Source organism: Mytilus californianus, unplaced genomic scaffold, assembly GCF_021869535.1.
Source record: "Mytilus californianus isolate M0D057914Y unplaced genomic scaffold, xbMytCali1.0.p SCAF_1, whole genome shotgun sequence".
Lineage (NCBI taxonomy): Eukaryota > Metazoa > Mollusca > Bivalvia > Mytilida > Mytilidae > Mytilus > Mytilus californianus.
The window spans coordinates 72,758,533-72,830,621 of record NW_026262581.1 but is presented as its reverse complement, the minus strand read 5'-3'; the positions used below and the strand labels follow the sequence as shown (position 1 = coordinate 72,830,621).

Below are 72,089 nucleotides of genomic sequence, written 5' to 3'. Positions count from 1 at the left end.
CAATAAAAGCGGGAGGTTTGGCTAGCCACAAAACCAGGTTCAACCCACCATTTTTTCTTAAAATGTCCTTTACCAAGTCAGGAAAATGGACATTGTTATATTATAGTTCGTTTCTGTGTGTGTTGCATTTTAGTGTTGTGTTTCTGTTGTGTCGTTGTTCTCCTCTTATATTTGATGTGTTCCCTCAGTTTTAGTTTGTAACCCGGATTTGTTTTGTTTTTTTCTCAATCAATTTATGAATTTCGAATAGCGGTATACTACTGTTGCCTTTATTTAAGGGACTTTCCGTTTTGAATTTTCCTTTGAGTTCGGTATTTTTATTGTTTTACTTTTCACATTCAAATTCAAAGATTTTGATAATTCATGTTTGAATTTGCTTGACGAAAGATAATTATGCAGAAGATAATACTGTTTAAGAATAATTTTTCATAAGATATGAGAAAAATGGTAATAACATAAACGGTACCAATTTTACTGCACCAGATGCGTATTTCGACAATTAATGTCTCTTCAGCGATGCTCGATGCCGATAAAAAAACTGATACAAAATAATCCGCGGTTTATGTGTGATAAATATATTAAGTTTTTGTCAGTAGCTTCAGCGAAATAGGGAAGGTAATAAGCTACTACTGGTTTCAAAGATATCGTGTCGCAGGAAGAAAGCTTTCACCATTTCATTTAGTTATGAAATGTAAAGTGTGTAGCAGATTTTTATGATATAAGGGAGATAATTAACAACTTCTGATGTTATACGGTAGCTAATGTTGTTATGAACTATTAAATGAAATGAGGGTCATAGTTAAATCACCTTTTCGTCTTTAATTTGTATTTCCCTTTCTCTCATTAAGCATGTATGGTATAAATAGCCAATTAACAAATATAAGAAGTTTGTTTCTGACGTTGTTCATTGTTTTAAACTATATCTGAATTAATTTTTGTTATTAAGATTTATTACATGTATTCACAACTATTCTTTATATGATGGCTAAACCTGGGAGGATTAAAAACTTGAAATATTGCAATGACAATCAAGTTCGTTGTAGAAAACCGTTTGTTTAATTTAAGAAGTAAAGTGTTTTGTGTGCCGTTTAATTGGCTTGGTGTCTTAATTAATAATGAATATTTCACATTTCTTTGAAATCATTCATAATCCTGGAATTTAAGCATCACTTTAAATATGTTAACATGCATGTAAAATTACTTAAATCGTCTGAGAGTCGTTGTTCTTCTTATTTTCCCCTTATGATTTTCTTCGCCTTCTGTTTTTCAACTTCTGCTACCTTGGTAGGGATATCTAAACTGAAATAAAGGGTTCAAATCCGACACTCTACGGGATTGAAAGACATTTCCTAGGTTTCGAATTGTCCCAACCAATCAACACACTTAACTATCAAAGAGTCAATAATATCTTCCAATCAGGTAGAAAGAAAGCATTCAATCCGAAGACTGCATCATTCAACTTCTAATACCGTCTCTGAGTAGACGGAAACAAAATGTTTTGGTGAATATAGAAATGATAAGAAAACATTTTTTAAAAAACAGAGTGGTGGTGTTCTTAACCATACCATTGGTTGGTTGATTGTTGCTTGCTTAACAGGAAGTGGCAATGAACCAATGAAAAGTTTAGATACATATAAGACATTTTAAAACAACAATGCAAATGAGCATGACATTGTTAAGAATCATTTTCACCAGTCTGATCATTTTATTCTCTCTTTTCGGGTTCGTTTCATTAAAAAATATACCCCATGACTAACAGTCCTAATCATGCAACATCTTTCAGTAAACAAAGGAAAGACTACTGAATTTAGAACTGGAAAAACACAAAGTATGTTGTCGTTTAAGATATCAACATTTCGTGTGTATTCCTGACTGAACGTCATCTAATTACAATGTAACTATCGACATATGAACCACGAAAACTCGATATGAATATGACCCCGTTATAATTGTAAATATACATTAGGATCCTTTTCCTTTCTCCAGAAAGAACTTTACAAGGAAAGCCTATAAGCATATTATCAACAGCAACACGTCGGATATTAGTCGTTGGTCGTGATAATCATAAATGGTCTTTAATTCGAATATATCCAAGACGTTTTAAGCGTGGGCGTATTCTTCATCCCTAAATAAATGACCTTCAGTTTCTCTTAAAAGCCCTTTTTTTTTGCACGACAAACAAACATCCATTAAAATTGTCATTTCTCGATTTTCAAAATATTTTCTTAAGTATTTTACGGTTTTTGTTTTTTACCCAGGTCATCAAAAACCTACCCGCAACCGGACCTAATGAAAGAAAACATCACTTCAGCCTCATCAAGTCTTTGGTTGTCTGAAAATACCGATTGGAGAACTACTAAGTTCCATCTATCTATTCGCCCGAACCTCTGCAAGAACAACGAAATTGGATATTCCTACATAATCTTTTAAACAGTAATAACATATTCTATTATTAGCATGACAACGGCACCATGTGGTTCACCATCGAACTGAATGGTGTAGCCTTAGACATCGTAAACCTAATGTAAACGTAAAAATATTGGCGAAGGGGTTATTTCTCTGATTTCGCCATCCCGTAAAATCGCGAAAATATACTAAATGCAAATACTTTGTACAAATAAATAGTATGGTTTAGCAAATTTTACCCCCAAGCAAAAACATATAATCTGATATCCTTTTACAGTAAACAACGAAGTAGAACTAAATATATAGTGCAATATTCATGGGTATAAATTGCTGTCCTTTTCCTGAGAAAACTCTTTAAAGTTAACATCATCGGACACCTGTGTTGTTGTTTGAACATTACCAATATATTAAGAACACTATTGACATTATCAATATCCAACAGCATCCTCGTGAACTGCGATTTCACCATGTTAAGTCATGTTAACGTAACGCAGAAGCACAATGTGTACAGTTTATCAACGTTTCGACCGGAATGGTTGATTGATTGATTGATTATTGCTTGCTTAACGTCCAATTGAACCGGTCTCAACATCATTTAAATCAGTGTTTCAGAATTGACATGAGTTACAACTTACTTTTTCTAAATCGTTCGTTTGTAATTTAATGATTTATTACACAACTAAGGTTCCAACTCCCTTAGGCAAAGTTAATCCGAGATGGATTTGGCTATTATTACCTAGGTTCCTTTTTGGTCATAGAGCTCTTTACCTGTTCCGGTTCCTCTACACTCTTTTTTCAAATATTTGGCTTTCGGTGTTCCTGATGAAGATATACCCAGAAAAGCGCGTCGGACGCATAAAAATTATAAATGTTATTTTCATTTTTATAGCACTGGGTCGATACCTCTGCTGATGGACTGTCAGTTCCCGAGGGTATCATCACCTCAGTAGTCAGTACATCGGTACTAACATGATTTATAACAAATCTTTCATAAATTGTCTGTTTATGAATTTAGAATTAATAAGAAACTAACCTTTCAACTCCCTCAGACAAAGTTGACCTTATATATGGATTTGGCTATCATAATTACTTTTGTGTCTCTTTTTTTGTCATATACCGGTAGTTCTTCATTTGTTTTGGTTCTTCTACATCCTTGGCCTTCAAATATTTGGATTTTAATGTTCCTAATGAGGGTAAATAAAAAAGTGCATCGGATGTTAAATGTGTTTTACATAGATATATTGTCAAATACTTTTTTTCAAATTAATAAAATTTGAAATTTCTTAAAGCATAATCGTTTGCGCGAAGCACACGAATAATTGGGGAAAAACAGTGTTCATTATTCATGTAGGCTTATCTAATAATTCTACAATGTTGGGTAACTGTCTTGTGGCACAGGTTACTTTCATTCGGTATTATAATAGAAAAACAAAGGATATGGGGTATCCATCCATGACACACAATCAGTAAATGCACAACAAAAACATACAAAAAGCAAAGGAACAGCGCTATAATTGCTGTTCTTCATCTCAAAGTATACTGTAAGGTATAGTTTGTTTTCATACGAAAGATAGAGCCTTTTTGCCCATTACTTGTCAGCTACTTACACAGCTGTCCTGTTTTAAAGAAAAAAATACCCAAAGACTTACAATAGCTAAAGAAAAGACAGAATAAAACAATTTATTAACCAACTTACTACAAAATGTATAGAAATGCCCATGCTTTATAAATGGAAAATTTCGGCAACTGGTCGTTATGAACGGAGAAATTGCTACAGCCAGTCATTACGAAATCTCAGTCATGCATTAGAAAATCACACCCGTGCATTACGAAATCATTATGAACAGATGAAACAGGACATCAATTAAATCAAAATGTCGTTTATTTCTTTAAATAAGTGTCATTTAAAAAAAAGTTTAAATGATGTTCAGTGTTTTGTAACGTCTTGAAACGGAAATATTTCACAGCCTTTTCGAGTATTTTCGATTCCGTTGATCAATCATCATAATGCAGATGTTTCAAGAGTAATTAGAATAGTTAAACTATCTGATTTATTTCTCCCAGCTACTTTATGGTTGCTAGATGAAATGAATTGTAATAGCATAAAATTAAGTACATTTGTACTTGGATGAGAAATTAAAAATTACATCTGACAATGTTGACCAAAAATCCATTGTGAACGCGAAAAGACAAGTTAAGCTATGAATTTCTGTATCTTCTTCACGGTAAGTTTCTTACTCTAAGTTTAATCGAAGAATTAAAACCATTTAATAAAAGTGTTATGAACTGGCTGTTTCTGTATTGGCCCTGTTATAGATTCTTCGTTATCTGTATATGAACCCGAGACTCGAAGACTGTTCTTCAATGAAGTTGGTTAATAAAAGTATCAATATATGGACTTTTTCTTATTGGCCCTGTAACATGCCCTTGGTATAAATGATGGTCTCTGACAGTTGAAATGGCCCTCGGCGTTGCCTTGGGGCCATTACAACCATTCTTGGCCATTATTTATACCTCGGGCATGTTACAGGGCCAATATGAAAAAGTCCATATATCAATACTTTAGTACTTTTACTAACGACATGATGAGCTGTTCAATAACAGAAAAATACAATAAAATATTTCATTCTAAAGATAGCTGTTACTTCACAGACAGTCGTACTTGTGTAATGAAATTATGATGAATATTGGTATTTTGGGGCGATAATGTCCAGAATGGTTATTATGGCCAGATTGATAATAATAATAATATGTACTTTTATGGTGATTAATACAGCGTTCCACTCACTCGATATGAAATGGAAAAAAAATCATTTATGGTAACAACAGAATTAAAATAATGAAACGTATCAATGACAATCATACCATATTTTATTAAATTGCGGTCAGATTAATTAAAATTGAAACAGGACAGCCGTGTAAGTAAATGACAATTTAACAAGTATAACAAAAATACAGAACTGCAAGGTAAATTCAAAAAGGGGAAGTCCATAAAATCTGACAAAATCAAACGTTGGACTTTATCAACCAAAGGAACAAATAGAAAACAACTGTCATATTCCTGACTTGGTACAGGCATCCCCCCAAAAAAACAAACGGCGGGTTAAACCTGGTTTTATAGCTAGCTTAACCTCCAACTTGTATGAAAGTTGTTTATATTCCGTTATATCAAAAAAAAAAAATGGGTGAGCAACCCAAACAGACATAATAGGTTTATGTGACCATAATTGGGACCCAGCAGCCACAACTGTGTAAACATAAATCACAGACGTACATATTTATTTATGAATACCCTGCCATGCCTGGTCTGTGTTTTTTGTTAGCTGTTTTTCTGCTTTGTAGTGATCTTGTTACTGTATATCATATTTGTTTTTCGTTCATTATTTTGTACATAAATCAGGCCGTTAGTTTTCTCGTTTGAAATGTTTTACAATTGTCATTTCGGGGCCTTTTATAGCTGACTATGAGGTATGGGTTTTGCTCATTGTTGAAGACCGTACGGTGACCTATAGTTATTAACTTCTATGTCATTTGGTCTCTGGTGGAGAGGTGTCTCAATGGCAATCATACCACATCTTCTTATCTTTATATACAAAGCAGCTGACTAAAAAATTCAAACAAGCATACAAATATACAAATACTCCAACAAAACGTTTTTGTAGTTGATAGTAAATTTAACAAAATAACGGACAAAAAGGTTCATCTTGGACATTCGCCTTGCAATTTTAGCATGACACTGAACTTTTCTTTCTGTAAAATGAAATAAAACGTTTTAGTAAATGCGTATTATTCATACGATTGCCGGCAGGGTATATGGAAAATAAATTTGTTTCCTTAAAATATATTTACTGTCCTTAAAATGTATTTAAGGCACTTGGACAATACAAATCATTAGGATGCAGGCGAAGAAGGATAGACAGAGGCACATCCGAACGTAAATGCGAAAAAACAAACAATAATCCTGAATTATTGCACAGAAAATTAAAGATTGAACCGTATGGTGGTCTTAAAACGTTTTTTGGTTTTTCAGGCTGTGTAGTTGTTAATTCATTTACGAATATCCAACATTCTCTTATATTAATAAGAAAATATCATTATGACCTTCGTTGTTTGCAAGTTAATTGTAAAACATTTTGTCTCGTCATCATTCAGAGTTACCTCCCATACACCATTATATTATTTGGTAGCGCCGTATTTTTAAATGATCATTGCCAGTTCTATATTAGTGATACTGAGTTCCATTTCTGTTAATATACCCGGTAATTGAAAATGATACTTATTATACATATTAAGAAACAAAATTTTGAGTAAGGGTGAACAGTAGCACTATTCCTATGTATCCCTTTTCCCTCGATTGTGATATCACCGAACAAACTTACCGCCGGATTTTTACTTGCGATGATGATCAACATGATATGTACTACTTGTGGAGAAGGAACTGCTCATCACCAATCCAGAACTAAAGTTCACAACCCATTTCTAGTTGACTTCGTGTTTTTAATCTTGTTTTCTGTACAGTGTTTTTGAAATGTCTGGTTTTTTTTCGAATTATGGTCTATGAATGGCAACTAGATCTTCTCCCTCGTTTATGTAATATTCAATTCATGTGGTAAAAATTAACAAAAATATATTAGCAGTCGCACCAGCAAGTAAGAAAACTCATTCAAGAAAGCAAAAAACGCAGATCGAGGCAAATGCTATAGAATAACATATATAAGCCTAAAAAGTCCGACTTGTACAGAACAAAATAAGTTGTCTTACATCAAGTTGTCTGGTATTTCAACTTTCTCCTTAAAATAAAGATAATATGTTGTAAAAAAACAAATAGAACAATAAATACAAACCTGTGCAGTAGATTTACCTGCCAATAATGAAATGACCATTATAAGAATACGAAGATGTGGTATGATTGCCAATAAGATAACTATCCACCATAGACCAAATGACTTAGATGTTAGCAACTATAATAGATCACCATTAAGACTGTAACCATGCGCGAAACCAATACTGTATAGTAATCTATATGTAACCCCGACATGACAAATAGTAAAACCATTCAAACGAGAAAACCACTGTCCTAATTTATCGGCAAAACATAATTATAAATGCACTTTAAAAAAAAAAAGAAATTTAGCGCATTAATTCGAACGCAGCTCACTTGCAGAGCCAAAATTTACTACATGTATGTATTTGTTGTCGATAAAGTTACAGGTCCCTCTTTGTGTCTTTTTTGTTTGTTTGTTTGTTTTTTGTCTTTCGGCTACTGTCTAGTCGGCACTAATTTAAACCACTTTCTCTGTTCATAAATGTGCTTTTTGTAAATCAAGTAAAACAAAGTATCAGGGACAAAGATTCCTTATATATTTCATGAAATCATGGCATAAAAGCCGTATATGTACGAGGGAAGTTGCTGTTTTAAATCACCAATATATCGGATAATCATGATAGCTCTCTCTATCGATAACGATAGAAACGGTCAAAGTCTTAAGTCAACGTTGTTGGCAGGAATATTTGAACATTCTATTTACTACATTTAGATAGTTGTATAGTTGTGATTAACTCTCAGTAGGAATAGGAATGATTCTATATGCAGGCAATATTCTAGTATAAGATACACACACGAGCTCTAGGGTGTTAGCCCGATTGCATGGGTGAATCTTCTTTATACCATGATAGTAGGCTTAATACGAACTATTATCGCACCGCGGGTAAATTATCACGTTATGATTGGTTTAATGCCGTCACGTGGTGACCCCCTATGGATCCGTAGGAGTTAGTAAATTTCATAGGGGGTTCATGACGTCACGTCTACTGTTAATGGTGACGTCATCTATTAATGTTGTTGTGTTTCATTGTTTATTTTTATACAAAACGCAGCAGAAAAAGTCCCGCGTGCGATAAATTCGTTATACGGTTCATTACTGACCCCCTACGGACCATAGAGGGTGAATAAAATCCATAGGAGATTCGGCATTCGGCCTCACCCCCTAGGGATTTTACTAACCCTCTATGGATCCGTAGGGGGTCAGTAGCGAACCATATAACTTATAATAGGGCTCATTAGTTTCGGAAGGGGAGTCTTCTAGCAATTCAATTCATGGTAAAGTGCAAAACATCCAATTATATTTAATGGCATTATAGCGTAAATATATAGAACATAATACTTTGTCATCAGTCGTGTGAATGTTTTTATCTTATATTAAGTTTGAATAAGCCCGTAAAGTCTATTCAATTCACCCTTAAAAAATCATCAAATTTGAAATGTCGATGTTTTGTGTACTTTTATAAATATCAGCCGGTATATGTTGTTTTAATGAACATGTCGTCTTGTGTCTGCCTTTTGGGACTCGTAATTGTATGTTGTGGTATTATGGTAAGGTTTACTTTCACATTCACGTCAAACCGCTTTTATAACCGTGCTTCCCCTACTTGTTATCCTTTCTCTGCGACGGAAACTAAAAGTGCATGTATTAAAGTTATACGCAAATATTAATATTAATACTAAACATTTGTGTAAAATGATAACAGCGTTGTAAAACTTTTGATGTTCGAAAATAAGTTTTGCATTAATTTTAAGTAGATTGAATAGAAATAGAAACACTTGATTTTCAGAAAAACAAGCTACTTTTGATAATTTGTTTTAAATTGAGGTGTATTTTACAATTCTTTAACTATAACATCAGATAAATGTATGTGTGCACAGACAACTTCAATGATACAGCATCATAACAACCCAATAGATCCAAGGGGTCAACATACGGGTCCTCATCGATAGAAATGTTTTCACACTTTATGACATGCAGGGTCTAAATCGCCCCGACTCCTTATCAGATACGAATGAATTATAAAGAGACTGTTAAAGATCTGCTTAAAATAACAATACAAAAATACGAAGACAACTGTCCCTCAGAGATCAAAGGGCGAAGATGTAACTGTAGGTCCCCGTATACGGCGTCCAACAATTTGCATAAACCCGAATTGTATAATAAGATGATAAAAGGCACCGGCATGACAAAATGTGAAACAGTTCAAAAGAGATAACCAACGGTCTGATTCATGCTCAAATAAAAAAAAGAGAAACCAACGACAATTAAAAATTTCATGCTCTTGACTTGAGACAGGCCAATACAAAATGTGCCGGCGGGGTTAAACATGTTTGTGCGCATTTAACCCCTCCCTGACCTTGGACAATATGTAACAGCAATACATAACGGTACAAATTATAAAAATTAGTTTGAAAGTGCTTGACTCATCAGATCGACTCGAAGCACAAAACAACTAAAAAATAGACAAAAGACCCTTAGAGTACTTGTAGTTACTGAAATTCATTCCAAAGCCAATTTTGTCTAATAAATCAATCACTGTTTGTCCGACTAAAATATCAATCAGTACAACATCCAACAGATTAAGTGTAAAGACGTCGTAAACAGTCCAAAATGTCATGACATTGTGCAATGTCAATATATAAGTCTCGACTGAATGTAGGACCACATGTGTTCATATTTGTACAGCAATTATGTAAATTTTAATTTATCGAAAGCAAAATCAATATTTGCATAGCCATCCTGTAGACTTAATCATCCATATGACTTCCATAGTTTGAGTAGAACACAGAGAAAATTATAGTCACACTATCTGGTCATTTTTGGCATCACTGATGATAAAAGTGCGAAAATTGAAGATTTTTCCCCCGGTTCTCATTACTTTAGAGATTTGTTTTGTGTGCTACAAAAATAAATGTACTTTTACATTATATATATAATTTTTTAAGTACTTTAATAAGTAAAAGTAATGAACAGTTATAATAATAGACGCCATGTAAATTATTAATTATGTTACCACACGGAACAAGGTCGGTGGTGCGATTTGAAAGAAAAACACGTACTATTATAAGGATTGATTTAATTTGTAATGATAAGTTTCGAATATCAAACAAGTCCCAAAGGCTTTGGAAATAGAACACAGATTAATTATTAAACGCAAATAAATAGCAACTGAAGTCAGCCTTGGAATATATCTTTATAAGTATATAATATCTACAACAGGCTGAATACTTCTAAACGATTTTGAAATTCGTAAAACTAAGATAAAAAAGGAAATATGAATAATATCACGTTTTAGGTATCCGTCCGTTAAAGCGAAAAATGCGAATATACAGAACACAACGCAAAATGTTATTGATAATAGACTTACCCTGTCATAAAATACTAAGGGGACAGTAAAACAGTAAATAAAAAACGCCAACAGCTCACAAAACACTACACAGAAAACAACAGTCCCCTCCCCCCCCCCCCCCAAAAAAAAAAAACAACAACAAATAAAACCAGAAAAGAACATGGGTCTGGATCGTTGGTTATCATTTCTACTGTTTACTTCTTTTTATCATAGCACCCCATTATTTTCTAATTCTTAACATTATTTGCCTATTTTCTCCATACTTCGTTTTAGCCCATTATTCTTCATTATGTACACCTTATTCAGACCCTCAGAAAACAGCAGCTACCATAACACTGCAAAGAAAATTCAGATTCTGCAACTAAATCAAACGTAGAACCAGGGATGTAATCAGGTGATCTAATGGATCAACAGTTCCGCTCCTTTAGTGACACCCTTTTCATCTCCTGTTTGAATTAACTGGCGAGTCATATCATGACTTTTGTTGTGGTAAATGTCATCTAACCGTAAGGCATTACAACATTTATAAACCATCGGTATCTGTGAAATTTTGTGGCAAGGCTTTTTATTTTGGGAACAAAATATGATAGGGTCACCGACTTCCGTTTTGTCGCTTAGAAACCTCAGTTTCATGGTTTTTTTAATTTCAAATTTCAAATATTCAATTAAAATCGAACTTATCATTAGTTTTTCACGTTGAATATTTGTATATATTGATGAAAGAATCGTTAGCATATATGTTCTTTGGTGTTTCTTTCTTTGAAATAAGATTTATTTCATTCCCGCCAAATATAAAATGCAAAAGTGAAATACATAGTATTATAAAATATCTATCAATGATTTCTTCGTAATAATAACGAAAAGGATAAGCTTAGTGTGTTCTTTGAAATAAGACCAATATAGGAATATGTCACCGACCTTTAAAAAAAAGTTATTTTAAAAGAGTAATTTTAAATTTTCTTTCGTTTGTTTTAAGAAGAGATTTGTCTTTCTCCAGAACTCCAACCAGAACTATACCAACAGGACAACAATGTACCACTAACATTAACAAGGAAAAATTTGCATCGCAACTACAGGAATCAAGCTTAGGTAGTAACATGTAGCTGTTGATTAAATAATGCCGCTAAAGAAAGAAAAAACAGAAACAACACTCCTTATAAAAATAAAAACATGTGATATGCCAATGAGACATAGGTCACCTATGGCCTCCAACCAGGCCTTTCCTGTTTCATGAAGTCTCATAATAAAATTTGATTGAACTCGGCAGCATCTATGAGAGGCTAGACTTGCTACAATTCCCTTTCTTTTATTTCTCTATTACTAATTTATATGTTTACTGAAAACTGCCAGTATACTGATTACCCTTGTACTTTCCTCTGCAGATGTCGGTATAATGGAAATCTCTTAGTTATAGCAGTAAAATTGTTAAAGGGGCAAAATTGAAAAAAAGAAGAAAATTAGGAAGGGACATGTAGCAAGTCTAATGAGAAGCATGCAAGTATTGTAAAAATCGTCAGGAACAAAATTATGCTTCTTTTTTTATCTTTTGTGACTAACGAAAGACCGGTTACTTGGACAATGAATTGAAGACCTGATTTATCAAAAGCCTTTTTAATAAGTTTACCGGAGCACCTGAGATTAACCCCTGTTTTGGTGGGGTTCGTGTTGCTCAATCTTTAAATTGTTATGTTGTGTTTTGTAGACTGTTGTTTGTCCTTTCGTTGAGTAGGGACAATAAGGCCCTTATTTGGCCCAAATATTACTGCAAATTTAAAAGTTATCATACATATTCTTTAATTTGTCCAAACTAAACTAAGGTACAAGGTATTCAGAAAATAAAAACATATTTCACATTGAAAGAGTTACCATGGCAACAAACCATGACAAAATTTGCATATTTTGTAAAATGTCTTAATTTTCCTTGTTTTTCATCAAATTTTAAGTAAATTTTAGATTGGAAAAGTATGTGCGCACCCAAGAAACAACTTTATATTTGGTATTTCAATATTTATAACAAAGCTTCTCTTAAATTATTTTGTTGTTTCTTGGCTGCGCACAATGTTTCCACAATGTAAATAACAACGGAAAACTGCATAAATTCTGTATTTTCCTTAATTGTTTTTGTGAAAACGATACATATTGTGACGTAATTGTGACGTCATCAGATCAAAATCATTATGTTTTTCATTTATATTTCATGACCCTATGCATTTCCAAACATTATGTGCCAATTTGAAATAGATGTCAATCAATTTATTTTCTTGGGCCAAAACCGGGCCTTAATGCCCCTACTTCAAGTACTGTCCCTTCAAGGATATTTATTGCAGGCGAGAGAAAAATGAAAATATACAGGAAAAGTCAAATTAATGTTCAAAATACAGAGAGTAAGAACACGATCAAACTGTTCTAAGACTTACCCCAACGGCCATATGACATTTGAGTGAAAATAAAAAATGCACATAGGGTCATTTGAGCGCCGACATCATAGGACATTTAAGCGCCGGAATATCAACCGTACCTGGATTTTCAAATAGGACGTTTGAGCGTTTCCTGTGATACTATTATATGAATTAAGAAAATGTTTTTGAAAAGTAAGAAAAAAGAGTATATATATATATTTTATTTGATTTTTACACCCGAGTAATTCGACCGGTTACGGCTAGTTAATGGTAGTTTAGTCCTGAGTTGATCTCCACTTACATGTACCAATCAATTCTACTATAATTCATAGGCTATGCAAATTTTCTTTGTTCTAAATTTCTTATATTTATAAAGTGAAATGGTTCTTTATCCCTGGACCGAAGTTCCATCTACGTCAAAACGTACAAACACTAGAACCGAATCATTTCTGTTTTTTTTTTACTCAAATGTCCTATGCTTATTTTTATTTTCGATCAAATGTCAAATACTTTGGCGCTCAAATGTCCTTTTTTTTATCGCTCAAATTTTCATTGTCGTACCGCATCACACACAATTAACAGCTATTAAAGACAGTATCATAAACTGTATAAACAATATTGATTGTTTAAAGTACTAGTAAACAAGGAATACCATTGGCCATCTTATTCCTGGCTAAAGACAGACACTACTAAACTAGGTGTAAATCCATTAAACGTCTTATTCGTGGTTCTTTTGTAGACGAAACGCGCGTCTGGCGCAAATACAAAATTTCAATCCTGGTACCTATGATGAGTTTATTTACAACCATGCACTGGGTCGATGCCACTGCTGGTGGAGTTTTTATTCCCCCGAGGGTATCACCAACCCAATAGTCAGCACTTCTGTGTTGACATGAATTATCATTGATATGGTCATAATTACATGTATAAATTAACTGTTTACAAAACTTTGAATTTTTGAAATACTAAGGCTTTTTCTACCTCAGGAATAGATTACCTTAGCTGTATTTGGCAAAACTTTGGAATTTTTGGTCATCAATGCTCTTCAATTTCGTACTTTATTTGGCCTTTTTAACTTTTGTTGATTCGAGCGTCACTGATGAGTCTTTTGTAGAAGAAACGCGCATCTGGCGCAAATACAAAATTTCAATCCTGGTATTTATGATGAGTTTATTTACAACCACTGGGTCGATGCCACTGCTGGTGTAGTTTTTATTCCCCGAGGATATCACCAGCCCAGTAGTCAGCACTTCTGTGTTGACATGAATTATCATTGATATGGTCATAATTATAAATTAACTGTTTACAAAACTTTGAATTTTTGAAATACTAAGGCTTTTTCTACCTCAGGAATAGATTACCTTAGCTGTATTTGGAAAAGTTTTAGGAATTTTTGGTCCTCAATGCTCTTCAACTTCGTACTTTATTTGGCCTTTATAACTTTTTTGATTCGAGCGTCACTGATGAGTCTTTTAACGACGAAACGCGCGTCTGGCGCAAATACAAAATTTCAATCCTGGTATCTATGATGAGTTTATTTAGTACTTAAAAAAATTCAATGCTTGGGGTTTTAGCGATCCTGGTGAAGGTTAATACAGAAAAGTTTTTAATACGCATAAAATCCATAAAGTGCTATTTTCATTTTCTAGCACTGGGATGATAACACTGCTGGTTGACAGATTGTCCCCGAGGGTATCATCATCTCACATTTAGCATAACTTTCTTAAATGATCCGTTGATATACTAATATTTAGAAATTATTAAAAAAAACTAAGGTTCCAACCATTTCAGGCAAAATTGACCTGACATGGGTTTGGCTATTTCTTTTTTTGTTATATATCTTCTCAAGTATGCAAGTTCTTTGATATCCCTATCTTTCAAATTTTTGGGGTTTGAGACTTCCTGATGAAGTTAATCCAAAAAAGCGCTTCGGACGCACCAAATTTATATAATGTTATTTTCATTTAGTACAGGCACTGTTGCAATTGTTTTTTCAGACAACCACTAATCATCTAGTTCATTTAATCCATAAAAGCGCTTCGGATGCACCAAATTTTTAATATTCATTCTCTGTAACCACTTTAACTTTTTCGGCACACATAGTCACCGATCTTTCTGAAAATTGGCTGATATGTAGATCCTATTAGCCTTGTCAGAAAAATAATGCCAACCGATATATATATTGGTTGGTTACCATGGTAACAGCGGAGAAAGTCGGGATTTTTGAGAAAAATACAATAATTGGGGTAGTGTTGTGAAATTATGCGGCTACATCTATTAAAACGAAACACAAAAACAATTAATTTCATTCTTGTTTTTATCAAAAATCAAAAAAGTTATGGGGAATCTAACTAGAAACATGTGAAATTAATTTCTAAAAAATTATCATTGTGCAAAATTCCTCACAATACGAATTATCTCCCTTTGGTGGGTTACACTAATGACTGGACCAAAACAAAAATGCTAATAACTTTTTTATTTCTCAAAGGAGTCATGTCAAATTTGAATTGTAATAAATTTAGATAATTTAATACATAAATATAAGAAAAAATAAGAAAACTTTTTTAAATTTTCATAAAACGTGACCTGACCAACGCTGACAATGACATGACCAAATGAAAATGCTAACAACTTTTTTTTATTTCTTAAAGGATTTATGTTAAATTTGAAATAATAATAAAATTTTATAATTTAATATATAATAATGAATATATGAAAAATATAGAAAAAATATTAAAAATTTTCGAAAACTCCGAAAACGTGACGTTTCTAACATTGACAATGACCTGACCAACAACAGCAATGACCTAACCGATGAAAATTTCTGTGTTATCTTATATTATTAAAAAAAAAACAGGAAAACTATATGTTTTTGGGTAAAAAACTTGACCTGACCAACGTTGACTGTGTCCTGATCGTTGTACTACATAATACTTATTGATATCTTATAGGATTTGCTTAAAATTTATAAAAAACAACATTAAGATTGAATGGTAAAGTCTTTATCAAATGATAAAAAAAACCTGGGGAAAACAGTTTAGGGTACTGTGACGAGCACTGGGATTTTAAAACTTTTTATGGTATTGAGTAGTATATTGTATTTTACTGTGTTGCAAATTATGTTGTATATTACCGGTTACAATTTGACACTTTTGATCACAAATATAAAGTAACACACAAAAGTGTAACGGTAGGCCATAAATACATGTTAGTTGATAAATCCAATATAGTTTTTATTTTTTTTTTAATATTTTCATAACAGTAAATAATTATTTCCACGTCCTACTTAAGGCATTGCGGCCTCGGTGGCCAAGTGGTCTAAGTAGCTCTACTATTGTACTCACTAGCCAGTCAACACTGAGGTTGTGAGTTCGAATCCCGCCATTGCGGTTGCACTTGACTCCAATCTTAATTGACTAGGATTGTCAATTTTCCTATCGAAGGTCGGTGGTTTTCTCCGGGCATTCCGGCTTCCTCCACCAATAAAAACTGGCCACCACGAAATAGCCCAAAAGTGACGCTTAAAATTGGCGTTAAAACACCAACAATCAATCAATACTTAAGGCATGCCCGAGCCTTGTGCAGGATATCTAGGTAGTTTTAAATATTTTCCTAACAAACAAATAAACATTTCGCGGACTACTTGAGGTATGCCCGAGCCCCTGCATGCACGATATCTTGGTAGTTTAAAATATTTTCATAAAATATAAGTAAACATATTCGCGGACTTAACTTGAGGTAGGCCAGAGCCTTGTCTTAGTTTTAAATGTTCCCGAAAGTCAATACATTTATCGTTTGCTAATATATTTGAAAACCATTTTATATTTTCTTATTTGATAAAATTAATGGTTCAATCTAAGTGTTTCTATAAATTTGATGCAAAGCCTATTACATATAAATAGGTATAAAGTCATTTTTCCTGTTCATGATAACGGTCAGAATGTAGGACAGAAAGTCACAGATAAAAAGCCACAGACAAAAAGTCGCGGACAAAAAGTCACATGTATAATATGTTATAAACATTGAGTCCTGTTTCATAGTACAATCTAATTTTTTTTTCTGTAATAGGTTTTTAGCGAAAATCAAATTATATGTATATGTATATAATTCTTGTAACGTTACCCTGTGTAAAGTTATCATATTGTGAATTTGTTTTAATTTGCTGCTAAAAATCCATAAAGATAATTATTATTTCCTCAAATTTCAATAATCCAATGCCTATAACTAATGTTAAGATAGTGCTAACATAGTCGGATCCAGGGGGACCTGAGGGCCTACCCCCTTCTTTCATTGGAAACATTTGGTTGATAACATATGGAATCACTGAAGCTTGTACACTGTATGGAGCGGGGCCTCTCTAGAGGTAGTCAGTGGGACCCCTTATATGAAAATTGTCTAGATGTTATAGTCCCCCCCCCCCCCCCGCTGCTCGACGTAAGACCCGCAGCCGCCCGATGACAGATTTTCCGCGAGTCCTCGTAGGAAACTGAACTTTTTGGAAAATCTCAAAAAAAATCCTCCCCGACCAGAACGGCAAACAAGAAATATGTCGGATTGATAGCAGTGACCATTGGATCGACGACCGACCGTCCCTGCTCTGGCTGTCTACGCCAATTGTTTGCTAAGGGACCCTTGCGTTAATTCTTTTAGGGGCTCCCTAGTTGACCTGTTGAAATTTCTGTCCTTGTCCAATTGATCCCGATTTCCAGTGATAATTCAAATTGTCCGCCTTCATCCAAGCCTACTTCTATTGCAGGACCTTTTTGAAATTGTTTTTTTTTCAACTTCACCTCAAAAATGATCTTCATATAGATACTCATCATCCAATAATACAACATTTTTCAAAACGTATAGCTATACATGCTTTGCCATTTCAACATTGAGTTTAAGAATGAATAAGAAAAATAAACAGCTCATAATGTAGGTATTTTTTCCTTTATAGAAAGAAAGGTTAGATGGTCAATTATCATTTATTGAGAGGATCAACGTCTGAATCTTTTTGTTCTATTTTTTTTATTGTGTTGAATTGTATCAAATTATTACCTTTAATTAATTGTTGGTCAGTAGACTAGCATAGGACCTACAATGTTCCTATTAAATTAGATTTTGTGTTCTCTTCTGTAATATACATGAGATGTTTGACACTGAACATAAAGCAAACTACAACTAATCGATCATTTCTTTTTTATAAAATCTTACCCCCCCCCCCCCCCCCCCCCCCCCCCAAAAAAAAAAAAAAAACCCAACGATATTGATTTTTTTCATTTGTGAAAAGTAATTATTTCTGTGCCTCACACACACAATTTTTTTTTAACTGTCAATGTTCTGCTTGTATCTTCTTAATATTATGTATAAATAGTTAGGAGCTAGTAGTGGCTATAATTCCAAACTGGCAACACTATCACTAATAATGCCTGGAATATTATTAATATTTCTCAAATACAAGAAAACCTGCATAATGTAACCAAAATTGTATACATTTATTGCTATATGTATCGAAGTTCATTAAAACGAATTTGTAAAAATCAGCACTTATCAGTAATTTTGCAAATGGACTGTTTGTTTCCATGGCAACACATTCAATGGCAAATATTGCACAATTGAATACTAGTATATATAATTTTTTAAATAATTTTATTTGTTTTTTCTAGATTGAGTAATTGTTTTTCTTGTATATTTTTCATGATCATGAAAACAGACTGAAATTTCTTCATAATCAGCACTTTTATCCAGATTAGAGAAATTGTGTTTGTTTCCTTCAAGTGATAACACCATTATCGATATACTATACTAGCAAAATTATTTATATATACACATGTGTGTATACAGTGAAACTTAATAAGTGTTTTAGTTTTCCTACTTTTGTGCACATTTAAGAAACTAACTGAAACTTTTTCAAAATTGTTTTAAACTCGTGTTTCATCATGAAATTGTTTGCATAGCAACACAGTTTAAACTATAATACCGTTATATATGAATATGTTTAAAATTTTGATGATTACAATAATTTCTACATATTGTCTATTTATCTATTTTTTTCTGACTACAGAACTGGGTTTAAAAACATTTTTTTTTTTCAAAATTTTTCAAAATTTTTTTTTTCTGAAAAAATGAAAACTAAGCATTTTGTATCCATGGTAACAAAATAATAAAACATAATTCCCCATTACTTTTTCGCGTCATTGATTAGATAAGACTATGGTATTTATGAATTCATGCTTGACTTATACTCAGGTGTCCGCAAAAAATTATGGTGGCCATTCAAAAATGACCTCAAAAGGGAATTTTTTACCTATTGCAAACCACATAAAAAGGGGGGTATATGTGATTATGATTGGAAACTGATATGAAAATATCAATTATTAAATTACATTAATAAAATGCATATATTTAATAAAGTCATAAACAATTAATCCTTCTCTTATTTATTTAATATGACAATTTTTGTTTAAAATAGCCTTTTTCAGCTTAAAATCATAGATATCCAGAAGAGGTAAAACTTGTCATCGGTTGCTATGCCGATATGCATAGCAACCAAAATTTTGTCATTTTTTGTTTGTTTCATCAAGACTAGTTAGTGTGTCAAGTTTGAAGAAAATCCATGACCATGTGTGCCACACTCCCTATGTAAGAGTTTAAATAGTTACAGAGAACCAGTATTAAAATGTTATTTTCATTTAGTACAGGCAGGGTTATAATTGTTTTTCTGACAACCACTAATCATCTAGTTCATTTACAAAGGAAGATTAAATTAGATGGACTGCAATTGGCAGTTTAATTCCTGGCTGAGGATTGAAATAAGGTGGACAACAGGTAAAAGTCCAATTCTTGACTTTAAACAAACATTGAGCGTCTATTTCCTGAAATGCATGTAGAGCAAGCACCATTAAATATAGACGATAACCATCGAATATAAATAAGAAGATGTGGTATGAGTGCCGCAAGATTGGTGTGTGGCTTATTTTTATCAGGCAAAACTAAATGTTGAAGGTTTAGCCAGTTTACGAGATTATTCGTATATAGTGATATTTAACCGTTCTATATATACCATGTAATAATAAAAAATCAAGTTGAAGAAAATTGAGACATTATGTCTATTATTGGCGTGGCAGTCCAAGTTTTACTAAAACCGATACCCATTAATTAGTTGGAGTCCTTTTCCTTTGCACCTTTTAACTCAAGGTGTAAATGTCGAATTAGTAATAAAACCTTGGGGAAGTCTAACATTAATGCGTGTAGAAGTATTTTTTGTGCTTTCAACATCTTTAAAGTTAACTACGTATTCATATCTAAACATGCATTGCTGATAAATATAAATGTCATCAAACTGCACTCAACAAATAGCATTGAAAAAACCAGAATACTAGTTCAGAGCTAACATGCTTGCATTACAGTATTTGAAACTTTATTAATATAATTTTAGTATACACAATTGGAATTATCTACAAGAATGTCCTACATAATGGGTGTTTAGATAATCCTATTGTGGTTTGAACCACAGAATGTACCCATCTGTAATAGCTGTTGGAACTAGACTATATGTCCTATAAAGATATAACTAAATGTTAGAACTTCGGGATATACCCATTTGCTTACAGTTGTCAGATCCTTAGAGTGTAGCAACGAATCTTTGACACTATAAATCATAGCAAAACATGCATTGCAAAAAAATGAAAGATGTTTCGAAAGTTTCTTTAATCGAACACGTTATTGTATGTATGTGGTAACAAATGGTGATAAGGGCAATTCATTATCAGATTTTCACAACAATATTGAAGGCAGAAAGTACATGTGGTGTTGAGTGGTATAGTTTTAGTTTTGAAAGGACCGGTGATATACATTGTACCTGATGGTACTTTAGTACAACAAAACTTAGTAAAGTACATTTTTTAATACATGACCCAGGAAATCAATATTATGATATTGTTGTAAAATTGTTTTTATGCATTTTTTATATCTTACAATTTTAAATTAATACACGTTTGAAAGATTTTGTTATGTTTTTATCCGGAAATGAATACACATAACGTTGTTAAGGGTATTGGATTTATAAAGAACTGACATTGCTATACCAGTTATCCAAGTAGTCATCGGAAACCAAAGAAACTGTGACATTTAGACTGATTTCCGTTTTTCGCTGTATCTTGATAGAGTGAATATTACAAATATTTCTATAAAACGGTAAAAGATGTGCTTAAAGTACAGACAGGATTATTTTATTAATCTCTTTTATGTTATGTAAAAGAATAAGGGTAATTATAGGTTTAATAAACTAAATAATAAAATGCAACAAAACAACACAGATACAATTTCGTGTAGTTGAAATATGCAGCTTCAATCCACAATAAAAGTTCATAAAATGTGTAAGTTTATGGTTCTATGAATTAAATCAAAATTTAATATTTTTATCAAAACAAATTTTCAAACATTGGACTATTATCAATTACAAACACATAAGCAACACGCAAACAAATTAAAGATAATAACGATGTGGTCATACATAATATAGGCTTGGTTTGAATTATTTTCTATTATTAATTTATTTGTCTTTATCCTTTACACTGCTGTTAACAGTTTATCCTTTACACTGCTGTTAACAGTTTATCCTTTACACTGTTGTTAACAGTTTATCCTTTACGGTGCTGTTAACAGTTTATCCTTTACACTGTTGTTAACAGTTTATCCTTTACACTGCTGTTAACAGTTTATCCTTTACACTGTTGTTAACAGTTTATCCTTTACACTGCTGTTAACAGTTTATCCTTTTTACACTGCTGTTAACAGTTTATCCTTTACACTGCTGTTAACAGTTTATCCTTTTTACACTGCTGTTAACAGTTTATCCTTTACACTGTTGTTAACAGATTATCCTTTACACTGCTGTTAACAGTTTATCCTTTACACTGCTGTTAACAGATACTTGAAGACAGTCTAGTATTATTATCTCGAGCTGCTTAAATGTGTAGATTGAAAGCTTGCTTGTTTGGTTGCAGAAAGGACATTCATGCTAACCTGGTTCAAAACGCCTTGCTAACCTGGGTCAAAACGCCGATGTGAGCAAGATACAACAACTAACGAAACTGCCAAAACTGAAATCAAGCGTCTGTATGTTTCATCTGGTGTCACATCACAATTGACTAAAACTGTATAAGTAATTAAAACGTTTTCTAAAATTCAGCAAACTGCATGACAGGAAAAGTAAATTCTTAAATTAGATAAATAAACATCTTATAATCAGATAAAAGGACAAAATAAAAGATAACAGACTGTAGTATTTCTATAGAGGTGTTTAACGACCACCAAGGCTTGAGGGTCTTGCACGGTCGGGTACATCAGAATATTATATTTGTCATATTAAATTCAATTGCAAAAGGTCACGCGGCAAATTCTTTTTCCAATAACACTTATGCATGTAAAAACCAACCATAATGGACAGAATGGGGAAAATATGGTCAATATGAGAGATATAGAGAAAGGACAATGCCATGAATTCAACAATTTGAATTTATTTTTCATTACAACAAGGGAGCATTCAGGAACGTCTTTCGCACATCCTTTTCCTTAAGAAAAATGGATAGAGTAGGTCATTCCTGAACCAGTTTGATCTATTGGATTCCAAGCGATCAATTAAAATATGTAAAAAAAGGTTCACCAAGCACAACATGAGCAATGTGCCTATAAAAGGTCTTGTTTTTGTTGAAGACATTTTTACAAGACAATTAAGACAGGCTGTGCTATAAACTAATTGTCTTCGCCATAAATAAATGTAAATTGATTATTCAAATGTGAACTTTTTAAATAGTTTCCTTCATTTACAGAACGCTATGACGTCATCATGTGACATTAATCAAGACGGAAACGACTGGATAATATCCAATTAGTGTTGAAAGTGTGAAGATATGACTGACACATTTATATTAATTAATCAGCAGTCCTGTAAACAAATAAATCGTTCTTTTTTTTTGTACCACATGCAAAGCCAAAAACAAAAAGCTATTGACGTTTTAAGATTATTGATATGTGAAAGCTTTGTCAATGTGATTTCTAGTTAAACATTTACTTCTAAAACATTCGATCATTAAATTTATCATATCAAGGGTCACTAGGGTATAGAAAATGATTTGTTATCTTGACACTCGACCGGTAGTAAAACTCATTCCAGGGGCTTGTATATTTGGATATGTGGGATTTAAACATTTCCAGCCAAGTCAGGCCGTCTTGGGAACTTTTCAAAGAGACTGTTTTTCAAGAAGCCCGACATTGTGGGTGCGTTATCCTCTCTTCATGACAAATATGTAGTTGCTCCAGCTGACAAAGCTTCATGCAAACTATATTGATCTTATACAGGGGAAAATCATTATTTGGTTTGACTAACAAAACTAAGAACTAGAACATCTGGAAATATATACACAAACATTCTTCACATACAAAGAGATATTAGAAAATCACAAATCCATCCCCCTCTTTGTTATTAGCATAAAAAGGAAGATGAATTTTTCTTTCTTTATATTGGATACCCTAACTTTTAAAAATTCTAAAGATCTACTCTATAATCTTCAGTCACAATCATTACAGTTTCGCAAAAATATAAAACTTTTGATTTTTCTATGATCTACACTACTATTCCACCGGCAATCGTAATTTGAGCGAAATGGCAGGACATTTGAGCGAAAAAAAGGACGTTTGAGCGAGAAAAAAAGGACGTTTGAGCGCCAAAGTATAGGACATTGAGCGCCAAAGTATAGGACATTTGAGCGCCGATATTTTAGGACATTTGAGCGAAAAAAAAATAAGAACTATGAAGGAGTACCTCTTCCGTTCGTTTGTTCATTATTAACCTGTACAAAATTTTCAAATCTATTTGTCTCAATATTCATCTTTGTTAACGATTTGCGCGTTTCCTCACTAGATTTTTGAAGTGCAGGGTGAGATTTGCATCCATTTCTATGTATAGCCTTTGGAACGCTGCTGATGTCTTCAGATTTTAAGTTTGCCTCATCCGTGTTCTGTAACCCGGTACGGATAATTTTCGAAGGACGTTGAGCTATATCATCATCGGCTTTACGTTTTCCTTTTAGGGTTTTGTCCACTCTATATCGGAAACTGTCACACACAAGGCTGTTTTTTCCTTATTACAATGTATTAGTCTTATTCAAAATTATTTCCATTTTAACATGTACATGTATTAGTATTAGATCTCAGGTGCCAAGGGACATTTCACTTTATAAATATAAGAAATTTAGAACAAAGAAAATTTGCATAGCCAATGAATTATAGCAGAATTGATTGGTAAGTAAAGGTCAACTAAGTACACTACTATTAACTAGCCAGAACCAATCGAATTACTCGGGTGTAAAATAAAAAAATATGTTTTTTTTTAAAACTTACTGTTTTTTTTAATTTTTATTCATATAAAAGTATCACAGGAGATTTCGCTCAAACGTCCTATTTGAAAATTCCGGTAAGGTTAAAATTCCGGCGCTAAAATGTCGTATGATGTCGGCACTCAAATGACCCTATGTGCATTTTTCATTTTCGCTCAAATGTCCTGTGCCCTATTCCACATGCTCATTTGAAAAATTGACTGCAAGTTTATATAGAACGTTGTTTTGCTACAAAATTGAGAATCGTAAATATAAATTTTTTCTTTGAGGTCATGAAAAATCTTATTTTTTGAAGAACCATACTGATTCCAACACCAAAAACATCAACTATTAGTCGCCGACTATTTTTGATCCCTCGCTATTACGAAATAGCGTATTTTCTCATCTGAAGATCAATGGACAAACCCTCGATATTTCCCCATTCTTGTTACTGGTAAACTGTATTACTGGAAATTTTCGTCGATATTGCACCATTCTTGTTACTGGTAAACTGTATTACAGAAAAGTTTCGTCGATATTGCCCCATTCTTGTTACTGGTAAACTGTAATATTACTAGAAATTTTCGTGGATATTGCCCCATTTTTGTTATTGGTAAGCTGTATTACTGGAAATTTATGCAGAATTGAAAGACTTTTTTTTAATTTAAAAATAGCTCTAATAGACATACTTACATCGACCACTCTCTTTAGTTTTGCCTGTTATATTTAGTAAAATAAATGCTAAGAAATATGCAAAACATGTATCGACTTTGATATTCTTGCTGTCACGGTTATTTTTAACCATCTTCTCTGATAACCTTACACACCATTACATAACAGAAGGGTTTTTCTTGGCTCAATAAACCGACAGGTAAGATTTTAATATCCTACCAGAATGTATAAATAGTGTCAGTTTGTCTTAAGTAATAGTCATCTTTGCAGATAAACAAATTTATACGTGTATCGTGAACCTTTTTAATCCTTATATGAACCAATGACATTTTTATCCTATTTATAATTGGGCACATATGTTGAAATTTTATCCTATTCATATAATTGGGCATACATGTATATGTTGGGGAAAAAACGAAACCGAAAGCTGACATTATATCACGCAGGCTTAAAGTTAATCCTTGCAAGCAAGTAAAATGAATAAGAAATAAAGTACTATACACAAAAATGCAGTAAAACTCAATCACATGATATAGTGAAGTTTGTGACTTGAACCTTAAGGCCCGTTGTCACGATCCATCATAAAAATAAAAAGATGTGGTATGATTGCCAATGGGACAACCCTCCACCAGAAACCAAATGACGTAGGTCACCATACGTCCTTCAGCAATGAACAAACCCCATATCGCATAGTAAGCTATAAAAGGCACCGAAAACAAAAATGTAAAACAGTTCAAACGGGAAAACTAACGGCCTGTTTTATGCATAAAACAATAAACGAAATACAAATATGATATACAGCAACACACAAGAACCACTGAATTACAGGCTTCTGACTTGGGACAGGCACATACAAAATGTGACGGGGTTGTTTTCATGACAAAAAACTTCGTCGAAGTTTTTGAGGGATTTTTGATAGTGACAACCGTCAACAAAAACATGGATTAAAAACTTTGACGGACTTTGATGGAATAGAATCCCATCCTAGTTTTCTTGAAACTTGGATGGATTTTAACGGGAGTTAGCAAAACATAGTGCAGTTGGGGAATGGTGTAATTTTTGTTTACAAAACATTCAAAAGCACGTGGTAAAAATGGAAGGAAAGCAGAGTTTCAGTACTTTGATGTGGACAAATAAAATGATCATAGAAGAATTTACTGAATTGGCGGAGGGTAAAGAATTAAAAAAAAAATAAAAAACAGCGTCTCGAAGTGTAGGATCTTGTCTTTCGATCAGTGGTTCAATTTTTCCAAGAGGCAGATTACATCTTGCTGGTCAATTCTAAAAATACTTCCTGAATTTTACTGGGTCTTTGCTGTGCATTTTTTGATAGAGAATGGTTAAGGCAGTTCTCTGTCTTTTTTCTGAACAACAAGTTTCTTGTCTCCCATCTTCTCCCTCTTTTACAATCTTTCTTATTTGCCTACTCAAATGGTAATACAGAATAAACAGTGAAAGTGCAATGAATCATTCTATGAGAGGTTTATTGGATTCATTTTCTGTCTTTTCTATGACCACGTTTTTTATGGCAAATTTTGGTAGTGACAACAGGGCTTTAAGTACAAATTACTTATAAATACGTATTGTGCATCTATTTTTCGTTGATAACTGTATTGCGGGTTTTGGATGGCTGCCCCACCGACGGTCACTAGGTCAGGTGGTTATTAGTCAAGAGGATATCATTCCCCAATTAACCCATAATCCGGTACTGCAATATTTTAATGGTATTTTATGAACAGGAGTTACAATTGAAATGGTACATTGTACAAACGATCAAAAATATTTCATTTAAGGGTTTTCAGAATTTATGAATTAAATTTTTATGACATGATATCATTTACTATAATCGATTGATATTCAAAAGAGTAAACAAACTTTCGAAAACAAGTCTTTTCAAAAATTTTATGTGCGTAATTGTGGTCAATGAACAATTTAATTTTTTTGCCTGTGGCTATTAATTTACTTGTAGTTGTTTTTTTAAAGAATATCGAGACTATAAATGTGTCCTGACACTTGCCAAATGATCATATACATATGTTAACCTAGATGTTTTGTGGGCGTATAAGCTAGTTAAATGAGATGTCGACAATTTCCTGGCCTCGGGGGAAGCACATAAACAATGCACGAATGCATATCATAATATTTATAGCATATACAGTTAACTTTACGACACTATGAATTAAAGATTGTGGTAAATGTCTATAAGACAGCAAACCCATAACAGATGTTAACTTAAATAGACAACTTGAGACATGTTACCTTTACCCTACTCCTCCAACCCATTTGGTCTCCAATTCCCCCAAAACAAAACAAATTATGTTGGTATGTTAATTCGAACTCGTGAATGTTGGCATTTTGATTCGAACTTATATTGGCACTTTGAGTCAAACTCACAATGTCAGTGACCACTAATAAAGGATTATAGTCGCTGTGATAAACCGGACTGTAAATTTTACAATTAGAAGCAATATGTTTCATTTCTTGAGGAATAGTTCTAGTTATGGTTCGATGTAGCACAGAGACACGGCAATTTTTATTACTTTTCAAAGAATTTTCCACTTTTAAGCAGAGTTTCTTCATCTTCATCTTCCCGGTTACGAGTCGGACTCTGCAATTGAATATTATTGACTCGGGCGCATCTCAAACAGACAGGAGGTCACTCCTCTGGCCAAAAGTAAAAGTCCAGGAAAACTAGATGGTAGTGAATGCGTATTTACAACTCTGTACCCTGGTTATCCTGCTGTCTAGTTGAGATGTGGTTGGGTCCAGGATATGGTGTTCACTCTTGCCCTGCAGTCCTTCAATGATCCGGACTCCACTACAGATTCTGGTAATTTGTTCCAATCTCTTGTTGTTCTCGGGAAGAAGGGATAATAGCAGACGTATCTCTCCTTCTAGCTTGTCCACTTTGTAGTTACATCTGATTCTACTGTCAACTGTTGTATAATACTTGCCATTAACCAATGGCAATCAACTGGTGGTGGGTTGTATTACACAACACAAGGTTCTGTTTCCAACGTCTGTGCAGAAGCGATTCCCACTGAAATTGGTCCAATGATTCCAGGAGAGTTGCTCGTCTCTGCACTTGCTCGATATCTCGAACAATGGTGATTTGGTGCTAATCCCATATTGGAGAAGCATATTCTAGCGTAGGTCTTTCTTGGGTGGGGTATACTGTGGCTTTTGTTGCTGGAGTACACCTACCCAAATTTTTCCGTAAGAAGCCGAGTGTCTTGGAGGCTTTAACGGTGGTTAGGTTGATGTGTTTTGTCCAGGTGAGATCTTTGCTGATGGTGAGCCCAAGGTATTTCCCACTGTCTTTTGTTTCTAGTGTGTGTCCATGTAGTGAGTGTACCAGTAACTAAAAAAAACTTCGACAGTACTAGTGATTAAAAGTGTTTTAACATTGCAGTTTGTTTCCTTTTTTGTTAGGTCCGCATTCTTATATCTGGTTTTGGTATGGATTTTTTCTAATTCCTGATGAGAGTGTTATTTTATGGTCGGCCTTCCAATTTCACTAGTTTCCAAGGTTTATTTCAATTTATCTAATGAATCAAAATAGGTTCCTATATAGAAATAAGAAGATTTGGTATATTTGCCATTATAACTATATATCCAACAGAACACTAAGGACATAATTGCCAGCAGATAGTTTTCTCTCAATTATGTTGTTTCATGGAATAATGCTGGTGTACTTTTTATGTTTTGAAAGTTTGCATTGTAAAGAGATTTGAGAACTGCTATCTTGAGTGTTTTGAAAGTAATCCCTTTTGATCAAGTTGCACTCCCACGCAAATTAATTAGATCAGACATTACAAATATTAAAAACAGGAGCTCCAACGATATAGTTGTTGTCGGTTGGAAAAAAGATAATAAAACCATCTGTATTTCAAGAAGATGGTCTCATTAGATGATTATTTTAGCTAGCAAAAAATTTTGTTTGTCGTTGTCGACAGAGTACTTTCAAGATTCTTTTTATCGTAGTTTTTATCACTCCTTCGATGTTTGAATTGTTTGATTTTTCTTCTTGCAGATACCACTGGTCCTCATCATTTGATCTTGGATAAAGTTTAATATCTGTTTCCAACTTCTTGTGATTTTTATAGTTAACGATCATTCCTATAATGCATCGGACCGTATGAAGAATTAACGACATAGTACAAGGTATAATATATATAAAGATAAAGATATTTTTTTTATTTCCAATAGAGGACCCATTATGGGCATACTCAGTACAGTGATTTTTTTATATTAAGCAATATATGGACAATACACAAGAAAAACAACTCAAACATGAAATATGAATTGAGTTAATAATATATATAGCCATATAAACCATAATGTTTAGTGTTTATTGACCATGCACCATAAGCAGCATCATATCCATCACAAAAATAACTTTTATGCGTTAAGTCCTTTCTCGTAGAATGCATATGAACAAATAGATTGTTGTCCATATGGAGGAGTCACCAAGGGCAGGTGCTTAAAGGACACTCAAGCAAATACAGACAAATATGAATATTTAAACACTTTACAACACATATATATGTCTATTTCTTATAACGTTTAAAATGTATGGTTCTGACTAATTGGATAAAGATTTGATTAACCACTCGCACATGTAATTTTCGTATTTAGTATTCCGCCAAATCTATTCGGAACATTATTCTTCGAGTTTTTCCCTAATCATTTGAAAAACACAAGACTCTATCTACCATGATCTACCATGTCATCCCCATTATAGTTGTATAGTACTAAGAACGTCCTGTGAATATCACAGTCCTAACCAGGGAACAATAAATCGAGAGACGATAGAGATGACGAATTATGGTTATCTCTAAAAAGTTCAAGGTATTAGGAACCCTCTTACTGATTTTAACCGTAACGATTTTTTTTAAAAATCAGAGGAATCTGTGTGATTTTCATTGCATTTTGACCTTGGAATATTCTACAGTTCTACATTTTCTACCAATAATAATAATAATTTAAAAAATTACAATAATAATAATAATAATAATAATAATAATAATAATGAAAATTCATGTATTCTTATATATTAGAAATTGAATTTCGAAATACTTTTTATTGTATAGATTTTGCAATACGCAATAATTAGTGTCCGTTTTCACATATGTGCATACGTCAACAAGTACAATAAATAAAAATGAAATTTAAGAAGTATAAATAATTTGAATTGTCATATTGCGGTTTTAACATGAGGTAAACTATTTTCAAAATTAATAGGTACATGTAGCTATCAGGCAGGTCAAATTATAAAAGGATAATAAATAACACCACAGTTGGCCTTAAGTAGGTCGTAAACTATTTATAGGACCAAGTTAAGAGAGATTGATCACCTAAATACATAATACATAATAATACATAAAAAAAAATCCAAAAGGAATTTCCGAAAGAGAGGCGAAGGACACCAAAGGGACATTCAAACTCATAAGTCGAAAATAAACTGATTACGCCATGGCTAAAATAGAAAAAGACAAACAGACAAACAACAGTACACAAAACAACATAGAAAGCCAAAGACTGAGCAACACGAACCCCACCAAAAACTGGGGGTGATCTAAGGTGCTCATGTAAGTACAAACCCGGTGATATGTCTAATTCGGTAGGTCACATTCTGGGGGAGGGGACGAGATTGTAGTTACGACAATTACCGAAAATAATGGACAGTACAACTGAACATACCAATAACCAACTCCTTCAAAATATAATGTCATATAATATGTAATCATTTTATCATTGATACACATGTTAACTTTCAGGGTGTAATTGTCATGTTCCATTCTACAAGTGCACCAATAACGACAAACTTCTGTCGAGTGGACCTGATCCTTTTAGAATGCCTGGTAGTTAACCTGCAACATAGAATTTAAAAATGGTCCTATATACATGTTTCATAGTATTTTGGTTTTTTTATGTTGTGTTTTGTTAACTGTTGTTTGTCCTTTGAAACTATTCATGGCGTTGTCAGTTTGTCTTGTACTTCAGTTTGAATATCCCTTAGGTATCATCCGCCTCTCTCTTATACAGATAACAATTATTATAGACAGGCTGTCATGAATATATTATCACCAGTACGTATACTGTCTTCTTGGTACCGATCTATTCTGAGTATAAACAATATTATTTCGTCGCAGACTTTTTCTCGACCAAGCAAAGTGTATACAAAACCAAGTATAGTAAACCTCATGACAAAAAAATATAAACTATACTTTCAAATATATTGATGATGTTCAAATATATTGATGACGTCTGTAATCTACTATTCCTTTCATCTCGTATATCCGATAAATTTGAAATCAAGGATACTACCAAAGCGAATGGATCTGCTACATATCTAGACCTTTTGTATGCAATTAACACGGACTATGATCTAAGATTTTGAACTAGACGTTTATTTACAAAGATAAGAATCAGGACCATAATATACTTATAGAAAACCGGTTATAGAAAAGGACAGATATATCTGAATATACTTTGAAACAAAAGAACATGTCTAATTTTTAAAACAATAGAAGAGGAAAACCACTTTCTTCTCTACTGGAGATAATAAAATATTACGTATAAAACGTTTTAATGACATCGTAATAGATAATCCTATATTTCCAAATCTTTCTGATAAGGCAATAAAGAATTTCAAAATTACTATGAATTTAGTTTTCCAGTTGTAACCTTTCCTTTCCCGAGTTTTTTAGCAATCGAACGTTAACGCATCTAAGTTGATACGAAAGCGTGTTCTCATAATTGACAAATATACGCATAAAGTATAAAGTAAAATTCTCAACAACATGACTTTGAGGAAGAAGACTCAAGTCCCTCCTCCATAAGTTCTACGATAGCCATCCCGCTCAGTTACAGTACTAGTGTTTCATCTTATAGTATAAAAGTAATGTTTAATTTATCACAGTAGGAACTTTACAAAAGCAGTATTAGTGTAATGTGGACGATAGTTTACAGTGCATCGGAAATCTTTTCAGTGTGTCACAAATGATCAAAAACATATCAACGCCCTTTTGTCGATTCTGACATTTTTTTACTAATCATTTCCTGCCACCAAAGGCAACCACTAAAATGCTAATTTAGCTGTGTTTATACCTTCGGGACAACTTAAATTAGTCTAGGTTTTGGCTGGAGCTAATTTTGACTGAAACTTTATTTATTTTCAAATTATAATAGTATAATGAATAACCCTACAGCTAGCCGTAAGTAGGTCGTAAACTATTTATAGAACCCAATCAGTGATAAGACTTTTTTTATAATACATTAAAAAAAATCCAACAGAAATATTTGACTGTACAACATAACACACCACACCGACTCCTTTGATATATTATATAGTAAGACCCCGTTCATGCTTGAACATTTAAATCTATTTAAACTAGATCGGTTCACTTTAGATCGATTTAAGCCCAATGTGAACGCTTTGAATCGATCTGGAATCAATCTAAACTAAAACACCAAAAGAGGTAGTTTAGTTTGAATCGATCTAAAATTAACCGATCTAACTTTAAATGTGAACGCAGAGAGTTTTCCTATTGTTACCTTTACATTCTTGAGTAATTTGATCATACCAGAATTCACGTATTTAAGATGATACGAAAGCGTGTTCTCTTAATTGTCATTTCACAAATACACGAGCATAGTATCAGGTTTAAAAAATTGACATCAGTCATACTGCCTAGTAGTGGAATTCAGCATTTCGTTAAACCAGTCTTTAGTTATATAAGATGCAACTTTTGTTCAATACAGATAATTAACAGTTCCCTAGCACACCGAAAGATATATGTATTTGTAAATATTGATAAGATATACAGTTTTGAAGGTCATTTCATGAAGCAGAATCTGTTGTTTCCCTGGCGGTATTGATTTTATGTTATTTTGGGAAGATGAGATGAAAATTATCAAATTCATAATCAAGTCCAAGAAAGTGCATAGTCAATATAGCGGGAGATAATGTTAAAATATTTGGCTAACATCTTTCTTCTCTTTACCCCTTTTCCTTAGGGGCGGGGTTATCTATTTGTTGACGGTTGTTTGCTTTCTTCGAGTAAAGAAAAAATATCTGCAATATGTGGTCACCGCAATGCCTATCGTTTGATGAACAAAAAATCTGTTCAGCAAATTCAGTATAATAGATGTCGAATAAAGACTTCAATATTGAATAAAATAAACAATATCTAATGACATGTTTTTTGTTTTGATTTGTAAGTCTAATTTGTTGTACTCCATGCTACCATTTGTTCTGTTTTGTGGTCGTGTTTTTCAACTGACAGGCGGCATTCCTACGGTATAACCAACTGTTCTCCTCATTTCGCCAAAATTGTCTTTATTTGTATGTTGTAGGCTTGATAAAAGTGTTTCTTAAGAATGGAACGAGCTATATAGCCTTCTCTGAAACTTTATATTAAGCTAAATAGATAGTGACTATGTAGATCACATATATGCAATTGGACTTGAAAAAAGATACTACTACAGTGTTTTCTCAGTGCTGTTTTCTTTTGTATGATGTTGCTATTGGTATAGTCTTGTCTATCCTATGTCCAGAAAAACTGTCATTGTGGTTTCGATTTCATTTCTGCTGCTCGGTCTTTCGCTTTCTATGTTGTGTTTTGTGGGCGGTTGTTTTACTTTTAGTCGTTTTTCGTTTTATGGCATGATATTGTCAGTTCGTTTTCGAATTATGAGTTAGACTATCCCTTTGGTATCTTCCACCTCTCTTTCATATTCGGTGATGTAGTACGCTGAAAGAATTTTAAAACTTTTACCGGTGGTATATGAATTTGGTAATGTCTTACAGTTACGTGTAGACAAGAGACATTCAATAATCAGCTAGTGTGTGATGCATCTTCACCGAATATATTTAATCGGCGGATTTAAACGGAAGAACCACAAGAAGGTTGCGTTCAATATCGTAGCGGCTACGTAGTGCTACGTAGATTTATGACTTTTGAACGAGTAGCTAGCCTAGCTGCTATCAATATCTATGTAGCAGCTAGGCTAGCTACACGTTCAATAGTCATAATCTACGTAGCCCTATGTAGCCGCTACGATATTGAACGCAACCCAGGTGTCAGTAGTAGAGCAGGAACTGCTGACGTTCCTGAACACCTGAGCTCGCACCCGGTTATTGTAAGGTTTCTGTTTGTTATCTGTGTAATGTTTTGTCGACAGTTCCATCTATATTCTTTTACTTTTTTCTTGCAATGGAGCCTTGTTTTTTTTTAGAACTATCGTTTTTGATTTGGTCTCATGGTATCTTCTTTTCTCCCCTCCCCCTTTTTTCAAATTGTTGCCATCAGTGGAAAAAATGAAAGACACAATTAAAATTGTATCAAATTTGTATTCACATTTTTTGGGGACAAAGATAAATTCCAAACATATTATAAATGTGAGAAATACAGACTTAATTTTGAATTTGGTAATGGCAAAACACATATATGTTATATTAAAATTTTGTCTTTGGCAATTAATAATTGTACTATAACAACAATTTAATAATACTAAATGTATTCCTACATTTTTAGATTAAAATGTGTTTTCTCCATTTTATCTGGCTGTCTGCATATCATTTAATATGTTATATCAGTATTTAAGCGAAAATAAATCAAACCAGAAATAATGGTTGGTTGATTAACTGTTGCTACTTTAACGTGCAGTGGCACACATATTTTGTACACACATATTTTGTACATAGTTATTAAGATAGAAACGAAGTCATCTTGTTAAAAGATGAATCGGTGAAAAAATGGTAACAATGAAACAGCATATATTTTTAACAAAAGTTTAAAGTCAACTTCAAATGTAATCTTAACGTAAGTTTGTAAAAGGTGATGTAGGTGAAAAAAGATTTAACACGCACATCATACAGGGAAGTTTTAATCATACGAAACTGAAAATCCCATGGTGGGTTTTTTCTAGGGCAGAATTGGGCCAGTACTTAAATCTGATAGAGTATAAATGAACAGGACCATTCAAATCTTTCTTCTAGAGATTACTTACAATTTCTTCATTCAATTTTTTGGAAAAACTGTCAGAACGAAATGTAAATTTTCATTCCGTGCTATCTGTAGTTTCATATGCTGATTCATACATACACATACCCGTATTATAGATCTTTTTAATCATTTCTAAATTGAACTTTTATTGTACGTTGTTCCACTGATCGACATTAAAACTGGAGGGTCGTGAAGTCTGTAAATCTGACAACCTGCCCATGTGCCAGTTTTAGGTCAGGACCCCGTCAGTGCTTAGATGCATCTTAAAACTTTTGTTCTTTAGCGAATAATGTTTTGATGGCAGATTTTCGATAATCTCAAATTTATCATTTAATAGTCTTATGTCAAGTCTTACTGTTTTTGTTATTTGGAGAATTTGAAGTTGATATAGCGAATAGACTTTGATAATTTCTGTTTAATTCATTCGCAACTTAACAGACTTATGGTAATATAGAGCTAGACATATTGTTTAGACATCTAGCTGTATATGGCTCAATATGAAAAAGAGATAAGGGGTATGTGTCAATGAGACAGCAATCCAACGACACAAATATCCAGTCTTCAACAATAGGTAGTTGTATGTTCAATATGCCAAAATCTTAATCGACTTGAGTCTAAAATGATGGGAATGAATAAAACATGCAGAAACTATCAAAGATCTGCCATCTACAGCAATGTTCTCCAAATAACAAAAACTAAATTGTGACGTAAAAATGCTGCATGCAGACATTGGTTTGCTTGTAACAACTTTTTGATAGTTTTTGAATCAATGAATGCAAACATGTGCTTGGGAAAATATATTTTCTTACTTCGCAGTGTTTATAGTGGTCATCGGCGATTGTGTTCAAATACTGAACTTACTATCCGAGTTCAGGTCCAATACCACCAATTCACCTACTCTTATTAATAACATATGTAAAAGTAGCCTAACTCTGACAAAAATAGTGTTTTTGATGTTGGTATTAATTATTAAAACACTATAGCAAATGAATTACATGAATGTAACTTTTTCTGTTCAGGAAATATATTTTGATTATTTTGAGCCAACATTCACTTGTTTATAAACTTGCAACACAATTTTAGGCTATTTGTGCTCAATAGTATTCTTATGACGATTTTCAGTACCCAACATACTATTTTAAGCTCACCTGGCCCATAGGGCCAAGTGAGCTTTCCTTGACACTTGGCGTCCGTCATCGTCCGTCGTGGTGGTCTGTTAACTTTTACAAAAATCTTCTCCTCTGAAACTGCTATACCAAATTTAACCAAACTTGGCCACAGTCATCATTGAGATATCTTGTTTCAAAAAAGTGTCCGATGACCCCGTCTAACAACCAAGATGGCCGACATGGCTAAAAATAGAATATAGGGGGAAAATGCAAGTTTTGCATATTATTTAAAAAAACCGCTATAAATAGAGGAAATTTGACAGGGGAAGAAGTGTTCAGAATAATGAGTTCTACCTATTTTCCGCTTACGCCAAAATCGTCAGACGACTCCTTATTAAAGTTATTACCCTTAAATGACGATTTTTACCAATATTTTTGCGTAATTGCCTTATATCTTAAAAACTATAATTGATATATAGAATCTTTAAAAGCAAAAATGATCAGCACGACAGTACGTACAAATAAATCAACATAGCTGAAATCTTCAGTCGACTCCTTACTAGATTTATTGCCCTTTAATGACGATTTTTACCCTTTTTTTGCGGTTTAGCGAATATCTTAAAAGCTATAGTAGATAGATAGAAACTTTAAAAAGCATAAATGATCAGCAAGACAAGATCACATGACAGAAATTATTAGTCGACTCCTTATTGAAGTTATTGCATTTTAATAGATTTTCCCCATTTTTGCCTATTATCTTGAAAACTGTAATCGATAGATAGAAACATTAAATAACACAAATGATCAGCAAGACACGATACACAAATATGCCATAAAGGCCGAAATTTTCAGTCGACTCTTTATTGAAGTTATTGCCCTATAGTTCATAAATAGAAACTACATAAAGGAAACATCATCAGCAGGAGAAAATCTACAAATATGTCAACATGACTGAATTGTCAGTTAACTCTTAATAATTTATTCACCTTAATGATGATTTTTACTATAAAGTCACCATTGTTGAAGATGCAGGTGAGCGACACCGGCTCTTTAGAGCCTGTAGTAAGTAGATCGCGACATTCCAAACAGCATGTGACACAACAAGTCTATAAAACATTAATTGAAAATTGGCATGTAGGAAGTTGATTTAAGAATTGAATGCTTCTTTTTGTAAATTTATTGGGGTGAAAAAGCGTTGACCGAAGTACATTTTGTATGAAGCGCGGAAGCGCTTCATTCTAAAAACGTGCGCACGGTCAACGCTTTTACAACCCTATAAAATTACTAAAAGAAGCATTCAATACTTATAATTACATGTTTTTTGCTAGGATCATGAAAACACGATTTCTATCAAGTTTTTCTTTTTACCTGTGCACTTGTTACATTTCATTTTGAAATGAAGGTTAATTCCAGAATGACGCGAGATTGCTGTTAGCCAATCAAAATAACGTATTATAATGAAACACACATGTTATGTAATTATACATGTAAAATTTAGGAAATACAAGGTTTTCATGAAGTTAAACTTTATGTAAAAAATAAGAGAGCTGTGAAAACTGAAGTTCATTGAATGTATAGGGATTTTGAATTGGTGGTCTGACATCTTCACTCGACCAATGACCGTCAAAAGATCGACTTGTTAACCAAATGTTACAATTTTGATTGCATAAGAAAACGAAAATAATTACTCTGATATTTGAGAATATATGTATTATAACAGTTTAAGTTTAGCTATTTCGAGACACTGATGATTCTAACACGATTTTATAAGACATTAAGCACCGCGTGCTTGTAATATTATCTCCTGAGAGAAGCTTAATGTTGGATAATCAGTTTAGAATGATGAATATCACAAATGATATGGTTCAAGCTATGTTCCATACTTTATTATGTAAAGACGAATTACATCACATTCTTGACATTAGACCCCAAAATAACTGAACCATCTGTAAGACACTGTAATTGAAAAGAAAGGACGTGGTGTATTTATTCCCTACATGCACTTTGAAATTAAAAAGCAGGAATGAAAAAGGATAATCATCTATATTCCTGCTCTTACAACGATCTCAAAGTCCCAGTAAGGTCTAGAACATGGAGAAATAGTCTACACCTCAATGCAAGTTTATTTCGGTTCCTAGCACATATGAGCCCACCGTTGCCATTGTTCTTTTTTAATCAAATGAAACTTTTAAAAAAAGCCACCTTACAAGAAGCTATGAAACCAAGAGTTCCAAGTGGTGAAGTTGAAATCATCCCTTCGAAAATTTTACGGACGCCATCACAAGTTGTTTGACCGTTAAGGAATATCTGTTTCACAGATGACAACGAATATTTTCCAATCGTCGTAACCACAATCTCGTTCTCTTTTTCCCCGAATGTGACCCAACTAATTAGACTTTTCACTTAGGTTTGTACTTACATGACCAACACGACGGGTGCCACATGTGTAGCGGGATTTTTCTTACTCTTCCGGAGCACCTGAGATCCCCCTCCAGTTTTTGGTGGGGTTTGTGTTGCTGAGTCTTTAGTTTTCTATATACGGTGTGTTTTGTATACTTTTGTTTGTCTTTTGGTTATTTTCTTTTTTTGCCATGGCGTTTTCAGTTTATTTTCGACTTATGAGTTTGAATGTCCCTTTGGTATCTTTGGCTTCTCTTTGACTTTGGTTCATCATGGTCACTTTACTCAGATATTGTTGCGATCGAACGGTTACATTCAAATTATTGTCTACGTCACAGTTTCGGTGTCCTCTTCGCTGTCCGCGTCTAAGTACGAGGAATTTAAAAAACTGAAAATTGAAGCGTCAATGTTAAATTGCATGATGAATAGTATGCATTGTCGGAAAATATACGATTTATTTTTAATACCTACAAAAAAGTAGAAAAGCTCGATGAGCCTCGCGTTTCCCCTAGTTAATGAAGTCAAATGGACTTGTCTTAAAATGTAGTTTCTTAAAAAATTAAGAGCACATTCATAAATCAAAACGAAGTAAAAATGTGAATTAAAATGTTCAAAGCAATCAGATATTGAATATCAATCATCTGTATTTCTATCAAAGGTTGTATTAAACATTTCATCATAACGAAGTTTGACTGACAGAATGTGGCTATACGTATTGCGTGGGTGTCATTTTTGTAACAGAATTCAGGGTATATATGTTAATTTTGTACTCATTGTCATATTCTTTTATCAACATTGCATGATCTGCACCCTCAGTATTTTTTGGACGGTTTCAGCTATCATATTTTTAAAAATTCTAATTCGTACAGCTCCCATGACCATATTTGATACGGACATATTGTCATTAACCTGAAAAATGATTAAGTGAAAGTGAGAGATTCACATACCTTTAAAAATGCATGCCATTCCACATATTTGAGGCCAAATTTTCTCTTTCAAAACAATGGATTAGACGTTTTTCGCGTTTTTACCACTTTTGTTGCAATATAATACTAGTACTTTTATTAAGGCTTACTGTTTAACAATGTGCAGGTATGGAAAAGGAAATTGAAATAAGATGAACCAAAATAAACAGGGTTCACAGTAAATGTTAAAAGAAGGAAACGAAATTATGCAGATCTAGAATTCATCGAAAATTTTAAACAAGCATAACAAAAGTACATGATAGTATGCATATCAATCAAAAAGTTGAAAAATCTTCTCTGCTTATACAGACATATAACTAATATAACATGTAGGTGTAAAGTTAATTAGTTTTATGACGTATATTATATTAATTTTCTAGGATATTTGCCAGTTAGCTAATTGATCATCACTACTCTCATACTTTTCCCACGGTTCTCACCTTAGCAGCTGAGTATAAGAACACGTGTGCTATCATTATTATTTCTATGGCAGTTTTTCTTTTTCTGAAAATTTCATTAATGAGTAAACATGTGTCAGTTTCTATTCTAGAATTGCTTTTTGTTTCAATGATATTTGTTTTAAAGGTTAATGTTTCTAAACGGCTATATTTTAGAATTTCTGACGTCAACACGCTATCATTGTACTAAAGCATCATTTGTCCTGGTCTTATTCGGTCATTCAAAGCCTAAAACTCTTATCATATTCATTGTTTAACAAATTAAAAAAAAATTGGAGAACAATGCTGATTCCATGCATTTACATGTATATATTTCGAATATTGGAAGAGTTAAACGAGGCTTATCAAACTTTAAAACATTTACAATATTCCAATAGTTGATAAAAGAGCTGAAAGAAACAGGAATAACCATATCGTACATGGTACAAAATGGAATAAAAGCTAAAGCAAACTCTTCCAATAGGACACCATGCCCTACTCACACTATCAAATTTCCATGTTCAGTGAACCGCCAAATTTTGGCCGAAATCCTAATTTAGCATTTTAATAGCTTAACATCATAATGAATACGTTTGCTACCGACATTTATGTTGATGTGACCGCAACTGCAGGGTGAATTACCTTAAACCAAAAACATAAGCTTAATATTGATACGAGACGGACGGACGGACGCACACGCAAACCGTAAAACTTTTAATGCCTTATCACTATCGAAGGCGCTGTTAAAAAAGGTTTACGGACAACAGACCCGCAGATGTTATTACTATGTCTTGATATATGGAAACAAAAACTACTTCAAAAGTGATCTATTGCCTTTCGAAGATTTGGGCTTAAAAATAACTCATCAATTAAGTTTATTAGACTAAGTATTCATTTGCTTGGTAAGTAATTGCAACATCATTTCTTATATATATGTCATGAATTGAAGGTTGCAGGAAAATTTTAATTTAATATTCTTTTTTTCACTGGTATTGTATAAGGGTCTGGATGGGGGTCCTTCAAAATTGTATTCTTTCATTTTTCTCTATTCCTTATAAATTTTGCCCATTATAATTAAGCAGCCCATTAGTCTATTTTTTGGCCTAATATCTCTGTTTCTTGGCCCATTTATCTGTAGTATTGACCCATTACTCTCTATTTTGTAAACCCCATCAAGACCCTTTTATATCCAGTCATGATAACTAATTTTAAGTACAGATTTCTATGACAATTGACGGATCAGTTGAATGTTTTACTTCTATACTATATGTCTAATTACAATAAAGTGGATATATTCAGTTCCATTTCAAGGCACTGTAGACAGGTTTTTCCGATTATCTGCCTTAGTTTGTGACGCGACTCCTAGGCGTCGTCGTAGTAGCGGTCGCCATTACAACCGTGAAAAAAAATATAAACAAGATAGACATCCATATAATTAACGTAAACACAAGAATGTGAAGGCGTACTTGACCTCGGCAAAAATTATAAATGCTTTAAATAATAAAGTAATAAGATAAGGAATGGACATTAAAATTATAGGTGTGCATGTAAAGGGTACACTAAATATAGAAGAGTTTTCTAGTACATCTGTACTAACACTATATCAGTATAATTGATTTGTATTTGTTTCGGCAAAAACACCCTCCGAGGTCAAAGTGACACATATTAATGTATGTACAAGTTAAGACCATCCTAAGGCAGTGTAGAAATTCAATTTTCTGTAAAGAATATATATGTTACGGGCATTTTCTAAAATTAGACCGCCTACGGTTTCGTGAAAGAGTTCTTAGTGTGCTGAGAACATTGAACCCATACATGAGGCATCAGATGTAATGTCTCGATTCAGAAAAGATGCGAAATTATACAACCCGCACGTATATTATAAAAATTTGACAGGTATTAACAGATCATCGATCATATAAGGCCGTATTGGGTTGTGATGCAAAGATATGATTTTCTTTCTCTTCCTTGTCCGGTCTCCCCGGGAGATTATTAACACTTTACAATCTGAGAAATCCAAAATATGCAAGTGAACCATATCATGCTTATGTTAATTTAAATCTTTTTCAGAACACATGAAATAGAAGAAGATATTCATGTGTGATCTGTTTGCGAAAACCTATTTTTTCGAACGTTAAGCGTTTTATCAGAGATAGTTTTGACAGAGCTGAATGTGTGATGGTCAAGGTTTCATCAAATGTGATTGTAGTGCTACGGTGTTAAGATCAGATTAAACAACAAACGATATTTTTGCAAACTAAATTTAAGAAAAATTTAGAACAGATCCTGTCATCCAATTTGAAACATTACATATATAATCGTCATTGCTTGTGGGAATTGTAAATAATTCAGTAGAAGTAAATTTTAATTGTTAAAACTCCTAAAATGCATGCTGTTTAATGCAGAAATTATCATCGACCAAACTGCTGTGTTGCTCAATACTTTCAACGGCTTAGTTTGTGTGAACATTTCGAAATTGACTAGTACGCATGTTGCGTGTTGCGTGTTGCATGTTGCGTGTTGCGTGTTGCGTGTTGCATGATCTTCGATTATTTCTTTTACATTTTTTGTAAAATTGGAAGAATTTTAAATTTGGATATACAAAATATGTAAAAAAAAAATTATCAGTCATCGTATTTTCACCCTTATGTCTTTGACATACATCATGGAGTCTGCACTTTTATCAATATCTTTTTTTTTAATTAAAGTTTAAAATACTGTCATTGAGCTTAAGTTTGTAAACTATATCTTATCTCTAATATGTATTTAATTGCTGACAATAATTTGCTATTTTCAGGAGTGTTGAGATAACTAATTAATTAAAGACTGAAAATTATCAGTACTTAGAGAGGTTCTCATGCCACCCATCCTCTACTTTCAGAAGCATGATTAAAGGTCATTCTTTTGAAATGCTTCGCTTTAAGAGATGTACGAACGATCCAGTAGATTTGCAAACAAAATATGCGTTATTTTCTGAACGCCTTATTAAAAGGGGATATCCAAAAAATGAAATCAAAACTGTTATGCAGGAAGTGACTGCAAAACAAAGAAATGACACATTAATGGTAAAACCCAAATCTGTATTACAGTCCCTTCCCTTGATATTCTCTACAGTGTTTTCAAGACAGAAATTACACATAAAGAACAATATCTTAAAACACTGGGATAAATTAAAGAATGACGAAGAGGCAAAACTTTTATTTTATAAAAGACCTCTTTTTGCTTTCCGTAGGCATAAAAACTTGAAAGAAACAGTAACATCAGCAACTCTGGGTAATTAACATGTTGCAGATTATGAAAATAGATTCTATACAATATTTGTTAAATTGATAAACATGGTTAAAAAGAAAAAGAGTATAGAAAAGTATTATTCAAACAGATCACAAGGTGTGGAGCCCCTAATAAAAATTACAGTATTTTTATGATAAGTGTCACTATGCAATGGCTTGGGCTCCTGACGATGGACATGGCCATGGTCAATTAGTTAATTCTAATTGGTCTAAATAGATGTTCGAAACACCTTGTGATCTATGGAGTTGGGGTGCTGGGATAGGATTTGACAACGATTTATTGAAATACAGGTTAGAAAAATGAAGCAGGCCTGTCCTCCTTTCGGAAAAATTAGATCCGCCTCTGATTAGCTATCCCCGTTTGATACGCCTATGCTAATGAATGTGTCTCTTTTTAACTATGAATTTGTATACATGATCCAACTTGTAGATAACAAATATGTATATATGAAATTTGAATCAATTCAATTCCATATCGTAGTTAAGTCTCATCTCTCTCAACAAGTATAATACAGTTATAAAACTAACAATGCAGCATCAAATTGTGAGTATAATATACATTAAAACAAATCAAAGCTATTGATGTTTATTGAATGTTCACAGTGCTTCATCTTTTTATACCATTTTTGAAAAAGAAATTAAGGAATTTAAGATATAAACAAAAAATTCAATAAAAATTACTGTAAATATATGTTAACATAGATACGTAAATATGTATTCTTTTTATGAAATCATTATAATGAGTGGCAACTTATTGCTTTCTGAAGGATATACTTAATAAAATAACTATTTTTATACAGTTTTCCATCATTCAGAATAAAATCCTTGTTGTAAGCAAATTTGAATTTTCCAAAAATAACTATTAAACATTGCTAATTATCTATTAGAATATCTACCAAATAAGAAGGAACTGGCAGGAGATACCCAAATGGACAAATAAATCGTATAAAGTAGACTTTTTAATTGTAAAGCATTTGTTCAAACATACATGTTTGAAAATATATATCAGCTGTGTTTGAATCCAGACTGCATTCTTAAAATCTTTTTTTTTATATTTGTATAAACGAATAATACTTCTGATATTATAAATGATCTGATATGTACCAATATTACAAAAATAAGAGACATTAAGGTTGGTATTCTCATGATTTAAACAACGGGTAATTTAAAACACAAGTTAAATCTGGGGTTAATTCGAGCAAACCTATGTACCTTTAGCTTGATTGTTTATTTATTTTAGCAGGAATATAAAAATCTCTATGTTGAGAGAAAATCTCTGTCATTGAAAATAATTAACAGGTCATAAAATTCTATCAAATTATCCCATATCATCTAATTAATACTATAGATCAATCTCCAGAATCCAAGTTTTGATGACTTTTGTTGATAGGTTAATTATAAATTTCAAATAAATTGAAGGATACACTATGTCAATAGATAGTTTCATGTTTGATCCATTTATTACCAAAAATAATATAGTGCAGAATAAGTTTGACTCATATACATTTAGTTATAACATAAACCTAAACATTGAACCTCATGTAAATTTAACAAATGAATATTCAAAATTTTAAGCCTTTATTTTTCAGATTCTGTTACTTTTGAAATTTACAGACACTGGTAAAAACATAAAATACATACATTTGTTCTCATGATAATTAATTAACCACCCTTAAAAATCAACCCACCATTCATCTAACATGTAATGAAGGTATTGTAATATAATTTTGAATGACATCATTGAAACAGAAATCAAACAACAACAAACAAAAAAATGTCATTTAACTTTATCCTTTAAGTCAATATACAACACGCAACACGCAACACGCAACTCGCAACACGCAACATGCAAAATAGCAGTACCCGAACATTTCATTTTATGTTACAGTTTCAGGCATTTCGTAATTTCGCGTTTTTGTACGTATCAATATAGTCATAATCAACATAACATCCATCAGATACAGCCATTAATTGCAGAACATTTAACCCAAAGGATTGACGGGGAAATTGAAATAGGGTCACCGGGACTTCTCCAATCGCAGAACATACAACCCCAAGGATTGACGGGGGTATTTAAAAAGGGTCACATGTATTTCTCAAATTTTGAAGTAATACTAAAGTAAAATTTAAGAGGGGTGTATATTTTGCTGTGTGGAATATACTTACATAAATAAATACGCAGCCACGTCCCGTCAGAATGGGGACGTTATATTGAATGCATCATTAAGAAGATGTTGAATGAGTGCCAATGAAACAACTCTTCATCCAAGTCACAATGTATAAAAAGTAATCAATTATAGGTCAAAATACGGCCTTCAGTACGAAGCCTTGGCTCACACCGAACAGCAAGCTATATGCACATTAAGGAACCAACAAGTTTTTGATCGGTTCCGTTGATGACTTCTTGCAAGGACTTTTCTGCTCCGTTTCGACATACCCTATTTAGAATATCAGTCTGAATTTCGAGACCTTCATCCTGGGCGACCCGCATCGCAAAACCTACATATATTTATTGTTAATTTGTTCTCGTCCAAAATAAGCATGAAATATTTACCAGTGGACGTTATTGATCTGCAAATTAGATAAGCTCAGTAAATATGTTTTTTTTTGTTAATGCCTATAAAGAACTGTTATCAATTATAAGTTAATTTATTTTATTTCGTTTTAAGCTTTAAGCATTTAATGACGTGAAAACAACAAACTGATTGAATCCTGGGCATTTAAAGAACTTCAAAGGTGTCTTGTGGTTTATGACGTTTTACAATTTTACGCATCTCGTTCTGGATGGTTATTTCTTAATTTCGTCAATAGAAAATATTCCCTCGTCTCTACCTGCACGTCTCGTTTGTTGATCATGTCATAGTAGCATTTGAAATACGAACGATAATGAAAAATCAATAGAATTGAAACAAAACAAATCTGAGTTTTTTTTTCTAATTTTGAACAATCCATATTCCATAAATTATTTTCAATCAGGAGAAAAAGATTAATAGTAAAAGGAAACCTCAGACCTATCTAAACCTTAATTATCAGCCCCCACTTTCCTTTCAAATTCTTGTAAACAATTTTATTTGGGGTCAGCCCCTCTTGCGCGCGTCCTGTCTGCATCTATTGCATTTTTGTGGTTATGATTCGATGTCATTAATAGCACCCACTTTCCTTAGTTTGTATTGTACATTAACATGGATGAACGAATTTCCTGTGAGCACAAAATGTATTTCATCATTATTAGGTAAAAGTTGTTTACAAATAAACAGTTTTAATACATTTTGACATGCCTTTTGGTTTTTGTATTAATCCGACCACAAACCATGACGAACATATATAGGATTGACGAAGTATACTCATGTGTTCATGCGCAATCACTGCAAACTATTTATCAAATATAGAAATGAATTCAGAAATTAGCGTGTGTACAGTGGTTGTACGCAGAAACAAATATAGTAAATGCTATAAAATGGGTATAGTAAATGGGGGGGGGGGGGGGGGGGGGGGGGGGGAGTATCCCATCAGGATAGGAACAAACCCGTTCCCTCTCCACAGATACAAAAAACAAAAACGGTAGTTACTCATCAAATTAAACTTTGAATAAAATCATTCTTCTGAATTATTTCTCTTACAGTTGCAACTTTTTATTTTGTTGTCTTTGTGGTTTTTGTATTATCTGTGTCTATCATCTCTCTCCCAGTTATGGGTCTAGCATACTCGCTGTTCAAAGGGAATATTTAAAAGACCATGACATTGTGATTTTATTTCTTCTTATTTTAAATCAAATTACAATTATGATTATCGGGACTATATTAACAAGTTGTATCTGTAGAAATCATCTTGAAAACGAAATTGTAATGGAAGATTTGTTTATAAAGCTCGAAAATTAAATATGATCCAATCAAACTTGCAAGTCCTTCACATTAATTAAGTTGTAAATAAAGGATATTGTAACATTGTAGTAAGATATTTAAATATTGTCGTTATTGGTATTGGTATTAGTATTTACTTTTATTTTTATTGACAATAGTTCAAAACATAACTTCATTTCTCTTATAAGTACCCAATTATGGATATATTCTGTTCCTCCATCCTGCAAATATTTATTTTTTCGCATTGAACGACGTGTTTCTCCCACTCAAATATATTTGGGATGTATTGATTTTTTTATTCGTTGATACCATAGTCTTTCTATTTATCTAAACTATTGTTTAAACTAACGTTCGGTAACTGTGAGTCGTCTTATTTTTGTTGTTGTCATTTTTGTCATTTTGTTAGTTGCTTTTGTAATTATTGCAGCTGTAATGAATCAAACCCTCTCAATGATTTTTTTTACAAATCTATTTTATCTTGTGCTACTACTCCATTGTACCAATTTAAGGATTGAGCGCTCACAATCATATTGCATGTAACCCCACAAAATACTTGAAAGTGCTTATTCGATGCCAGCAACCTGTGGTCAAATGGTTGTTATTTATTGCCTTCTGCCATAATAGTTTCTAATGCACTGTAACAGCGATTTACGTAGATTAGGTCGATTGTTGTCTTTTTGAATTGTTTCACGTTTTCCTTATCAGAGGCATGTTATTGCTATACGAGATTTGAAGACAGCACAGTAACCCGTAGTGTGAATAGTTATCTCATTGGCAATCATACCATATCTCCTTATTTTTTTATTATTTTTATTATTACAACATTACAAACCACAGAAATCTAGAATCTTCATGAATGAATAAATTTACATGTTTATAATTAAAATAACATACAGGTATGTTTACATGTACATTCATTCATGTTTATGTCACTTGTCAGTCGAAATGGAAAGCGAAAGTCTAACGTACATGTTGTGATATTTGAAAAGGTAAACAGGAAGGAGACAAAAATGCAATATGTATGCATGTAAAATGTTTTTTTTTTTTTGTTAAACAAAAACATACAGGCGCAGATCCAGGATCTGAAAACTAGGAATTATATGACCTTATAATATGTTGACCCAAATTTGGCTGTAATTTTACCTTTATAACAATAATTTTCGTTTTTAGGGGACGCACGCCAGTTTCGCCCCGCCTGAATTTGCATCTGTCATATATTTGTTTAAAAAATATAGAAACTTATAAATTTTCATATAGTATCTATCATAGCTGTATGTCGATACTTCCCAGTCTCAACTTAATTCCAGTGAACTAAATATCTACGCAAAGTCATGAGTTTCTGGACTAAGACGGAGAAGAGAGTTTTGCATCTCAAAATATATTTTCTAACTCTAAAATTGTTTTTTTTTAGATAAAGTGCAGGTTATGATATGCACACATATCAAATTGTGCTTCACAGATTGATTTCTAAACTACTTCAGTATGATGATGAACCCATAAGAAGATAGTAAAACCGAGAAGCGTCTGAAAAAACAATTATAAAACGCCTTGATCCTTCAAAACCAATTTCCAACTCAAGTACTTCCCATGTGCTGAAGATAAATATGATTTTAACATTACAAAGATGAGCTCTTACTGTTTTAATCAGAACTTCCGGAATCGTTTAAGATAATTATGGCTCTGCACGTGCAATTAGCGTGCATGCACAATTAACATCAACATACGGAATCTGGAATCTGGAAACAATTTTGTGGTTTGTTATACTTACAAAGATGTTTCTTGTATTTCACCAAACAATTAAGTGAAACGTTTGTTCGGTTGTAGATTGTGGCTTTAATCATCTTTATTCACAACACGATTTTTCAAGTTGACTGTCCAAAAAGGAGAGCCGTTTTTAACGTTAGTGGATAAACAACCCCTGTTCTGTTTTAATAACAATACTTTAATTATAGCAGCTGCTCCTGTATGTTTGTGGAATTTGAAATATGACGATTGAGTTACTTTATAAAAATCGATTTGAATATTTGCCAAAACATTTTCGTAGTTTTATTGCATAGCTTATTATTAACCCTTCGCTTTGAAAATTACAAGACATATGTTTTCAATCATTTTAGTTTACATCCTCCAGTATAAATTTACCACATACGTTTCGTAAAGGTTTGATCAGGAAAAAAATAACAACCTTCACTTTGATCGAAAATTGCAAATGTAACAAGATATAAAAAATGGTTAGGGTTAGGGTTAGGGTTAGGGGTTAGGGTTAGGGTTAGGGTTAAGGTTAGAGGGATTTTTTTATAACATGCATTTGTTTAAGTAGGGTACACACTGCATCTCTTCTGTTATCCCGTTTGTTCATCAGTTGAGGTCTGTATCCGAGGTCTGTACATAAATCGACTTTTTGAAGATGATAAACGAATGTTTTCTTCTTTCTTTCTACACCCAGTCAGGCTGTCGTGATAATGTGTTGTTCGTAATTATTTTATCTTTGTGTGTACGTCTATTTTCTTAGATGCGTTCGGTGTTAGTGGTTGGTGCTGTCTGTTGTATGATGATAACTGGTATAGTTTTTATTATTTACTTTCTAAGATTTTTTTTTTTTTTATTTCTATTAATTCTGGTATGAGAACAGGGGTTGAGAAAAGGTTATACTACAAAAGAACACACATTTAATATCGTTAGAAAAATGTTTCAATAAAGATTATATGACAGCACATAGCATAGAGCCTGGGAGGAAAAGTGTATCGGCAAAGAGGATATCGTCGGAATATATCCTAGAGCCTCTGAGGAAAAGTGTCACAACAAAGTGGATATGTCGGGATATATCATGGAATCTGTGAATGAAATTGTTACAACAAAGAGAAGATGTCGGGATACATCGGAGAGCCTATGAGGATAAGTGTAACAGCAAATAGGACATCTTGAATGAAGCTAATTGTCTGGTGACAATACTGCCGGTTTTGTCATATTCTTTACTTTGACGACCGAATCTGACTTTGGGATTGTATGACGGCCGTTGTATTCATAGTTTCGTTTAATGGTATAAGCTTTAGTTACCCTTAGAAAACACTGTCAACCACGGCGAAGCCAAGGTTGACAATGATTTTTCGAGGGGTACCAATCTGCTCTATCACCCTCTCAACTATGTGTTATTTAATTTATTATACTGAATGTCCCATCATTGTTGTCTTTTACAGATGAATTTGATTTATAAGTATTTTCTATGACGTCACGTACATAACAACGTTACGGGTATCAGAAAAATCAACAGAAGTGAAGCAAGATGTTTTATTTTTTTTTATTTTGACAGTCAAATAATAAAATCTGAGCCAAAACGTAGAACTTAAGCATTGTCTTTATTTACTTGATGTTAATTCAATTCATTGTCCTTTAAATTATCGATTTTTGATTGGTCTGGACGAGAGGGTGACATTCAAAAAAATTGTCTCCCGCTCAGCCATGGGATAAAGTAAATTATCTACCTCGTATTAGCCAATCAAAATATGGCATTTTTAACGTGAAGTATAATAATTACCATTATTCACCAATTGAACACTTGAACAAAGATTATCATTACAACACAGAAACTTCGGCCATGATCTGTATGTTTGAAGGAAAATTTGAAGTTAATGAAAAGTTTTACGGAAAATTTGGCAGAAAGAACATGTACAGATTCCCGAATATCTTTGAAAAAAGCTGTACTATAATGCGCTGAAATAAAACAAAGCCACAATGAATCCTCGGTTTCGGTGGTACTGTTAAATATTTATATTTTATTAGTTTAGTCTCCGTGTACGTGTCATGTATATCTTTCGACTTCCACGATGGACCACTCTCATTCAATTGCTATTTTTTGTTTGTTTGTTTCTGGGCTTTTAAAATTTGTTTTAAAATTTATGAAATTCTGTCAGTAAATTTGTTTAGTAAATTTAATATTGATATTTTCCCTGCACATAATTTTAAAAACACGTGGAACTATACATCCTTGACCGAGATGTATTTAAAGCACACGCATATATTTATAAACAATCAGAGCATTCGGTCAGACGCATGCAGTGCCTCGTTTCTGGTATAAATTTGTAATCTGATTTATGTGTACTTTATATTCATAGTTCCTTCCATCAATTAAGGAAAAATCAATTCATATCACATTCGTGCAGGCTGAACAAAAAAATTTGATTATTTCAGTTAGAAATTTATTATGAATTTACGACAATGATTGAATAACACGGAAGTGGATTTACTTAATGGTGATTGTAGATCTCTGGTATTCTGTGTTACATTTATTCACAACTTGTTCAGATTCGTGACGTTTTAGAAGTTGACATATGTTATAGACACTTGTAAATTGTAGAAGACCGTATCTTGACCTCTTGATGTCTTTTCTGGCTATTCTTTCATTGACACATGACCTACATTTGTACATTTAACTCTCCTTTCATTCATATGTACAAATCCTAATGAATTATTACAAAAATGAAATACTGATAGCGCTTAACATACTGTATAAACACTGAACACTTTAATTTTGCAAAACACTCATTTGCAAATCCGGCGCCGCACTTTCTTGAAGATACAGTGTCCTGTAAAGAACCAAAATTGTGCAGAATAACATGGGATTTATTAAATACCAAGTTTTAACGCTCTAGACCATTAAGTTGTTTTGCAATTTGAATTTAAAAAAAAAACTTTAGCATAATCCCATGAGATTTTGAATTAACCCCCATGGGATTATGAGTAAATCCGATAGGATTTTTTTTTAGTCCTATGGGATTTATTTTATCTCATGGGACAAAACAAAATCACATGGGACAAATAAAATCCCATGGGATTCAGATTATAAATATACAGTAACATGTATGTTAAAATGAATTCTGTTTGGAAGTAAAATGTTTCACATACATGTATTTTTAAAATAGTAAATGTAATATAAGAAATGCAAGTCACTAAACTACAATATAAAGGGTTGAAGGATTTTATTTGAAGTCAATGAACTTTAACTGAACTAAAATGATACTATAACATGTCAAATGCATGTGTTGTATATTTTTTTCTAAAAAATTAATAAGAACTGTTTTAAAATCTTGTTTATTTCATTATGAAAACTAAAACTGAAACATATTTCATATTCTGACTGATATTTGAACATAAAAGAAAGAAAAAATTGACAAAGCACAGTTTATAGTTAACTCTTTTCATGAGGTATTGTTTTCATTGTTATTGTTTCATTACAATAAGCAACCGATTTGTATCTCGTACCTAATATTGTGTTCATATTTGCAGATTTAATAAAATAAACACTTTTCATGTTAAGTTAAGTTTTCTTCTGTTTCAGCTTGCTGTGTACAATAATTTAATCCACTATATAAGAGTTCAGTGAATAAATTATTCCATTTCACATTAATCCAAAAAGCACACAATGTAGAAAAATATCAACTTAAAGTTTCCTCTTCGGTATTGACCTGCTGATGATCATGAAAACCAAAATGTCTGACATATAATACACAAAATTCGAAAAAAAATGTTGTAAATGGACAGAAAAACAGGAAGAAGCTAGAGACTTTAAAGAACATGTGTCTTCAACAAGGGCTATATTTTAATAAAAATCATCATTAAAGAGTAAACTGACAATTTCAGTAATGTTCAAATGTTTGTAGATTTTATCCTGCTGATCATTTTTGCTTTTTCAAGTTTCTATCTACTGTAAATTCAGATATCAAATACATATATCTGTATGTAGTTGTTCCTAAATTCGCAATAGTTAAACTCGCATTTTTTGTTAATTCTTCAAAAATCGCAATAATAAATGCACGCATTAATTGCTGACTTTACAGTATCTATTATATTTTTTTAAGATATACATGTAAGACAAAATGCAAAAATTGGTAAAAATCGTCATTCAAGGGCAATAATTCTGATGTCTGATTTCATCTATGTTGACTTATTTATAGATCATTTTTGCCTTTTAAAGATTCAATCTATCTATTATAGTTTTTAAGGTATTAGGCAATAACGCAAAAAATTGGTAAGAATCATCATGAAAGGGCAATAACTCTAACAAGGAGTCGTCGGAAATTTTAATCATGATTATTTGTAGATCTTGTCTTGCTGACCATTTTTGATATTACAGTTTCTGTATACCTTTTATAATTTTCAAGATAATATGCAAACAAATTTTAATATGGTAAAATTGGTCATTTAAGGGCAAAAACACCTATAAGAAGTCGTCTAACAGTTTTGACTTACAAGAACAATAGCTCAACGTTCTGAACATTTTTGCCCCTGTCAGATTTTCTCCAATTAAAGAAGTTTTTAAATAAATAGGCAAAACTTGCATTTTCCCCATATGTTCTATTTTAAGCCATTTCCGCCATCTTGGTTGGTAGGCAGGGTCATCGAACACATTTTTTAAACTAGATACCCCACTGATGATTGTGGCCAAGTTTGGTTAAATTTAGCTTAGTAGTTTCAGAGGAGAAGATTTTTGTAAAAGTTAACGGACGACGACGGACGACGGATGCCAAGTGATGAGAAAAGTTCCTTTGGCCTTTCGGCCAGGTAAGCTTAAAAGCTTATTTTATCATGTTTATGAAAATTTTGAGAAACTTTCATTTGAATCTTACTTGTGAGTACTCAGACTCTTATTTCATTGCTTTGTGTCTATGGTTTTTATATTAATTGTATTGCGCCTTGTACCGATCTTTTGAGTTGAAATTTGTGTCTATGGTTTTTATATTAATTGTATTGCGCCTTGTACCGATCTTTTGAGTTGAAACAATTGCAACAGATTTTTACAGTGTGTTCTTATGTTGTGTTGTTAAACCACTGGTTACGGGAGGGTTGAGTGCTCACAAACATGTTTTGTTTTGATAAGTTGTTACTGACTTTGAACTAGCTGTCAGTAACTTTGAGTACTAACAAATCTGCATTGTGTGTCTTTTTAGTTATGGGGGATGTATAAATTTCCTGCAAAGTCTGGTCTGTGTGTTTGTTAGATGTTTTTCTGCTTTGTATCGTTCTAATGAGTTAAGTCCTTTTCAACTGATTTTTTATAGTTTGTTCTTATGTTGTATTGTTACACCACTGTCCCAGGTTAGGGGAGGGTTTGGCGCCAGCAAACATGTTCAACCCCACCATATTTTGTATGTGCCTGTCCCAAGTAAGGATCCAGTAATTCAGTGGTTGTCCTTTGTTGCTGTATATCATATTTGTTTTCCGTTTATTGTTTTGTACATAAATCAGGCCGTTAGCTTTCTCCTTTGAACTGATTTACATTTGTCATCTCGGAGCCTCTTATAGCTTACTATGCGGTATAGGTTTTGCTCATTGTTGAACGCCATACAGTGAACTATAGTTGTTAACTTTTACATCATTTGGTCTCTGGTGAAGAGTTGTCTCATTTGCAATCATACCACATCTTGTTATTCTTATATGAACCCTGCCATATTCTTAATGTGCCTGTCTCTAACTTTAGACCAGAACAAGGATATTTTTGATAAACGTCCAAATATATTTTCTCATTGAAGTAAAAAAGAAGTTGAACTTTCACTGAGGCTTGAAGTATTGCTGGTTCTGTTGTTGGCATTTTGTATATTGCAAATTCTTGTGAAAAATGAAATGTTAAAGTTTTAACATTGATCTATACATTTAACTAGGGAAAATACCCAAATGTTAATATAGAGAAGAAGACATAAACTGTTTGTTATGTAATATAAAAACATGAAGATGTATGATTGCTAATTTGAGAACTCTCCATCAGAGACCAAATGACGTATGAGGTTTGCAACTGTTGACACCGTACGACCTTCAACAATGAGCACAACCCATTAATTAACTAATGGAAAAGTAATCTTAACATATTTTCATACAATTTCTTATAAATCAAATAGATTTAAGACAGTATGGTATCATGCAAATACAAAAGTTCAAGCATGAAGTCTTCAATAATATCATAAGTAGTACAAGTAGTATAAGGTGCCAGATATGTATTCTTGTTAAGAATGAATCTCTCTTAGGGAGCAACCATATAACTTCAACGGTATGTTTTTTTGTCCGCGTCCGAAAATTATTTTTTAGTTTTTCGACGCTATCAAAAATAAAAAAAATTTTTTTTAATTTAACACTATAAGGTATGACGTACATGTAGGTATCACATCTCTTTTTAATGTTTATGTGGCATGTATATTTTAATGATTTATAGATATTTAAGTAAAAGTGCATTTTCAACGACATAAAATTAGAAGCAAATCAATTACCAAACATCACAAATTGCTATCTTACGTTTCAGATAATCTCTCTCTCTCTCTCTCTCTCTCTCTCTCTCTCTCTCTCTCTCTCTCTCCCTTTAAAGTAAAAGTGCATCTTCAAAGACATAAAACTAATGTCAGCTACGTCCGAGAAGGTTCATTTTCTTATAAGAGGTTATTGAATGAAAGGGGGAGGGGGTCAGAAGGGGTTTGAAGTTATGCATGCATAGTGTGAATTTTGAATTAAATAGAACTTTATGATGTAGACATGTATAATACTGTTACTTTAATGATTCATCCCTTATTTTATTGATTTTGTATTTACATTGTATCATAGATCAAATTTATTAGTTCAGTGTATGTTCACTTGTGTAAATATGTCTTTTGATTGAGTTAAGCCATTTCAATTGATATTTTATAGTGTTTCTTTCTATGTTGTGATGTTACACTATTGTTTCAGATAAGGGTGAAGGTTTAGTTCCATTAAAACGTTTGAACCCGCTGCAATTGTTTGCACCTGTCCTAAGTCAGGAATCTGATGTTCAGTAGTTGTCGTTTATTGATGTGGTTCATAAGTGTTTCTCGTTTCTCGTTTTTATATAGATTAGACCGTTGGTTTTCCCGTTTGAATAGTTTTACACTAGTAATTTTTGGGGCCCTTTATAGCTTGCTGTGCGGTGTGAGCCAAGGCTCCGTGTTGAAGACCGTACTTTGACCTATAATGGTTTACTTTTATAAATTGTGACTTGGATGGAGAGTTGTCTCATTGGCACTCATACCACATCTTCTTATATCTATGTATATGGTAAAGATAACAATTGGGAAATTTATGTATAAGAGACCATGTCATTATTATAATTACTATCCCACACAAAAGTTGTCAATTATCACCTTTAGGGTGTGTTATTCAACATTTATATGTACTGATCACCTCAATACACTTCGATTGTAGTAAAGTGACAACATATTAACGAAGGTCAATTCAAAGTGACATATACACGAAGTCCTGATCTAACGAAAAGAAAAAGGTCGTATAAAAGCTTAACAACTGCTTAATAAAAGTAATTAGTTTGACCTTCAAAAATAGAAACTATGGAAACAAATATTTCAATACAGAAAAAGCAATTGCATTAGCATATCTGGTAAACAGTTCCTCGGATAACTACTAGTATTTGAATTCTGCTAAACGTTTTGCATTATGCATACATGCACGTAGTAATTAATTCATCAGTTGTTAAATTACTGTTTAATTTGCATTATAAGTTCTTTAATAAAAGTCTATGATAAAAGACAAAAACAGTTTTTTCAATTTATAATTGCAATATTAAATCATTGATGTTCATAACCTTTCTGTCAACATTTTTCCGCATTTTTAGTATGAAATGTATATATTAGACAGGAAGATGCTTACTTCACATTGACAAGTCCGCTTTCTTTTTCTTACTCGATTCTTCTACGGAAGACGCATGTAGGCTGCCGTCTCGCATGCCATGTGCTTGAAAAACCAGGAAATCACTTAGACCAAAAATTTAAATAGCATGTCCGGTAAGAAAATCTGTTAAGTTTGGTTAAATTCTGAAAATCCTTTTTTGCTGATTAACAAACTTAAATATGGAGATATTGGTTTCCATGTTTTATCCTTGGAAACCCCAAAAATTATACAGATAAAACATTAAAATATCAGGGACACATGCATGCAATATATTGTCCGGTGAAAAAAAATGGAATTGCGGATTAGCAAACTGAAATGGGTATCCATGTTTTATCATTGGAAACACCAAGACAACTCAGATATAAGATAATAAACAGATAGTACATAGCTTCATGTCCAGTAGAAGAATCTGTGCAAATCAGGTTTTATTGCGGCAATCCATTTTCAAGGCTGCTGACTAACAAACTTAAATATGGAGATATTGGTGTCTATGCTTTATCATTGGAAACCCCAAAAATAGTACAGATAAAGTTAAAATATCAGGGACACAGCTTCCTGTCTTTTAGAAGAATCGGTGCGAGTTCTGTAATGCCATTTTCTAAGAATTGCGGATTAACTTAGTGTGACGCAGACGAAGACGACGTTTTTAGATTTGATATACTGAAAGACGCATTCAAACAGTGCAAATATAGCAATATCAGACGCATAGTAATTTTCTTCTAATATAATTTGTGCTCAGGTGCTAAGGGCATAGACCTCGCGACAGTGATGTCTTCCCATCAGGACAAATGAGATACTTAATACCAAACAAGAACTGTAATCCCATAGTTTGTGGTATGTTAAGTAGGTCTTAGTGCTTTTAATACAGCTACTTGGACAACATTAGAAAAAAATGTTTAAATTAAGAAAGATTAAGTTTTTACACATGCTCACTAAGGGCGTAATCTAGGGTGAATGTTCTCTATCCAATGCCCACATTTATATATATTCTTGCTTCACAAATTCAGATACTAGTACTTCTTAAAATATTTTTTTTTTAATTTGTAAAAAATGGTGTTGACATCTAATCAGGTGACAAACTAATTAAGTTTCTTGTTATATAGGTAATTTGACAGGTAACCTTGAATTGTAAATCATCAGCAAAAAAGTATTTGTATGAACGCACACAACAAAAAGGAAGACAGCGTGGGACCATTTTAGAGCAGAGCATAAATATCAGGTTTTTTAGAAGAGGGGTATTAAGAAAATCTCTTTTCAGAGATCTGATTCTTTATTTCCTCCCCGAGCGGGTCTGGAACCTGTACTTTTCGCCTCACTTCTACGACAACCCCGCCTAGTATTGCGCAGACGCCTTATCCCCTCATACATATATATATATATATATATATAGAGGTCTATAAAAAGGACCAACCAGCAAATTTACTATGTACCGGATCGTCTAGAATAGACGATACTGTGCAGATAAGGAAAAAAATTATATAAGTCTAGAGATTTGCACAACGATACTAATATAAGATGGTATTATACGAAGATGTTGTTAATAAATCGTGTTGACAAATATTTCGGCTTAACAAATAGCCTTCTTCGGTGTCAATTATTTTAACAATACTGATAATATGTATAAAAATAGCTCAATAATACAGGTAAGTTTTGGTCTATTGATTTAATCCAAAATCCTGAACATCATAATATAAAACAAAACTCAATACTCAAATATACGTGACTGTGTATATTTACAACCCAAAATGAGTGAAAAATAAAACTTAGTATTTTTTATTGATGCCGTTTGGATGATGTACATTTAGTTCCTTTATCCAAAAGCTTTCCCGAACCTGTCGCTGGGCATCACTCCAGTGATTGTTCTGTTCAATCACTAGGATCTTCATGCGGTTAAAGTCAGCAAGTGTGTGACCAGACTGTCTGAAATGCTGAGAAACTGGGAGAAGTGGCTTCTTAGAGATATCACTCCTATGGCCATTGAGGCGTTTGTGGAAAGGCTGCTTTGACTCACCAACATATTGGAGGCCACAAACCGAACAAAGAGTTCAAATGATGAAGATAAAGCAATTAAAGGTTATTTTACGGCCTTCAACAATTAAGAAAAAGCCACACTGTATAGTAAGCTTAAAAAGGCCCCAACATGAAAAATGTGAAATAATTCAAACAAGAAAACTAACGGCCTACTCTATAGGCATTGTATGAACACATATATTATATATAACTAGAAAGTACTGCATCAACTGCGGAAATTTCCTTGTTCGTGGTCAAAAGCTCTTTTCTAAAGTGTCTTTATTAGAAAATGATCGTCAAAAACACTTCATCGAAAAAGAAAATTTGCACGTTACATGCAATCAACAACCGAAACCATTTGAATCCACAACACGTGACCAATGTCAAATAATGGGCTTGAATCAATAATATACATTTGCTGGGCAAATGTAAATACAGATCTTGAACAAACAATAATCATACGATGTTAAAGTTTAAACTGCGATATGAGATTAAAATAATAAATTATCATCGAACAACGACCTCATGTTTATTTTTTCATAGTGAAGTACACTTTGATAGACATCATTAGGGTTAACCTCCCTCATAACTATTTTGACAGGCGTTTAACCAGACAAACAAAAATGATAAGCCGTGACGTAACGATGATGGGATAAAAAAAAGTTGATAAGATATATCACAGAAAATCCTAAAGCCTTAAAGGTGTGAACTGATTATAATTATATGACAATATATATGTATATGGGGTTTAAGATTTTATATCTTCTGTGTTTGTTGAAATGTGTGTTTGCGGATTGTACGGGTGTATGAATGACGTAAAAGACAAATGAATATACTATATCGAAAACATATTTCTTCCTAATATTAATCTAAATCCTATCACTCGTTGACATTTCTGACATTTTCAATTTTTACACATATGTCATTTAATATCATGAGAGCAGAAACCCTTAAAAAAACGTGTTCTTGCCATTTTATATTGTCAATATTAAATCCATACAGCTTTTCAGTCTGCCTTCATGCTTTATGGTAACTATGTAAAACAATCATTAGATATTAAATCTGCAAAATTTTCCGCCCGAAAGCACACCGACTATTAAGTAGTCTTGAACAAACTGGACGTGAATAATCAGCAATATTGACCATAGAGTATAGTGTTTACCAGATATTTATGCTTAAATGAGTTATGTTATATCATATATATGTATCATATCCTTCCTTCTGTACTATCATATATTATAACTTCATTATTTGCACCATTTATATGCACCTTTCATATCTTAAATAATCTAGATCAAATGAAGCTTGATTAACATTAGATGGAAGTTTATGCTTCTCAAAACATTACAAATTGTGTGTATGTATTTGTTATTTACATTATAATATATGTTCTATTTGTCCATTCGTGTTGTGGCTCATAAAATTCGATTTTCTTAACGCCTCTTGTAGAATTTGTAGCCGACTGTTTGTTTTGAACCTTCTACTAGGAACTGGATGGGTCTTCGTTTATTTCTGTATTCTCGAATTTTTAATGTCATTTTTCTCTTTTCTTTCTTTTTTGCCCATTGTTCTACATTCTATAAACCTCATACAGATCCTCTTCTACCTATTTATATCTTATGATCCGATTATTCTCTGTAACCCTCATCCAGATCCTCTTCTACGTGTTTATAATACACCACAGTCCACGATGCTATACCTTATGATGTCTTTGTATGTTCTTACACAAACTTTGTTGTTTTTATTACTTACTTCCGGTCACATTATTGTTAGTTATCGTTCCTAAATTTGATTTTCCCAACTTTCTTTTCGATTTTTCGTCTAAATCGACCATAGTCGACGATTTTCTTTGAATTGTATCGTATACCTTTTGCATAAATAAGAATCGACCATTTTATCTTACTTTGATCTTTGTTGAGGTCGTATGCAAACAGTTTTTCTTGTTGGAAAGTATGATGTCTTACTGTAGTCCCACGTTTCAGTGGAAATTCATCATAGTTTACAAACAAAATTAAAAGGAGTACTTCTAGTTTACAGAGGAAATAGAATAGAGATTCTCTAGCGTCGTCAATGTACCAGTTGACTTTATTATTGAACTTATGAGTCCGTTTAACTTGTATGAACGACACAAAAATTTTTAAATCATAATACTTTTTATGTAATACTTATTGAACTGTAATATTCTCCGGAAACATTATTGTTCTGATTGTTACTTTACAAACTTCCATTGTGTATAAAATATATATATAGCTGATGTTCGATACAAAAAATGAAAACAATGATTTATAAAGTTCATGCGTCCGAAGCACTTTTCTGGATTTTTCTGGATACAACATTGATTATGTTTTTATTTTATTTCAAAGGGGTGTAACAATACCGTTTATTGTGTATAAAGTGGCGTGCACAATGTTATTTACACTTCGTGCCAAAACGAATAAAAGAAGTATACTTTATAGTCAGGTATACATTAGCTTTTTGTCTTTAGTTTTTGATAAAAAATATCTATTGCTATATAAAAAATTGTTTCTACTAGTATATGAATAATAACAGAACTGTTTAAACAATCCTTTAAAACCTTGTTAATTCTACAAATGAATGGGATAGAGTCACGAGGGTTAAGCATGATCAGTATTCAAACCAGACTTAACAGCACAGGATATTCATAGTAAAGTCAAACATAATTATGATACTGAGTCAATCCCGCTAAGCCTGGATTTCATATCAAGATCAATATAAACTTATTTACTACGAAGCAGAGAATAATCTTGTTTAAGATGTTAACCTATACTTTAACTTCCGGATTCAAGATTAAAGTCTTGCATGCTACATTATGATAGCTTAATTTTGTTCTGAAGGGGCGAAAAGATATGCATGCTAACAACACGAAAATCAATACATAACCTATATCACAGACACATTAAGCTATATATACATTTCCATGTGCTTCTCTTTGAATTTCCTAACTTTTTTTTAACTCCTTCCATCCCTGTAATCCCACCTTTACTCACTATTGCAGGATCAAATGTCGACAAAACCAGTTGCCGTTTAAATTTCTTTGTCTTGAAAATCAGAACTTTTAAAATGCTTCAACTTCAACTATCATTTCAAATCAATGTTTGAAAATTATGTTCATACTCTTTGTAGTTCTAACCATAATGGTTTACTGTGTAGCCTTACGATACATGTTGTCTTTGTGGAATTAATTAAAGAATAAAGAAAAAGGAATATATAAAGAATATTCATTGTTCCAATTAAGGATCCTAAATGGGCAACACGGCATTCAAACTAACAAACATTACATTGCAAGTTGATAACAGTTAAGAGTTATATTCGTATACTTGATTATTGTTTTTTTTTTTGGGGGGGGGGGGGGTGGTCTTTTTCTTCTTCGGTTAAATGTCTGATTTACTCTTGCCATGGATTTATGATTCCCGTCCGAGTACAAGTAAATTTATCTATAAGTACCCGGTCGGGAATCAGAAAACTCATCAATATTGGCATAAATGCATCGTGACTAAGAAAATATAAATTCAAAATCATCAGATTTCTTGCACCTGCTTAACGGTAGGTTCCCATTTAATAAAAGTGTCGGCAGTATTCTGTGTCTGCGTTGGTCGCCCAATAAAGTTATAATTATGTTTCCATGACTTCATTCACAGAGATCCAATTCGATAATTTATTCTGCCGTTTTTCTCTAAGTTTACGTAGAATATTATGCTGTATTTGACATTGGTTAAGATCCTCGATCAGCTATATTCTCCCTCGATTCTTCGAGTCTTGGGCCTGTAAGCTTTCCTCAAATCTTCACCAATGCCAATACAGAAACAGTGAGTTGATTATAGACGAAACAGCAGAATAAACTATCGAATAGGATCTGTGTGAATCAAGTCCTCGAATCGTAATTCTATTTGTTTTATGTTTGACTCTTAAATGTTATTTTGGTGTCGCTTGTTTAGCTGTTTCATTCGACTGTTTATACGTAAATAATTGAACAAAAATGTCATATCTGATATAAAATAACACCATTCCATTTAAAACTTTTGTATAAATGTTATTTAATTATAAATGACCCAGAATAAAGATGTTCTATGAATGTTATTTAATTATAAATGACCCAGAATAAAGATGTTCTATGAAAGATGTTACCATGATCAAGAGATGGTACTTCAAAAGTACACTTTTATATGCATCTATTAGGGGCAAAAATCTTTTTGCTAGAAGTCTTAAAAACAACAGTAAACTTATAATTTAGTCATGTAAAGATATTGCTAATATCCTTACAAGAAAACAACTATTCATGGAAGTTCTCTTGAAAGTTCTGCAGTAAGTTTGTCAAATGTACTTTTATATATGTACTATTTGCTCGTAAGTCATGGACATAAGGTCAAATGTTAAATGAACTTTAGATAACTGTATATTTCTCTGTAAGAAGGATTGATTTCAGGATTTTATCATCAGCAATATTGTACTATGTTTATATAAATACAGATAGATCAATTTCTGATATATTATCTTTAATAATCATCAAATCGATAGACAAAACCAATCCTATCTATAATAATGGAGGTCACAGTATACAAATGTATTAAACGCTACATCCAAAACTTCCTGGAGGCTGTATATAGCATAAATAAAAAGAGAAAAAAATACATTGGATATCAAGATACATTACTTGATAGTAAATTTTATAATAAAACAAATTCTGATTATTGAATTTAATATTCTTTTCACTCTAGTAATAATAATAAAAAACACAAAACAGCTCACCACTACCTACTCAACTTAAACTATATTTAAAATGATTTGCTTAAATTAAGCACCCAGACAGATTCCATATTGGTGATACATGTTTATTTGATTAAAAATCTGTGGTAGAACCTAGACAGGTGAAATTATAAGAACCTGTGGTAGAACCAATGCAGGCGAAAAAAAAACTAGAATAAATTGTGGTTGGTAGTTACAATGTAAATGTGTCAACCAAGTGAAATATATAACGCAATAGTTTACTCTTAGTCATTTTTAAAAGGTTACTTATTTGTAGATGACTACTAGGATGGTTATCAATTTTCTAAGATTTTCATTGCAGTCAATTTAGTATAGCGTAAAAGATTATTTCGCTTCTGTCGATTTCTGTGCACCTGACATATTGAAAACATTCATAACCATCAGATAAAAATTTATCTTTCCTTAACTGATTGCATGGAAAGCATCAAAAGGTATTGACATAATATATAACCATTAAACAGTACTGACATAAAATATGACCATATCAATTCACACAGTACTGACATAAAATATGACCATTACACAGTACTGACATAGAATATTACCATTTAACAGTACTGACATGCCCCCAAGGGTGACTGGGGAATAGAAGTATGGCCACCATTGGTCTTTCTCCGACCGGCAGTAAAATCCTTGCTAAAGTGGGGCGTCCGTTTGGCTGTGCGGGATGTACAAATTTGCAGCCACGTCCGGTCAGAATGGGGACGTTAAATCCGATGCCTCGTATAAAGAGAGTGCCACGCTCTTTGCACGTTAAGAACCATTGCAACACCTCTTTAAGGGGTCCGTAGGTGACCTGTTGCAAGGCTAAATTTCTGTTCCTATCCAATATACCCTCATTTCCCGTGGCAGTCTAAATTTCCCGGAAGCCCCTTTTACAGAACCTACCTATTGTATTTATTGTTAATTTGTTCTCGTCCTGAATATGCATGAAATATTTGCCACTGGACGTTAAGCAACCAACAATCAATCAATCAATCAGTACTGACATAAAATATTACAATTTACAGAACAACCATCAAATATAACCATTAAATAGTTCTAACATAAAATATGGTAATTAATTAGTACTGACATAAAATAAAACAATTAAACACTGCTGGCATAGAATATGACAATTGAACAGTACTAACATATTAACATATGACCATTTAATAATAGTACTAATATAAACCATGACCATTAAATAGTACTGACACGAACCATGACCAATAAACAGTACTAACAACTGACACAGAATATTTCATGATAAAGAGGTTCTATGAATACATTTCATACCTAGTTTAGACATCAGGAAATTATTTGTTTCTATTCATTAAAGGAAACATTTAGTGAATAAACAAGTTCAAATACAGATCAATAAAAGTTCAGTATTCCGCTCCAGAAGTATCGAAACAAATTGTCACAAAAATATAAGTACAGAATAATTGACAGACAATCATAACAACATATCGTATCCGTCCGTGTTCCTTCCCGATTCTATATAAGTACTAGTATTGTTATCAGCGGATGTTGTATATCGATGAAGACTGTGATGGTTTGGGCAAAGGCCAAAAGTCAATGTCTGTTGCTGTACGATATATATGAATACAGATACTTCTGGATCAAAGCAAAAATTATCAATGCAGGTTTATCAACCAAACTTACAAATAAATTCAGAAATATTACAAAATTCTTCATGTGAAAATTATTCATTGTTAAAATTGACAGCACACTTAGCTGGAGAAATCAAATTGAACAAGGTTGTGCTAATATATCATCCATAATATACCTTCTTTATAAAATAAAAAAGAAATTTTTAGATACTATAAGTATTAGTGCTAGGGAAACATATTAAAATACGTATATTCTGCCGTTATTCGACTACTGGTGTATTATTTGGGGAGATGTTAAAATGAAGGAGTAACAAACATATCAAAACTTCTAAAAAGGGCAGCAAAATTGATTTCAGATACAGATCCTTTATCCCCTTCAACATTATTTGAAGAACTTGGTCGGATGACAGTTAAGAATAGAAATAAATATCAAAAATTTAAAAAAACAAAAATAACCCGAATGATCCAGTCGTTATATATTCCGCTCACTATCGATCAGCTATAGATATGTATTGACCGCTAGAAGGAGCAGACTTATTTGAGTTTAAGAAAATGTAATTTAATTCTAGATTAATTGAATGTATTTAAGGTGGTACCCAACACCTTGACTAATATTAATTTGGCTCGTTTAATTTTCATAAAAATTTGACAAAATGTTTACTTTGACCCTTTGACAAAAATATAAAAATTTCAAAAAATTTGAACCAACCACTTTATCAGAAAAATTTCATTGGTTATATAGCAGTTTGACAAACACTAATTTTGATCATTGAGAAGCTTAATATTTCCTTAACAATACAACGTAATTAAAACGTTTAGCTGATTTTTACAGAGTTATCTCCCTGTAGTGTTAGGTACCACCTTAAAGTTATTATCGAATACATGGTACTCAATAATCCGGACCCATCAATGTCTTGAAAAAAATCCAAACTAATTTCTATTGTTTTGATAGTTCATTATATGAAATTTAACATTACATGTACATTGTAGCTGATTTTCCTTTCTTCGATCTAGAGCCTATTAGGAGTGGAACTTGATTAAACAGGGGACCAGAAAATGCAGGCAAATCAAATATCAACGAGACAAGTTTATAGACCAACAAAAACAAAGGAATGCAATGATAAGGGGGTCCTAGGTCTGATTTGTAAACTTAGCAACCAACTGTTCCACATCAATTATATTTTTCTATTTTAGCTTTAATTTGTTCCTACATTGAGCCTAAGACATATATGTATATATATGTCTCTGACTGATCCATCAAATTTATAAGCCCATTTTAAACAATTTATATTTTACCCTTTCATACATTTAGGAACAATAAATTATATACGTATAGGATATACTTTTGTATATGTTTACATATTTGATTTAATTTGATTATAATGGTTTATTGTTCCGTTGAAAAAAGCAAAAAATACATATAAATAGCACTGCGTGTGTTTCCTATGGCGTGTTAATACACAATTAAGTTTTACATTGATACTCGAGATACAATCCCAAATGTAAACCACAAAGATCCTGTTAGCCATAATACTTAAAACTCTCCTATACCAAGAATTACGAAATAATAGAGAGAGTAAAAAATAAAGAGTAATACAATATAAGTGACGAGTGACGGTAAACACCAACAAAAGAGGAACGTACATATTTTTAAAGTATTGTCATAGTTTTTGAAAATAACTGATAACTTGGAAGTTTTTATTTGAATGAATAATGTTACCTTTCGGTCTTCCCAGGGTGATATGTAGCATTTTTGCGGCTGTCCCAAGTTAGGAGCCTCTGGCCTTTGTTAGTCTTGTATGTTTTTTTAATTTTAGTTCATTTATTTGTTTTGGAGTTTAGTATGACGTCCATTTTCACTGAACTAGTACACATTTTTATTTAGGGGCGAGCTGAGGACCACCTCCGGGTGCGGGATTTTCTCGCTGCGTTGAAGACACATTGGTGGCTTTCGGCTGTTGTCTGCTCTTTGACATATTCCCCATTTCCATTCTCAATTTTATTCATGTAAGTAACATGCAGATTTCTGTGCTTAGTAGATTTCTGTTTTGACCTTCGTCTTTTTCTTTGGTCATAGTAGGCTTCTTCTTTTACCTATTCTAATTCGGACTCGGACTTGTTTAAAACTGAGTTTTACTGTTCGTATTGCTGTGTGTTTGTTTTATTCCACATTGGCTAGATGTATAGGGGAAGGGTTGAGATCTCACAAAACATGTTTAACCCCGCTGCATGCATGCGCCTGTCCCAAGTCAGGACCTCTAGCCTTTATTAGTCTTGTGTGTTTTTTGAAAATTTGGTTCATTTATATGTTTCGGAGTTTCTTTTAAATTTTGGTTCATTTATATGATTCAGAGTTTAGTGTGGCGTCCATTTCGCTGAACTAGTATACATTATTATTTTTCGGCCTCCGAGTGCGGAATTTTCTCGCTGCGTTGAAGACGCATTGGTGGCCTTGGGCTGTTTTCTGCTACTTGGTCAGGTTGTTGTCTCTTTGACACATTCCCTGTTTCCATCCTCAATTCTATTTCCTTCTTTGACTTATGATTCCTCCGTCTTTGGATATTCTTACTTTTAAAGTGAAGTCTTTTGTTCTCTTTTTTTATTGGAAGAAAATATGTCCGACATCTAAATAATTTCAGTTATTCTTATAAAAAACGCTAGACCTTAATTTTTTAGTAATTTGAATTTACAAAATTAATTCGAATGGGTGCATGGCTTTAAACTTATTTAAAAGATAGTACATACGGATTTGCAAATTATCTGCCCATGTGAAAAAGAAATACAAAACCGCAGTAAAGTATACATATAGAGTACAGTACATGTAGTCGATCCATTTCTGTGTATCTTCCCTCTTTTGAATTTGTTCAATGGATAAAACTTAATAAACAAAGCATCTCACATACATTTATGTTTTTTTCGACACAATTAAAGTCAATTTAAAAATTCTATTTCCATTTAAATACAAAATGAATTTAAGAGAATACATACACTTTTACTTGATCTGTGGAAAATGTCAAACATATATAATAGACGTAATTACCCAAAGATATACATTATACAATATACTATATATGTATCTGATAAAAAGTGAAGCAACGCAAATGTTTCAGAGACAGCAAATTACATTTTTAAAATCGGTTACCATAGAAACACAATTTAACTACAAAGACGGTTAAATATTGATCGAAAAGGCTTGGCATTTCTGCAAAGGGTTAACAAGTTTTATTTAAATGATCATCTTGAAGAAAGCAAACAACAGACAAAAACGATGTCTCATTTGAATACTAAAGCTGTCGGTTATAATAAGGAAGCTAACCATTCGAAAAGAAAGGATTGTATTTAATGTCAATAAATATGCCAACCAAAAGGAAGAACTTTTCTCTTGTGGAAATGAGTACAAGGTTAACTCTGATTAAATTGTGAGTCCAAACTATGCCATTAGATCAGAATTATGTAAGACTTTAACAACTTAGCAATAATATAGGTAATGAAAACATGAATACAAAAATAAAAAGATGTGGTATGATTGCCAATGAGACAACTCTCTACCATAGACCAAATGGCGTATAAGTTAACAACTATAGGTCACCGTACGGCCTTCAACAATGAGCAATTCCATACCGCATAGTAAGCCCCGAAAAGACAAATGTAAAACAATTCAAACGAGAAAACTAATGGCATGAATTATGTACAAAACAAAAATACCAAAACCAAATATGATATACAGCAACAAAAGACTACCACTGAATTACAGGCTCCCGACTTGGGACATGAACATACAGAATGTGATATACAGCAACAAAAGACTACCACTGAATTACAGGCTCCCGACTTGGGACAGGCACATACAGAATGTGATATATAGCAACAAAAGACTACCACTGAATTACAGGCTCCCGACTTGGGACAGGCACATACAGAATGTGATATACAGCAACAAAAGACTACCACTGAATTACAGGCTCCCGACTTGGGACAGGCACATACAGAATGTGATATACAGCAACAAAAGACTACCACTGAATTACAGGCTCCCGACTTGGGACAGGCACATACAGAATGTGATATACAGCAACAAAAGACTACCACTGAATTACAGGCTCCCGACTTGGGACAGGCACATACAGAATGTGATATACAGCAACAAAAGACTACCACTGAATTAGAGGCTCCCGACTTGGGACATGAACATACAGAATGTGAAGGGTTGAACATGTTTGCTGGCGCAAAACTCTCCCCCTATTATGGGACAACATAAGAGCAAACAATAAAAATCAGTTGAAAAGGACTTAAATCATTAGATTGATACAAGCAACAAAAGACACAAAAGACACAAAGTACAGACATGAGAGTACTTGCTGTTACTGAAAGCTAGTTCAAAGGCAATTACAACTATTTAAAAAATCCTGTATCTAAGAATAAAATGTCAATCAGTACATATCCAACATCCATAAATTTAGTTTAAAGACGTCATTAACTGTCAGAGAAAAACATAACCCTGTACAATGCCAAAATATAGGTATCGACGGTCTGTTTATACATGGTCACGTCAGTGACTGAGGATAAAATAGATCGAGACCCAATGTTTTCAGATTTAACAGAACAAATAAATATTCATAATCGGTTTATGTAAGAATAAGCAAATGTGGTATGATTGCTAATGAGACTTTAATTAACTTTAATTAAAAGATTTCAATGATTGATTGATTTATTGTTAGTGTTTAACGCCACTTTTAACATTCTTGGCAATTTCTTGGCGGCCAGTTTTTACTGGTGGAGGAAGCCGGAGTACCCGGAGAGAATGATTCCAATAGAAAACAAACAATATTTTAGTTGGTACTGTATTAAAAGAAAGTCGTCATCAATTCATACCTTTATGCGGTTTATCTACTATAATCTATAGCTTTCGCGGACAAATGAGAACTTGCGTGTAAATAACAGCAGAAATTACTACAGTCCTTATTAAGTACATATTGCAAAAGTAGTCATGAAACACTATCTTATCAACTCAAAATAAAAAGTTCAAGTCTGTAACGCGTGGATATAAACAGGAGTCTTCTTATAAAGAAGAAGAACTGTAGAAAACACTAACGAGCTTCCATAGGAAACCGATCCATAGCTATACCTTCATTATGAGGCTGGTTCTCGTTATTTAGCAAACATATAGTGTAAACATAAAATATTGCTAACTAATGATTTCCTGATAAACAGTAAAAACTCCAGGCAAAATGAATGTTTTGTTTTCAAGCTTAAAGTACAAATGCACGTTTAGTAATATATTTATAAAGTAAAACTAATAGTAGGAAATTATAAAGATAATCTATATGTACATATACTATGTAGAAAAAAAACATGAATATACTGGGTGGACAACATACATGCAAACACGTCCCAATGGAACCAAAATAACAGTTTAATTAGTTTTCTTTAAATCTCATTTAACATCGACGACAACAACAACATATAATTATCTTGAAACAACAAAAACAATAATAACACTCAATAATAATGATAAGCTAATACATATCAGACTTTTTTCTTTGATTTATTTGATAAAATGAAAGTAATATCACTATTACTTTTTTTTTTGTGTACTTCCCTACATATTGTCTTCAATTTTCAAACAAATAATCATGTTTCCTCAAGTACACATTAGAGTATAAAAAAGCTTCCTACAAATTCCAACAAGCCAATCGGATATGGCAGCTGTGGATTATATTCTGCAACCTCAGAAAAATAGCATGACAAGCCGGAATTACTTCCCACTACAGTGGAAGCTTATACAAGTGGATGTCATTGACCAACAAGCACTGCGTTATAATTTCCATAAGCAATACTTGCGGTACAGTCGTCGAGCAAGGTTCGTTGTCCTTCAACTAACAAAGGTGCAGTACGCTCAATGATGTAACTGTTATTGTTTTGTGTTTTATCAATACTTTCCTTGTTTTGTATAAATTTATTAGAAAACGTTGGTGAGTTTAGTACATTAATCAAATAAGGTCGGAATAAATTCGATTATAATATATACGGGTTCGGTATGATCGTTATTTATAAACATATTTTAGTATTATACAGGGTTTCAGAATCTGTGTAACATAATGAATGTCAGTCTTAAGGTTTAGATCCTCTAAGTCAAGGGTGAATTGTAAGTTATATTCAACTTTTTTTTTTAATTTTGAAGAAAATAATTATTGACATTGTACAAACTGTGTTATAACGTGCAGTCTTTTATTTCATTTTTGATGTTCTTGGTTATCCTGTAGTACATGTAGCTGTACTGTGTAGGTGTTTATTGTGTGTGTTTTACTTTGACGACACATGGTCTAGATAGGCAAAGGGGATGTTTGTGCGGATGTAAAACTGGTTCAAGTCCTCCACATGTTGTGCCTGTACCGAGCTAGGCTATCTGAACCACGTGTAATACGTTGTAAATTGTCTTTGTGCGTGTACTTCTTTTTTTTGATGAGTCGGTTGATTTGGGTGGTATGGTCTGTGGGACTGTCCAATAATTTTGAGAACTCCTGTATTCATTTTATGTGTTCTTCATTTTTCGCAAAACTTTCTGATCCACAGTAAATGTAAGGTTTTAAAACGTGTTTTTTTTTCCTAAAAAAAAAGAGAAAATGGTAGATTGTTTCGAATTATGTTGATAAATCATTGGCCAATGCATTTGCTCATAGTCAAAATGCTTTTAAAAATCTTTTATATTGATTTAACTGATTTTTCTTGATTTTTCAAGGTTACCGAGTGACTTGCCAGTAAAATAAGACGAAAATGGACAGGTAAATTTGCCTTGAAACTTGTATATTTGCTTTAATTATTGGACGATTTTCATTTTTCTACATTTAAAGAGACCAGAAATTTGTGTTTTTTGGTATAAAACAATTTGTTTATGATGCTAAATAGATCAAGGGGATATTATTTCTAGCAAGTCA

At 32.7% G+C, this 72,089-nt stretch overlaps 1 long non-coding RNA gene across 1 annotated transcript; it reads left to right on the top strand.

Annotated features, from left to right (window-relative positions):
• Positions 1–25,161: 25,161 nt before the first annotated feature.
• On the top strand, positions 25,162–50,433 carry LOC127723853 (uncharacterized). The gene is made up of 3 exons (XR_007992278.1): positions 25,162–25,214; positions 29,049–29,179; positions 48,501–50,433. It is a non-coding gene; the product is annotated as an uncharacterized LOC127723853 (long non-coding RNA).
• Positions 50,434–72,089: the final 21,656 nt, after the last annotated feature.